The 72,089-nt window shown below is 36.3% G+C and overlaps 2 protein-coding genes across 5 annotated transcripts in view; both read left to right on the forward strand.

The window, feature by feature from the left end:
* Nucleotides 1–12,013: 12,013 nt before the first annotated feature.
* Nucleotides 12,014–34,314, forward strand: LOC110290769 (alpha-amylase 1). Of its 2 annotated transcripts, none has more exons than XM_021157506.3 (11): nt 12,014–12,216; nt 17,519–17,731; nt 18,047–18,193; nt 25,131–25,328; nt 26,518–26,748; nt 27,464–27,597; nt 28,278–28,400; nt 28,491–28,590; nt 31,757–31,875; nt 31,979–32,104; nt 34,093–34,314. In XM_021157506.3, exons 2-11 carry the CDS (start codon nt 17,564–17,566, stop codon nt 34,280–34,282), a joined length of 1,536 nt encoding a protein of 511 aa, XP_021013165.1. In that variant the 5' UTR covers nt 12,014–12,216; nt 17,519–17,563; the 3' UTR covers nt 34,283–34,314. The 2 variants fall into 2 exon arrangements, with proteins under 2 accessions (XP_021013165.1, XP_021013166.1); XM_021157507.3 differs by lacking the exon at nt 12,014–12,216 and adding an exon at nt 12,532–12,647.
* A 30,575-nt stretch (nt 34,315–64,889) lies between these two features.
* LOC110291010 (pancreatic alpha-amylase 2a5-like) overlaps nt 64,890–72,089 on the forward strand; it is a 9,633-nt gene continuing 2,433 nt past the window's right edge. Inside the window, exons 1-7 of one of the 3 annotated variants that reach the window (XM_021157950.2) lie at nt 64,890–65,078; nt 65,409–65,555; nt 66,810–66,998; nt 67,737–67,967; nt 70,098–70,231; nt 70,935–71,057; nt 71,150–71,249. In XM_021157950.2, the coding sequence (XP_021013609.1) occupies nt 64,911–65,078; nt 65,409–65,555; nt 66,810–66,998; nt 67,737–67,967; nt 70,098–70,231; nt 70,935–71,057; nt 71,150–71,249 (1,092 nt within the window). In that variant the 5' untranslated portion in view covers nt 64,890–64,910. The remainder of the gene's footprint in view (nt 65,079–65,408; nt 65,556–66,809; nt 66,999–67,736; nt 67,968–70,097; nt 70,232–70,934; nt 71,058–71,149; nt 71,250–72,089) is intronic. The other 2 variants (XM_021157951.1, XM_021157952.1) reach the window with 2 other exon arrangements.

The following is a 72,089-nucleotide window of genomic DNA, read 5'->3' on the forward strand; positions in this document are numbered from 1 at the left end:
TGCTACATGGGTTAATTCTCACTAAAATGACTGCCTAAACTTAAGCTAGTACAACAGTAGATATGACAAAGCAGAGGGGCAAAGATTGTGAGGTCTCAGTCCTAAGCCAAGACTACAGGCAACTAAGGAATGCTGACAGTGGGAGAAAAATAGTCCTAACCAGGGAAGAGCAGATCAACTGGTTCTCCAATACCAAGAGGTCAGCCTTGAAAACATACATATACCATATTCAGGCTGAGTTTATTATATTTAGAAATATATTTGTATGTACATATATACATTTGACAATAACTAATAAAAATAGACCATAATTTTGAAATAGAGCAAAGAAGGGTGTATGGGAGGGATTGAAGGGATGAAAGAAAAGAAGCAAATAATATAATTTTGGGTAGGATCATTTTATATTCAATATTTTAAAAAGCCAAGTTGAAAAGTATGTTTTAAATGATGTTTCCAAAGTTCTAAGTTAACTAGTGATTGAAATGTAATTTCACAGAATAAGAACTGTGTTTTGGAAATCAAAATTTTATTTGTAGTGGCATTTTTAGAACTCTTCAGGCACATGACAGAGAAATGCAAAGATATTGGATGCAGTCTATAAGAAATACTGTTTACTTAATTATGAACACATTTATATAATCATAATTGTATCTCTGCATTTTAATTTTCACTTGTTTATAAATAGTATGAGAAAGCCTCTATATTAGCCAACCCCACGGGTATCATATTCATATCTTAATTTTAAAACTTTACATAGTCCATCCAAAGTAATAATAATCGTGCTAGAAAGATTACCATACCTGAATAGAAGCTACACTTCTGAACCATGGTAGTAAAAACATAATAACATTGACGTAAAAACAGACAAAAATGTAAAAACAAAGATCAATGGAATAAAGAATCTAGGTATAAACTCACATAGCTACAGACTCCCAACTTTTGACAGACCCTAAAAATTAGAGAAAATAGAGAAAAAAGAGTAAAAGACTGAAAACTTGGATGTCCACATTAGGAAGAATGGACCTATATATTTCTTGCACATTGAAAAGAAAAAAACAACTCAGAATGAATCAAGAACTTGAAACTGTTGAGAAAATAGAGACTATATACACTACAAAATAAATAGTTAAATTTTTTTCTAAATAGAAATTCACTTGCTTAGGAAATAAGGCAATTGACAAATGGAATTTTATGAATTTATAAAGTTTCTGAACCACAAGGTATACACTCAAGCACATGAACAAGCAGCCCATAGAATGGAAAAAATGTACCAGCTATATATCTGATAGAGGAAAAACATCTAGAAAATTCAAAGATGTCAAGAAACTAACCATCAAAAAAACAAACAGAACAATCAAAAATTGGTTCATGGAATTAAAAAGAATTCCCCAGAAGAATTACAAATAGCTAATAAACATTTCAGAAAGTGTCATCATTAGCCTCCAGATAAATGTGAACTAACAGTTTTTATGATTCCTTCTCTTTTTTTATTTTTATTAGATATTTTCTTAATTTACATTTCAAATGCTATCCCGAAAGTCTTCCCCCCTCTCTCCTCACCAACCCACTCACTCCCACTTCCTGGCCCTGGTGTTCCTCTGTACTGGGGCATATAAAGTTTGCAATACCAAGGGGCCTCTCTTCCCAATGATGGCCGGGAATTTGAGTTTTTGCAGAGGGATATGGTTAATAAATTGATTTACATATGATCAAAGTTTTGAATAAGGTATTAAGAAAGGAAGAAAGATGGATACAAGAGGATAATAGGGGAATAAATATATTCATGATACATTTTATATATTTGAGAAACCATTGAAAATGTAAAGAATAAACATGCAAAAATGAAAATTAATAAGGCAAGTTTGTCCATTAGTCACTACATAGACATAGCTCATTTTATCTGAAATAATACGGTAATTTAGTAATCCAATTTTAGTTTTTTTACGTGATGTTATGGCAACCATCATAAAAGATAATAATATTATGACCAGATGCTCTAAAGACCTTGAAAACTTTTATCAATTAAGCATATTGAAAAACAATAGGATCTTATATAACTAGAGTTACAAGTCAAATTTCATTCAAAAGATGTTAAAGTAAATGCTCAATAACATTTATGAAATTTAAGATTTTTGTATCCTAATAATTTATAGTGTTTTCTGTTGTTAAACATTTTGGTTCCTTGAGGAAAGTAAATCTCAATAAAAAGTTATTATTGGAATCTTGTATCATGTCACACAATAAGTTTATTTTTAGGCTAATCAAGCTGGAGATACTATTAGGACGGCAACCACCCTCCTTCCCTCAGAACGTCCCTTTTTCCTCCCTCCCTTTCCACTCCCTTGCTCCCTGACTCTCATCCTCCCCCTCCTTCCCTTCTTCCCTTTCCTCCTTTCCTCCTCCTCCTCCTTCTCTGATTCTGCTTTTCTTCTTCTTCTTCTTCTTCTTCTTCTTCTTCTTCTTCTTCTTCTTCTTCTTCTTCTTCTTCTTCTTCTTCTTCTTCTTCTTCTTCTGCTTTTCTTCTTCTTCTTCTTCTTCTTCTTCTTCTTCTTCTTCTTCTTCTTCTTCTTCTTCTTCTTCTTCTTCTTCTTCTTCTTCTCCTACTCTCCTCCTCCTCCTCCTTTTTCTCCTTAGTCTTTCTTTTTCCTTAGCTTGACACATCCTCATAGGAACATGGGAGAGTGGTTGTTTCTCTTTTTTTCTTTAAAAAATTTCAGAATCTTATATAATATTACTGTAATTACATCATTTAAACCCTCATTCCATGATCCCACCTATTTTCTCTCAAATTTATGGCCTTGTATTTAATTATTGTTACATGCCTGCTCATGTGCACATACTTGTTCATGTGAGTATGATTTAAATTTAAGCACTTGGCATTGGATAACCTATCAGCAGGCTTTTCACAAGAGAAGACATATTCTTTGTCTCTCAATAACCATTAATTGCCTGTAGCTCTTCAACTAAGGGCGAGACCTTATGAAAATTTCCCCATCCATATTGAGCCTGTACAGTAAAACAAAGAGATGTCTTTGTAAACTGTGCGGTATCTGAAATAGATGATGAGCATTTATCACTCAAACACTGAGTGAATTATTCATATAAAGTACAGACTTAGAGTATTTTAACTTAATGAATAAATATGAGCCTCAACTAGATTAGAGTTTTCCTGCTTAACTTTAATTTCATTTAAAATTTTCCAGGTGCTTATTGCCTTGTGGTGTTCCTTGTTGTAAGTCTCCTAAAGTAGCAACACATTAAATGATAGGATGATGCTCAGCTACAGCTCTCTGAAACTTAAACAATAACAAATAAGTTTCCTCTTGATTGATCAGCTGTCATGCAGGAAAAATCATTAGTTTATTCTAGTCTCCAAATAAATCCAGAGGTTCAAAGATTTGTGGGCTTAAGCTGTGGGTAAAATGCTGATTACTTTTTCACCAGAAACACCTGCTTTACCTATTGAATGAGAAGACCATGTTTTTCCCCATCCACACCTTTATTTCTTTGGGGAGCCAAGGTTTGGCAAAATTATGTGATGCTTAGCATTTTCTGCTGAGTTAGCCTTCTGTTTCCCTGTTCTTTTCTGATATCTTATCAACCCATTTCTGAATTCTAATACTCTTTTGACCTTTGTTTTTTAGAATAAAGTCTATATTCACAATTTTAAAAATTTTTTTATTATGTGTGGGTGATCCTAATCTGCCATCTTCATCCATTCCAATGGTGATTGCTAAAATCAGTAACAGTTACCATATTTTATTTCACATGAGAATATGTTATGCCAGTTACAAAACAGCCAAAGGTGGTTGAGGTTGTAGAATATTAAGAGTTAATGTTTAAAGCAAAAAGACAGAATAGATACTGGTGCAGAAAGGTGATACTGAAGACCCAATAAGGGGTTAAAAACACTGATACAGAACTGCCAAAGAAAACTTCTAGGCACAAATCCACCTGGCAAGAAGTTTTGAATGTCAGCTTGGAGAATCATCTTGAAGTGGACCATGTATCCTGGGCAGGAGAAATTATGCTTGACCTGAGACCTATAGAGAGTCACATAGTCATTGTCAGGTGATCTTTTTGAAAAGGTTTCCTAACAAATGACTGTTTCATCATGTATTATAAATTCTATTAGAACTCCTTTTTTTTTAATAGAAAGAGAATTATACTGGGTTATTCAGTTCACATTTTAGAATTTCAGATATGCCTTGAAATATTCAAAGACAGAATTTTTATGGAAATGATATTACTCCTGTCTCCTGGGCATACTGGCAAATTATGGTTGTAATTTTTATACAAAATATAGTAGAATCAGCATATGGGACTACATGAGATTTTAAAAGTTTATATACAACAAAACAAAACAAAACCCTACCAATAGATTAAAAAAAAATCAAGAATGGTGGAAAAATCTTTATTAACTATACTTCAGACATGGGGCTAATATTCAGAATTTATAAGTAATAGGAATAATTAAATACCAAGGAAGCAAAATTGACAATGGACAAAGGGACTGATGAAATAAATAGATATTCTTAATGTTCAAACAAATTAAAATTACTGTAAGATACCATCTCACTAGTCAGAATGGCTATCTTAAGAAATTTGGCAACAAGTATAGCAGAGCATATAGGGAAAGGACCACCCTTGTTCACTGCTTATAGAATTGCAAATTAATAAAGCTAGTCTGGAAATTGGCTTGGAAATACTTCAAAAAATAAAAGTAGAAGTGCTATGCGATAAAGCTATGCCTTTCAAGGGTACGTTCGTCAACAGTCCCCTAAATTATCCCAGAAAGAGTTGTACATCTATGTTTATTACTGCTCCATGCACAATAGCAAGGAAATGAAGTGAGCCTAGATGTTCATCAACAGCTGAATGGATAATAAAAACATAGTGCAATATACATCGTGGAGTATTTTTCAACTATAAATAAAAGTGAAATAATAAAACTTTCAGGAAATGCATAATGTTAAGTGATTTGATCCAAACTCAAAAAGAAACAAAACCCAACATATTCTTTCTCAAGTCTATTCCTAGCCCATAATGTATATATCCATATATGTAAATGGGCATACACATAGGTAATGTCTAAAAAATTTAGAAAGGAGATATAAATAGATGATGAGAAAGGATATAACATATTCAAAAGTATATATGAATTATAAAAGAGTATATAAGACTATTTGCCCCTAATTTCAATTCCATTAGAGTCACCCTCCATGGTAGATTGTGTGTTTAACTTTCTGTGCATTTATGAAGTAACTGTTTTTAAATTTCTAAAGAGTGCAACACACATTATTATTTTGAGAAAGTGAGTGAAAATTGGGTTTTCTTTTTAATTCTACTGTCCATTAATACAAAGGAAATTAGACGCATGAATCATAAAAGAGTATGTAAAGCTATTTCCCCTAATTTCAACTCCATTATAGGAACCCCCTCCATGATGGATATGTGAATTCAGCTTTACTGAGTTCCTGAGTATATTTGTTACGTTATTTCATTTAGAACACACATTTTTTTTTCAAAATGTTCCAAGGTGAGGATTTTTTAATTTGAAATTTCCCCATTTTGTTTTCTGTTTAAAACCATATCAAGTCATTCTATTAACACATTATTTAATATGGAAGTTTTATTGCTATACATAAAGTATGGCTAAAAATTTCCAGTAATTTTGAGTATGTGTCAGTATAATTTTTTGTGTTGTCTTGAAGATGTATACAAAGAAACTTCTGGTTTGTTCATTAGAATAAAATAAAGGAACACTCAATCTGACAGCCTCTCTTCAACACAGAGTACTTCAGTCCATGATAGTGTTCATTGTCACTCTTGATAGCAGGAGCCAAAAGTTTCTCTAGTGAGAAAAACCACCCATTATTCTTTTTACATGATGCATTGCAGATGGTGGTGGCACATGTCTTACAGATATAGAATCCAAATACAATTTCCAGTAAGAAAGGTCTATTAGTAATTTTCCATCTCTGTGACAAAAATACCAAAGACCATGGGAGGAAGGATTTACTTGTCTCATGGTTTGAGAGATTTCATTACATATCCGCTTTCTTCTCTATTTGTAAGCTGTGGTGAGGCAGAACATCATGACAGAGATCATGAGTTGGAACAAAACTTTTTATCTTAGTTCAGGAAATACAAAAAGACAGGACAGAACATTCCTTCAAAGGCATGCCCTCAAGTGACTTTCTTCTCCAACAGAACATTCCCTTCTGATCTCTCAGTCAGTAATAGCTTATGAATAGATTAATTCACGAATTTAGTTCATGAGATTAATTAATGCCGTAAACATGCTAATTATCCTTTCACCTTTTAATATGTTCATAAATTGGGGATCAAACATTTGGAAGATGTGGGCCTCACAGATTCATGTATATCAAAATTCAAAGTACATTTAGCCATTCAAGAGTTCTAAAATCTTAATCATCCTGTATTTCTTACAATTCAAATCCTGAATTTCCTTTGACACTAAAGGAAATATTTGATCTGTGAGACCTTTTAGAAAATTTCAAAGTAAGCTATGAGCCTTCACTGTAAAGAGTACCTTGGAGTGAAAGGCTCATTTTCAAGAGGAAGAGAAGAAAGACAGTGAGAGTAAGAACAGTGAAAGAACAGAACCGCATAAGAAAATATCAAATTCTCTGTGTCCACACTCAGCACCCTGACTACATTGCATTGTGATGTGAACTTACAAGACCTGGAAATTCCTTTCTCAATCTCCTTGGCAGATGCAGCAGAGCTGATCTATTTCTGATCTTGGCCCTGATCATGACCTGTGGCTCTCCTCGATAGATATTCCACATCTATTATATATATATATATATATATATATATATATATATATATATATATATTTACTTAGGATTTACAAGTAAATCCTTCCTCCCATGGTCTTTGGTATTTTTGTCACAGAGATGGAAAATTATATATATATATATATTTACTATATATATATATATATATATATATATATATAGTATAATGTCTTAGCATTAGCTTCATTTTCACTATTTCATGAATCATGCTTTAGAGAGCTATCTGCATAAATTTTGGTCCAACTGGCCTTCCAAATCTTGTAAAAGTATGGCAGAAGCTTGCATGACTCTATAAGCCTCCATCTTTACACCTTAGAAACTACCGTTATCATATGGATGGTATGAATGTCTTCTAATGACTTCAACAGTATCTTTGCCCTCTTCAGTCATTACCACAGTAGCCAATGAGGACCAGGATAGGCAATTGTGCAAATGTGTAGTTGTTTGAGCCAGGCACTCTGGAAATATCTTCTTTAAAAATCAGTGTAATTCCTATAATTCTAGATCTTTTCAGTTTAGCTTGCAATGGGTATGGTCTGGTCAGTTCCTGAGATACTCTCAAGGCAGGGACTTTTACTATTATATCAAGATGAATTTCTTTGTGTTTGTTTGTTTCCTTCTTTCTTTTCCTTCCTTTGTTCCTTCCTTTCTTCTTTTCTTCTTTCTCCTCTCCCTCCTCTCTTTTCCTTCCTTCCTTCCTTCCTTCCCTTCCTTCCTTCCTTCCTTCCTTCCTTCCTTCCTTCCTTCCTTCCTTCCTTCCTTCCTTCCTTCCTTCCTTCCTTTCTCTCTCTCTCTCTCTCTCTCTCTCTCTCTCTCCCCTCCTCCTCCTCCTCCTCCTCCTCCTCTTCCTCCTCTTTCACTATGTAGGCAGGAAAGAGTATGAGTTTCCCAGGATCTCCTAAGTTTCAGCTGTTGACCTGCATGTCAGAGTTATGCTACCTCTCATCCCAGAAAACAGGTATAACTGTAAGTAGAATAACCTTGCCCTGCAGTGTAAATAAAATTAACATATGTGTAAGTAAAATGTACATGCACACACCATATATATATATATATATATATATATATATATATACATATATATATATGTATATATATGAAGTATATATATGTATATATATACTTCAAATAGTGGCCATTTTATTTATTCTATTCCTTATTTAATGAATAAAATCTTACAAAATCTACCAATTGTCAGAGGGAATATATTAACTCAAATGAATATTTTTTTCATAAATTGTATTACCAGTTATTGAATAAAAGCTATTCTTTTCTCAGCTTCAGCATCTTTAATCTCCCTGTACACTTGAATTGCTTAACAATACGTACTATAGTAATCACAAGTTCTGTGTCATTGAATTTTAGTAACTAAATCCAATAACACTGATTTCACATTATACTTTACAAAATAATACATGTATTACATATATCATATGCACATAACATAAATGCTATACAACAGCTAAGAAAGTGTTAAAGAAGCAATGGAATATAGAGTTGGTTCTCAAATCATATGTAGAGAAAGTTGCTGGAACAAAAAACTGATGATTGTCACAAGATGAAAGATAAATTCAGCCACAAAGATGCTAAGGCACAAATCAGTCAGTCACAGGCCCACATAGCAGGCACGTTTGGTGACCCTTTAGAGTGTCTTCCTGAAGCTGACCATATACCATTGACAAGCGACATGATGCTTGAGGTGAAACCTGGAAAACATAAGTTCTTTCTCTGGTGCATCCCCCAGGAGAATCCCCTGAGAAGTGGTCAGCTTTAGTGCTATGGTGCTGTCATCTGGTATTACTACTTCTCTGTGTCTGGTACTACTGATGTCATTTTGAATAACCACAAGTAGAATTTTTAATTAACACAAATAAATAGTTTGTCTCTTGATGTAATTGGCTTATTACTCGTTTAAACATGACATAATGGAGTAACTCATTAAAAACTCCTTTTCCCCCAAGAAGAGAACTCAGAATGGTGCATAACTCAAAAGCTGCTATTCTGTTCAGCATTGAACAGCTCAGATCACAGAACAGCCTGTTTTCTCCCATCTACCTTGTGACTCTGAGAGCAGAACTGCAATGCCTCTTTGACCAGAGGAAATACACATTGTTCTTCCCACATCGTGCATTACAGAGATTACCAGTCCATGCAAGTTTGTTCCAAACCTAATAGCCAAAAATAAGAACAATGTTTTTCTTAGATGCTAATAAATTGTCCTGCTCAGGTTAGAGCAGCCATTCTCAACATAAATCAGAAGATTCCAACCACAGTGGAAGGCAGCACATGGTATGTAGTCCTTAAAGGATATGCTAGTTTGAGTTTGAATTTCATGGCATGTCTTCATGTTATTTTGCCAATGCAATTAACTTTGTATTTCATATTATGGCTGTATGTTTGTTGAAATCCATAGACCTGTTTGCTTATTGTTAGTGGAAGACATTAGGTGTTATTTTGAATGTAATTAAATGATATTCAGAAATTACTTGGCTACACATGAAAATAACTAAACATGCTCATATCTGAGTATCTATATCATGTCACAAAGTAATTGGTTAAGGAAAATGTATCAATGGCAGTCTATAACTTATAAAATTGTTATTAAATTGAAAAATTCTCTCATCAATTTACATATAAATATATATCAATAAAGCAGAAGCCTGCACTATGATTGAAATGATGTTACAGTTTAAGCAGATGCATTTTAATGAAAATAATGCTAATGCATGATCTGATGTATGATTCTTTACTTAAAGATGTGTAGAGTATTTCCTTTAATAGCCAGTTCCTCGTGAGTATAAGACTCTTCCCTTTGTAAGTGGTGTGACTACTAAAAACTCATTCAGATGAGCTCTTGATCTTTGTTGATTGACATTATCCTGCTTTCTAGCCCTGTGGTAAAGTATAACAAAGAAGGACATAATGTTACATTATAGTGCAAGATGGGCATTGGGTTAGCAGAGTGAACTTTTAGTTTTTGATCACAAATCTCCATGGCCTTTGCTTGTATCACTAAAGGGTTAATTTGTTTAAAAAATTATATCACTTCAAATATTCTTCAGTGGTGATTTTGGTTTTATTTGTTGAATTTCAGTGATATCATGATAAATACCACAATTCTCATCAGCAAACTGTTCCAGTAGTATAATTGGATATTTTGACCTTATCTCTATGTTACAATTTATAACTTATTTTTTTCATTAGCTTTAAGCCACCAAAATATTTTTGAGTTACCTGGGTACACACAACTATGGCAACCATAGTCCTTTATTCCCTACAAATTTTGATTGATAAATTAATTACTTGTACACGTTACAGTTCATACAATGTTACAGATCAGCAAGTAAATACAAGAAGCATGGAATACAAAGTGTCAGTATTGAAAGCAAACTCAGAGAGCAAATCCTGGTATGGAAGGTTGATGCCACTAGCTGAGTGAATGATTAAGAAACCCATCATAGCACTGCCAAGACACAGAACAATTAAGCACTGCATCACAGGGCAGGTACTTTTTTGAGTGTTAGTTGATGTATTATACTGAGGTGGACTATGCAGCATCGGCAGGCAAACCTAACCTCTCCTACTGCTCCTGAAATCCAATCCCCAACTCTCAGCTCCAGCTCTGTAGCTGGAAACCTGCTGTAGTCTCCTCTCTGACCCCACCCCCAGGATCAAGAAGACCTTATCCTCCAACGTTTCTTTTCCCAACTCATCCCAATTACCCAGTCTCCAGTATCAGCAGGCATCCTTTGTGAACACATCAGATGAACAGGCCAGGAAAGCAGGCAACATGCAACCATCAAATTCTCTGAAAAGTATGAGAGGAAACAGAAACTACAGAACAAAACACCCACCCAACAAAGACAAATCAAGATGTGAGCACCTAAACATAAAATCAATCCACACCCAGATGCCTAGTTGCTAGCATTAAACACAATGGACAATAGCCAGGGCAGTATGTCTCCATAGAACCCAGCTATCCTACCATAGCAGGCCCTGAATATTCCAACATAACGGAAGCAAAAGAAAAAGATCTTAAAACTAACTTTATGAATATGATACAGATCCTTAACGAGAAAAGGAATAAATCCTTTGACAAAATCCAAGAAATCCACAACAGTGTAAAGAAATAAATACAACTGTTCAAGTCATGAAATTGTAAAGAGGATCAATAAAGAAACAAAACTGGGGGAATTCAGGAAGTGAAAAATTTAGGAATTTGAACTGTAACTACAGAGGCAACCTTCACCAACAGGACACAAGGAAAATCCACTAAGATTACATTTCAATTCATAGCATCTATGCTCCAAACACAAGGGCACCCAAGTATATAAAAAACCACTACTACAGCTTAATCACATATTGACCTTCACACACTGAGAGTGGGAGACTTTAATGCCACATTGTCATCAAGGAACAAGTCATCCAGACAAAAACTAAACAGAGAAATACTGGAGCTAACAGGTATTATAAACCAAGTGGACCTTAGTGATATTTGTAGAACATTTTACCCACACAAAAGAAAATGCCTTCTACTCTGCACCTTATGGAAATTTCTCCAAAATTGACCATACTGTTGGACATAGGACAAGCCTCGGTAGATATAAGAGTTTTGAAATAATTCCCTGCATCCTATCTGACAACCAGCAACAGAACCAACAGAAATCTTACAAACTGATGGAAACTGAATATTTTGCTACTGAATGGAAACTGGGTCAAGACTAAAATAAAGACAGAAATGGAGTACTTATTAGAATTCAATGAAAATGCATACATAGCATACCCAAACTTATGGAACACAGTGTAAGTGGTGGAAAGAGGAAAGCTTATTCCACTAAGTGCCTACATAAGATCTCATACTAGCAACTTAAGAACACATCTGAAAGTTATATAATGAAAACAAGTAATTACACTCAACAGGAGTAGAAGATGATAAACTCAGACCTAATAATAGACTTTTGATTAAGTGAATTTGTTCCCATTATGTTCTCATTTGTTTTATTGATTGAATTTGGCTCAATGATAAACTAATGTGATCTTTAAACTTATTTTACAAGACTTTAACCCCTATGTTGTATATAAGTGATTTAGAGGAAAAGTTGAAAGTAGAAGAGGATGTTGTGTATTGAGAAAGCAAAGTGATGAATTATGTTGCAATAGAGGAGGTTATAAAGCAGCAGCCAAGGGAAGGCAGTGGTTTCCAAAGGACACCAGGGTAGTGGTGCCCAGTCCATCATAGGTCACTGTGGAGCTCAGATCACAGTGCTGACAGAATCCATATTTGGAGAATTACATAAGGATTGAAAGAGAGGATAGTGAAAGGATACGAATTCCTAAAAACGTTTAATCTGGCCTTTTGTTTGAACGAAAGAGAAATTGAAACCAAATGGTGAGATTTCTATTGTTTTGTATTTGACGATTACTAAACTCTAGATTTGGATGGTTGTTGATTTATACAAGTTGATGCAGTAAGTTACTTTTAAGATAATATGGTTTTGTTTTTCTTTCATCCTTTTTTGTACTTTATTACAGGCTTATTTTTATTTTTAATGGTTTGATCTCTGTTATTTAGGGCTTCAGGGTTTCAAGGTCTTTTGTTGGTTTGTTGACAGATCGTGTTTGCTTGCCCAGCAGCACAGTCTGTACTGTTTGTTTTGGAATGAGTACTGAGCCTTGGCTCTAAACTTATTTTAGATATGTGGTAGGCAGACTTGCTAAACTTTGCCTTTCTCTAGCCTTCATATGCAACTTATGCTAAGCTTAAGTTGGTATTTTTTTCCCCTGTGGATAAATGACTACTGTTTTGAGAGAGAATACCAGGTAAAACTCAGATGAATTATGAATTGTTTTAAGTAAAGCAACTATAACTTGATTACCTTCATGTGAAATATCTTCCTAATACTTTAGAACTTAAAAAACTTAAAATAAAATACAGAAGCTTTCAACACTAGAGATAATGTTAACATGATAAAACTACATGTGAAGATGTGTCATTAAAGAAACTATAATATTTTAATGACATTCCCAGTACATTTTTCACTATAAAGATACTTAACTATGTCTCCTCTGGGCTACTAACTACAAATGGCAAGAATACGTAAGCTGTCTTGTACTGACCACTGCTAAATAATTTGTATTTTATAATGTCTTAGTTTGTCATAAATTTTAGGAAGAATATAACAAGGAAAATAATTTTGTAAATAATTAGTATTTATTTGTATATGCAAACAGGGAGAATAGAGAAATAATTTAAAATTAACTGTGTGTTTTTTTTTTAATTTAAGTAGTGTCTTTAAATTTTCTGACTTTGATATCCATAAGAAGGGTTTTTAACTAAATGCCTAAATTTATGCAAGCTGGAGTGTAAAGAGGAATCCTGAATTTATATTAGAGTTTTCTCTCTGTAATAGTAACACCTATTTTATAACATTGCTAAGAAACTACTTTTGAGGATATTATGCATAATTTTGTTTTATTTCTTTTTTTTTTGATTTTTAATATTTTTATTACATATTTTCCTCAATTACATTTCCAATGCTATCCCAAAAGTCCCCCATAGCGCCCCCACTTCCCTACCCACCCATTCCCATTCTTTTGGCCCTGGCGTTCCCCTGTACTGGGGCATATAAAGTTTGCAAGTCCAATGGGCCTCTCTTTCCATTGATGGCCGACTAGGCCATCTTTCGATACATATGCAGCTAGAGACAAGAGCTCCGGGGTTCTGGTTAGTACATCATGTTGTTCCAACAATAGGGTTGCAGATCCCTTTAGCTCCTTGGGTACTTTCTCTAGCTTCTCCATTGGGAGCCCTGTGATGCATCCAATAGCTGACTGTGAACATCCACTCCTGTGTTTGCTAGGCCCCGGCATAGTCTCACAAGAGACAGCTATATTTGGGTCCTTTCAGCAAAATCTTGCTAGTGTATGCAATGGTGTCAGCGTTTAGAAGCTGATTATGGGATGGATCCCTGGATACGGCAGTCTCTAAATGGTCCATCCTTTCATCACAGCTACGAACTTTGTAACTCCTTCCCTGGGTGTTTTGTTCCCAATTCTAAGAAGGTGCACAGTATCCAGAAGATGTCCCAACCGGTAAAAAGGACACATGCTCCACTATGTTCATAGCAGCCCTATTTATAATAGCCAGAAGCTGGATAGAACCCAGATGTCCCTCAACAGAGGAATGGATACAGAAATTATGGTACATTTACACAATGGAGTACTACTCAGCTATTAAAAAGAATGAATTTATGAAATTCCTAGCCAAATGGATGGACCTGGAGGGCATCATCTTGAGTGAAGTAACACAATCACAAAAGAACTCACACAATATGTATTCACTGATAAGTGGATATTAGCCCAAAACTTAGGATACCCAAGATATAAGATACAATTTGCTAAACGCATGAAACTCAAGAAGAATGAAGACCAAAGTGTGGACACTGTGCACCTTCTTAGAATTGGGAACAAAACACCCAGGGAAGGAGTTTTATTTCTTAATATTAGAAAAGATTTTTAATTTTTCTTCTTTCAAATTTTAATTCACATTATGCATATTTATGGAATATCATTTGGCAGTTCAGTAGTATTCAAACACTATCCACATTAGGGTTGTCAGCATTTCCATCTAGAGTTTTTGATAATCTTGTAATTTTTATCCATAACATATAGGTGAATATAGTTCACAATAGCATATCATATATCTTGTGAATCACTACAGGAAAAGAAATGTAAGTCCCCAAAAGGAATTATGATAAGGAACAAAAACCATAAATACACACACATACTCTCTCTCTCTCTCTCTCTCTCTCTCTCTCACACACACACACACACACACACACATTACAACAAACAATAATTGGTTTTCATAAGTATACATTGCATATTAGTATTTTAATACTACAAAGTAGTCATAAATATATGCTTTATTGAAAATTGAAATATGTGTACTTCATGAGAGGAATTGTTTTGTTGTTAGGATGCTATCAAAGTTATATATTTTTATTGTATAGTAACATAATACATATTCATATAATAATATATAATCATACACACACACATATATATGTATATACACACACATATATGTATGTATGTATAAATATAACTCAAAGCCAGGAAAATGTAACAGGTTTAGTCACTAAAGTGCATCCTTAACTCTATTTGATATTATTTTTATTTATAGTATCTTACAAGATATTATGATCATATTCCCTTCCCTTATATCTTCTCTTAGTTTTATATCCACATTTTTGATTATATTAATTGAATAGCCATCTTTCCAGGGCCAAGCTCTGAAGATTCTCTCAAAACCTTTTTCATGATGTTCTCTGGAGCACATTGTGGATTATAAAGATGTCCTGTTTAGGGCTGAGCATTCTGAAGTCCCTTATTCTCAGCCCTTTGAAGAGTTATGAGTCATTGCTTTGACTGTCTATACTGCTAAAAGAGTTCTTTTACTAAAGCTGATACTTATACAAACCTGTGGTTGTAAATGCAAATATTTAGAAAGCAATTCAACTACATGTTTGTTTAATAAAATACTGGCAGTAGATCCTACCATCGGATCCATGATCTCCCAAACCATAAATAGTTAACCGGTACAACGTGTGCATTCTGCCTGTTGGGCAATCCTAGGATCCAATCAGAAAGTCCCTGGAACTATTACATCATTAATACATCTTGGATGGAAGGTCAGGATTATAGTACATGGTTCAAGGCTGCATTAGATCATTGCTGAATTTTCTCTCTCAATCACTTTTCTATACTATGAAATCTATTCGTGTGGAGGAAGCTCCCAGCTCAGCACAGCTCAATATATGTGTTCTGTATCTAAAGAAAGTGTTGTTTTCGAGCAATAAGCTCTTCCTATTTTCTTTTGGTGGGTGACCAAGATCACTGACAATAGCAATAGATATTTTCTCGCGGGCTTCCAGACCAAATATTCACAGTGCATTCATCTCTACCTGGGCACTGGGGTTTTGCTTTTAAAACATACAATTTCTGGGAAAAGCTTTTGTCTGCAGACTACCACCATTTTAATAAAACAACAGGTAATTTTTAAAAATAAAATAATGGATCTTATTTAGAAAAAATTAGTCACTTGGAAATATTAGTTTATCATGGTTGACCCATATGTTTATTTTATTTTTAATCTTTTTTATTTGATATTTTCCTTCATTTTTGTTATTGCATTAGCTATTATTTCAAATACATATTGAATAGTTATGGATATAGGAGACAACATTTTCTTTTTTGCATTGTAGTGGAATTGCTTTGAGTTTCTCTTCATTTCATGTGATTCAATGGACATCATATTATGAAGTAGAACTTTAGAAACTTTGATGAAACAAAAGAAATACTGATTTTTACTTAGATATATTCCCAAATTCTGTCATTGTTTATAATTACATAAGCCTAGTTGACTTAGTTTACCTGGTCATTTGTGTGTGTGTGTATGTGTGTGTATTGCACGTACAGTATACTATAAATGAGGATATAATTCATGTCCTTCTCTTACACGATATTTGGAACTTATTACAGGCATGTTATAGTCATTTACTGAGTACATAAGAGTGTTTACTACTCACTTGTTGGGTCTAGGAATAGTAGAGATGAAGTACATCTTTTTTTAAAGTTTGTTTCAGGAGCTGAATGTGTAAATCTAAATATATCTATACTATAAATCAAACAGACTACAGTAGCCTAACCTAAAAAAAGTTGTCACACATCAAAAGGTTACTCATTACACCTGGGAATATAAGCTTAAGCTAAAAATGTTCTTAGTTGAATATGTACCGAGTACACATGGATGGTGGGTCTAGGAAGAATATAGAGTATCATGGAAGCATGAAATTGCATGTCAAATATAATAAAAAATCTAGTTTTGTTAAGGTTTTTTTATGCACTTGGTTGTTGAAAAAGCAAATAAAAGAACTGTATTGACAAAGAAATAATTAAGGCCTTTAACAGTCTTGATAAACCTCTCAGGCCTGGTACTTTCTCATTTTATCTCTTGATAATTGATATCACCTTCAAATACCTTCATGTTTAGCATTTTTATCTTCCTTGCCATTAGGTTCTAATTTGGTAGCTTTTTCTTCATATTTTGGAAGGTCTTGATCTGTTTGCCCCGCAGATATCTCATTGTATTTTTCAACTTTTCAGATAAGTTTTAGTCTTACTAATATTTTTGTTCTCATTATTGATGCTTCTTAAGTATTTTAAGTGTGTTATATGTGTAGGCATTCCTGATAGCAACGCATAATTTTCTAGAAGAAGAAAATAGAGATCAATTGGTTACTGTTTATATATGGAAAGGAAATATAACAATAATTTTTATATAGATACTTAAAACTATATAGAACTTCAATTGTAATTCTCCAGAATAGGTGCTGTCATAAATGATATGTAGTATAAATCAAATAGTGTAGAAACATTCATATAAAACACACCCATTCATATACATGCATGCACATACATGTATTTCTGGAAAGGGCTAATATTTCTTCATTGAGAAAACACATTAAAACTTACTAAGAACTCACAGAGCATTTATATAGTTCCCTGGGAAAATTTTTAAATGTTTTTCACATTTTGACATTGTTATTGGTAATTGCTTACAGTTTATAAATAGCTAGTACTAGAATATTGATTTGTGTTAATATTTATTTTATTATGTATTTTTTCAGAAATAAATTACTTGTTAGAAAGAATACTGCCAACAACATAGCAAAATGAAATTCTTCCTGCTGCTTTCCCTCATTGGATTCTGCTGGGCCCAATATGACCCACATACTCAATATGGACGAACTGCTATTGTCCACCTGTTTGAGTGGCGCTGGGTTGATATTGCTAAGGAATGTGAGAGATACTTAGCTCCTAATGGATTTGCAGGGGTGCAGGTAAGACATTCACAATTCAAATGCTGTGTATATGTAAAATTGTTTTCTAATAATGTATTTTAAATATTTTGAAGCAATATTTCATTTCACAGATAATTTTCATGAGGAAGGAAAAATGGCTGGGTTGGCAACTTTATATTTTGTTTTCAGACATCAAGAGGCCCTCTTATTGTGTTGTCAATGTTTTCAGTGATTCTGAAGCAATGGGAATGAATTTATATGGATTAAGAACTGCAAAATCATTGATAGTTTTCTACAGGATTTATTTGTGTAAAGTAAGCTATGGGCTAATCATCTTAACTCATTTATTTGTAGGTCTCTCCACCCAATGAAAACATCGTAGTCCACAGCCCTTCAAGACCATGGTGGGAAAGATATCAACCAATTAGCTACAAAATATGCTCCAGGTCTGGAAATGAAGATGAATTTAGGGACATGGTGAACAGGTGCAACAATGTTGGTGTAAGTGATCTGTCCTTTGAAGTCAATTTATGAAAAAGCATATTCTGTTTGTTTCTCATTCTTTTTGAGCAAAAGGCTTCACACTTTTAAACTTCTTTCTATTTAGCTATAACTCAAAACTAATTACTGTTTTATAGGAAACTTTTAGAAGATTCTTTCATATGAACAATTTGAAGAAGAGAACTTACAAAGGAAAACTTTGACTTTTAATCTTTATGGCAATACTCTTTTTTTTTTTTCTTGGTAAACGTTTTCTGATTAGAAATGAGAAATTTCAGATGCAAACTTACTCCCATTTTAGGTGATTTATTTGTCCACTCACAATTCCTGAACTATTTCTTCTTTTACTAAAGACCAATACCTACCTTTTTTTTTAGAGACTGAGACTCAGATTAACTCCTTTCAAAATCAATAATGTCTGCTTTTAAAAAGAAATCTAATTGTAAGATTTTAAAATATCATTTTGTTTTGATTTTTGTGATGATGCTTTCTAGTTTTCCACTTAACCAGTTCTGTAAATTCTCAACCAAATATTGATTATTATTAACCTTCATTTCACATTGACTTTTTGTCCTGTTGCAAATGAAGCTACAAAATATCTCTATCTCTATCTATCTATCTATCTATCTATCTATCTATCTATCTATCTACCATTTACCTATCATCTCTATATATATAGTTTTATTAACATGCTGGGACTTTAGTGATGGAAATGTAGAACTGGAAGTGGAAACATGAGAACTATAATCATGATGCTCTGATGAAGAAAATGTTGAGAATTAAAAAAATAAATCTGGATATTATTATAAGTTGTATGCTGGCCCGAGGCCTACAAGAATTGGGCACTCCTAGGAGGCAGGCTGGGGCTGAAAAAGACTTAGATGGCGAGAGAGGTTAATGGAGACCAAGACACAGTTCTGTTCAAGGCCTGAGATTTTACTCAGAAACTGTGCTTATAAAGTGGGAAGGCCCATTCCCGCCCCCCCCCCCCACCCCTCCACCAGTCCATTCTTGGTGTCTGGAGCCAGCTTGCAGGTGACATGCAGGATAGGATGTTCCTCCAGAATATCTCAGGGGCCTCTCAGCAGGTAGCAGTGTCTTGGAGGAGAACAGTGGCAGGTGACAGAATAGAGCCATCTAGGTCGGAAGGCTCCACCCTAGGTAATCTCCTTAGTGGCAGCAAGGTCTAAGTCTTCAAGGTTGCTTCAAGGCTGAGGGAGGCTACAATTCCTCCCTGATTATATAATAAAAATAGCTGGACTGAGGCATAAAATTTATTTATGCTCCATAGTCCTGCCTGGGAGTTATGGTGGCTGGCGGCCCTGCCTATTTTATGATCTCAGATTTTCCCAGGCCATTCTTATCCGTCAAGGAGAATATATGCAGCTTGTTTGTGTTTATTTTGCACAAACATGGCTCTGTGGTGTATTATTAACAAACCACGGCCTCTTGGCATATACCTCTGTCTTAGATTGATATGGCTCCAAAATCTGGTTGCCCATCATTGACTAACCGGCCCTCATAGCACACCTTATTCCCAAATCAGACCAAAGTCACAATATATACTGAATATGCTTCTTCATATTGATGAATTTCTGCCACCTGCACTTGCTGGAGGTGAGGCTGCACACTTGCTGAAATCAGACTGTGAGGAGTTGACTGACCTGCTTGAAAAACAAAGCTGAGACAGCGAAAAGCAACAGGATAAAAGTTTCTTTGTGGAAGCCCAGGTACTTTATTCAGCTGCAAATTAGCAATGATCAAGCTCAGACTCTGACCTCCTGCTGTCGGGGAGCTGGTTTTGAGAATTAGCAGGAAAGCCAGAGATTCTCTGAAAGTGGAGCCTGTGCTCCAAATTAACTTTGCTAGGTAATTAAGATTTTTAGCTATCTTCAATAGGAATCTCTAATATTGGAATAATTACTAGACCAGTCCAAGATAGAGTTAGAATAACTGGTCACATTGAAGGAAAGAGAAGAATCATTATAACTCTTTGTTATGATTAATCTTTCTAAGTCAGATTCCACGGTCTCTAACGTTCTATGTCCATCAGGTTAAAAAGTTTGAAGCAAGGCACCTTAGCTTGTCCAATCTGGGACAAAGGCAAGCAACGGTGGGTAAAAAACATATACCCACTTGTCACCACAGTCAGGGTACTCAGTGAACTCATAGGTCAGCCTGTCACACAAATTATTCTGACAGTTGTCATGCTTCTGCAGCATTCTGTGGAGATTCCCCTTTCCCCAATAGGGTAGCTGTTCAGGATCAAGCCATATGCCAATAAGTAGATCCTTTTCATCTCACCTAGACATGATTATATCTAGTTTTAAGATACTATAAGGCATTTATTAAGTTCTTTGACATCCAAATTACAAAATTCTTAAAATAAAAATATGATTTAAAAAATGTGCACGAAGATATAATTCCTCCCCTTCTTTGTTTTTTAAGAAGCTATAGTTTAATACCTTGTCTTTGAGAATTATAAAATTGTTGACAAAACATCTCAAATACTTGACTGTTATAGTCAGTTTTAAAATAACATGAGCAGTGACTAATTATACTTTCAGTTGTTTCTCTTGAAGAGTGGTTGTAACTAGAAGGCTTGAAAAGTTATTAATAGTCACATGTGCATAATTTATTTATTAATCAGAAATAAGAGCATTCATTTACAGCAATTGATTAAGTATAAGTCCTCAAGAATTAACACCATTATGTGGAAAAAGGTAGAATCTGAGGACACCAAGAACAATTTTTTTTTCAATTTGACATGCACATTCTCTAAAAATATCAAAATATTGTCTTAAGCCATTACTGTTTTGATTATATAAAGAATGAAATTATTCTTATGTAAGGCCTGTAATCTGCCTGAGATAAAAATCTAGCATGGCATTGCCTTAAGGGGTCTTGTCCAGGCAATCCAGGACAAATTCTTAAATGTCCAAAAACAGTCTTCTTAAAAGAACAGCATTTTTTTTCCTTATGAGTTGTATATGCATAAACGATTGCAAATTTGAGAATTTATAGAGTCTGAGGGATGAATAATTTTAAGCAATTATAAGCTCTGAGATATAATATTGACTATTAATATACAAATTAAAGCTTGATTATTCAACATTTTAAAATCCATCTACAGCACACAATGTAATTATCTGTGCTGAGGCAGGAGGAAACTCAAAAGAATAAGCATGTGATCCAATTCACATGTACTTTTCTCCCATAGAAGGGCTGTTTTTAAACACAGTAAATGGGATGCATGCATGAATGAACTTATAGAATGTACAAAAGCATGCATAAAAACAATTTTCAACTTATCTTTAGGATAGTAATTATCAATTTTATTTAAAATGATGGTATGCAATAGGCCAAATATCAATATTCTGCAAAAACCAATTGTTTGGAACAAGGAACAGACACTTTGTCAGGTTCTTAAGACACAATTTTTGTTATAGTTTTTCTAAAATATACAAATTTATCTTACAATTCTTTACTAGCACCACAGCAGCCTTAATAGGATGTCAAAACTTTGCTTTGAGGTGAACGCCACCTCAGCCTTGCTCACTGCTGGCCTGCTATCCAGGCCAAAAGAGGCTGAATTGGCCCAATCTGTTGTAGGACAGGAAACCGGAGCAAAGGTGGCAGAGCACCCCGTGCCCTAGCAGGAAGAATATGGCGCTTCAGGCCCAACGCTGAGTTCGCTACAAAGGTGACTGTTTTTTGGCAGCCTCCTGCGCCATCACCGCTCAGGGAAATCCATGTAGTCCATGGCCCTGCCCCACAGCAGCTGGCAGCCGACTGGCCTTCCACGTAGGCCAACGGTCGGCCAGGAAGTGAAGAAAGATGACTTTACAATAATGTTGTCTCTTGCCAAAGAATTGCTGTGGGCACATTTAATAACCCTAACTAAAATAAGCAGCTAATATTTAATTACCATTGATTATAATTGATAACAATTGATCACAGGAGTTTTTTCTACTTTCTGTAAAGGCTTTTTGTTTCTCACCAGTTAATTTGAATCTTACTTGATAGCACCTAACAAGGGCTTAAGTTCTCCTGTGGTGAGTTTAAGGTGAGGTCTTAGCCAATAAACATCTCCTGGAAGCTTTTGAAAATAAAATTTTGAAGCAAATCAATTTCTTTCTCTTAGATTTTCTGTACCAAAACTTTATAGTATAACTAAAACCCTAAATATTAAAAAGATATTGCCTCTGAATCTTTTCTGGAGCAACAGCTACTCTCCAGAACTTTAAAGCTCATGTGTGAGAGCAAAGATTTGACTTAAATGTCCCTTGAGAGGAATTAGCTAATAAAATACTTTCCACTTAGGAAAAAATATACACTAAAAGATTCAAACTCTTAGCTTCTTGTATTGAAGCAGAGACAAAATTTTTTCTTACATAATGTAAAGCTATATTAGCCATACCCAGAGGCAAACATTTCCAGTGATTACCAGTTCACTAGAAGCAAACCCTTTACCATGCAAAGGAAAAAACGAACCTTTAAACCTATAATAACTTTACATGAAGTAGGCAAGCCAGATTGTAATGCCTTTATAAGTTCTACAGCCTGATTGCCCTTTTATAAACTTTGAATTTGAACTTTATTTAGAACATCTGGATAGATCTGCAACAGTGTTTTTTTTTTTTTAAGCTAAAAGAAAACTCCCCTGGAGACAAGGAGAGGCAAGTTTCAAGAGCTTCCTTAGGCCTCATTTGCAAGACAAAAAAGAAAGTTACACAAGCCTCTCTGGGGCTGCTTTGAGCTTTGTATGGCTGCATGGCCACAAAGAGCTGTATTAGTGCTCTCATAAGATGATTACTCTTGTAATAATCGTAATTAACAATATATGGGTGAGTAGAAAATCTTAAATTTTCGATCAAACTGCAAGCTGCAGTCAATGGAACATTGGCAGTTTTAACCATAATTTTCAAGTTTCTTTTGCAACGTTAGGATAATATCCACAACCTTGGGAAAGCAAAACCCAATTTCAAAACAATTTATCATCTTTAAAATCAATATTAGGAGCATTACTATTATGTTACGAAGTTGGGCTGTCAATTTATACCTATGAATGCATGACAGTGCAAATTTTAATGCCTCATTAAAGAGACATTGTTTAAAATCTTTAAGTCCACTTATTAGGATAAGAATCACATTAAATATTATCTCAACTAGAAGTATCCCTTAGAGGCCTAGTTTTTTGGCCTGCTTTATGCCACGTGTTGTAAAGACTCCAAACCTAAGCCACCAATTTAAAGCTATCTTGCTACCAAAGTTACACCTATAAGACCAGTAAAAACCAAATGCAGTGGCTAAACGAGTCTTATAAATTTAGACCAAAGAATTTTACTTTTTCTAGCTATATTTATAAGATAAAAAAGCACTTTGTCATTTGCTAAATACAATAATCACGATTGCAGAGGACCCTCCAGGAAAAAATCAACTATCAGCTTTTTTGCCCCAAAACTAAGCTGCAGACTCCCTTTCTTTGGAAGCAGCTTTTTCCAGCAGTGGCTCCCGTGCTGTGCCTGATCCTGGCCAAAGTGTGGCCACTCTCCAGCTTCGCTGAACCAGCAGATAAAGTCTTAGCCATTTTTATTTTCCAACATGAAATACAGAACATTCAGTCATTCAGACAACAAAACAAAACACACATGGATCGACACATAAACGGACTGGTGCACCAGACATTAGACAACACAAAGAGGGCAGAGAACTTCTGCTGTAGGGGCCAGAGAGAATAAGGCAGGGCATCCCCCAATTTCTCTCTGTCTCTGGGAGAATTTCAAAATCCATTTTCCTTTATTTTATTTTATTTTATTTTATTTTATTTTATTTTGTTTTGTTTTATTTTATTTTATATTTTAAACCCTATTCCTCTAGCCTGATGCAGTTCTCGACTGCGGACAATTGCCTGTTTCATTATTTTAAACCCAATCCTCTTGCCTGAAGCTGCTTTTGAAAACTGCGGACAACCGCCTGATTCAAAGTTTCTAGTCCTTCGCTGCCGAACCCTAAGTGGACCCAGCGCCGGGTTAGCACTGTTCCAAACTTAGCCCGTATCCTACCGAACCTCCAGCAACACTTTTAAAAAATGAAGTTTAAAGCCAGTGCTAGCATAAATACCTGTTGCTCACCGTGCCCAAAAGATCCTCTGATTCTTTCCTTCCCTTGGAGTTCCATACAAGAGAGTGACTCCCTCAGTGTTTCCTCGCCGTTTCCAATGTCCCTTGTTCGGACGCCAATCTGTCGTATGCTGGCCCGAGGCCTACAAGAACCAGGTATACCTGGGAGGCAAGCTGAGGCTGAAAAAGACAGAAGGCGAGAGAGATTAATGGAGACCAAGACATGATTCTGTTCAAGGCCCGCGATTTTACTCAGAAACTGTGCTTATAAACGGGGAAGCCCCCCAGCCCCCCACCCCCCGCCAGTCCATTCTCGGAGCCAGCCTGCAGGTGGCCTGCAGGATAGGATGTTCCTCCAGAATATCTCAGGGACCTCTCAGCAGGTTGCAGTGTCTTGGAGGAGAGCAGTGGCAGGTGACAGAACAATAGAGCCATCTAGGTCGGGAAGGCTCCACCTTAGGTAATCTCCTTCTTAGTGGCAGCAAGGTCAAAGTCTGGATCAGCCTGCTTCAAGGCTGAGGGAGGCTACAATTATACACATGGTAGTTTGGGGAAAGCATTTGACATGTGTTTTTATTTTCCTTAGTTAACATAGTATAGGAGGTAGAAACTAAGATTAATATTCATAAACCTTTCCATAGTCATTTGATGGCTCAGGGAAGGTGCTAAAATATAATGTATATATATTTATATATACATAATATATAATTTATATATAATATGTCAATATATATGTTTCATTAGTGTGCTGCAGAGTTTAACCAGCTTAATTTTAGGACTCTAAGCTGCATTCAAGTACACATTCTTCTCTTCAGGTCCGTATTTATGTGGATGCTGTCATTAACCACATGTGTGGAGTGGGGGCTCAAGCTGGACAAAGCAGTACATGTGGAAGTTATTTCAACCCAAATAACAGGGACTTTCCTGGAGTTCCATATTCTGGTTTTGACTTTAATGATGGAAAATGTAGAACTGCAAGTGGAGGTATCGAGAACTACCAAGATGCTGCTCAGGTGAGGAAAATGATCAGAATTAAAAATGAAATCAGGGACTTCTTATGCACATGGACCTTTTGGAATACCATTTGACATGTGGCTTAGACTCCTTATATTACTAGGAGTTAGAAATGCAAATCAATCTTCATCAACCTTCTGCTAGTTTCTTGATGGTTCAAGAAAGGTGCTAAATACTAAAAGATTTATGTTTTAATTCTGCAGTACATAAGAGAAGAAAAAAAAAGGAAAAAAGAAAGGACACAAAAGGGTTTCCTCAATTAATTAATAATATTATCGATTTTATTTATGCCTCATCCATACATGATAGTGGAAAATATTCGAAAGGCATATCCACAGTAGGATGTGAATGTTCCCAGTTTTCCATGAAAAGGCTTTATGAAGATTTTTTTATTGGTTATTATATTTATTTACATTTCAAATATCATTCCCCTTCCTGGTTTCCCCTTCGCAAACCTCCTATCCCATCCCCCTCCCCACTGCTTTTATGAGAGAACTCCCCCACCCATCCACCCACTCCAGTCTCACTGCCCAAGCATTTCCCTACCCTGGAGCATCAAGCCTCCACTGGATCAAGGGCCTCCCTTCCTATTGATGACAGAAAAGGCAGTCCTCTGCGACATGTGCAGCTGGAGCCATGGGTCTCTCCATGTGTATTCTTTGGTTGATGGTTTAGTCCCTGGGAGCTCTGGAGGGGCTAGTTGGTTGATATTGTTATTCCTATGGGGTTGCAGATCCCTTCAGCTCCTCAGTCCTACTAAGTGCTCCATTGGGATCCCTGTGCTCAATTCCATGGTTGGCTGCCAGCATCCACACCTGTATTTGTCAGGTTCTGGCAGAGCCATATCAGGCTCCAGTCAGGAAGTGCTTCTTGGCAATAATATCTGGGTTTGGTGTCAGCAGATGGGATGGATCTCTAGGTGGGGCAGTATCTGGATCGCCTTTCCTTTACTCCCTGCTATACTCTTTGTCCCTGAATTTCTTTTAGACAGAAACAATTCTGGATTAATATTTTTGAGATGTGTGGGTGGCCCCATCCCTCAATTGGATCTGTACCTAACCTATGGATATAATCTTTACAGGTTCTCTACACCAATCAGTGAATACTTGTTTAGTTGAAGGAAATCTCTGGTAATGGATGATATTTATATATTGAACACAGTTTTGTTTAGTTTGTGTTTCTTAACAGGTCAGAGATTGTCGTCTGTCTGGCCTTTTGGATCTTGCACTTGAGAAAGATTATGTTCGTACCAAGGTGGCTGACTATATGAACCATCTCATTGACATTGGTGTAGCAGGGTTCAGACTTGATGCTTCTAAGCACATGTGGCCTGGTGACATAAAGGCAATTTTGGACAAACTGCATAATCTCAATACAAAATGGTTCTATCAAGGAAGCAGACCTTTCATTTATCAAGAGGTAATATAATACATATATGTACATATAAAATTATATTGTTTTGTTAAACAGAGGATAGATGGAAGATTGTATTAAACACAATTTAATAAGTTAATGTCTGAGTGCTTTATAAATGTGCAATTTCTTTAAATTATTTAGATAATTTAGATACTTATTACTTATTTAGATATAATAGACTTAATTGTTTACCAGAATAAAGGTCTAAGGGAATGTAGAGAATGTATTTATCCTGTGACATTATTGTACCACTTAGTGTATACTCAGGGACCATTATGCAATATCTTAGCTGCTGACACAAGTCAGTTTTTCTAGGCTTAATTCTTGTCTTAAATATTGTTAAATGCATAAATTTTGGATAAGTTGATTAATATTTCTGTGGGCATTTTTCATGTGAAGAACATTAATAATGTTTGTATTTGTTTTCTTTGGAGAATCTAATGAATTTGTAAGTGATAAAATTGTTTATCTGACAGTAAGTACTTTGTTAGTATGAATATCTGAATTTTCAATTATATGTTAAGTGAAATATGTCAGCTATTTTTATTGGACAAAAATGATATTGTCATTAAATTTCTTTCAGTACTGATGTTAATAAAGGAATGAAGAAAACCACATTGAACATGAATAGTATAAGGAATTTATAGGATATTATTTTTACATTAAATATTTTAGTATCATTTTGTTCAATGACAGTTTCGCCCTATTTCTCTACTAGGTGATTGATCTGGGTGGTGAGGCAGTGTCAAGTAATGAGTATTTTGGAAATGGCCGTGTGACAGAATTCAAATATGGAGCAAAATTGGGCAAAGTTATGCGCAAGTGGGATGGAGAAAAGATGTCCTACTTAAAGTAAATACATCACACTTTGTCATTTTTTTCTGTCATAGATCTGTTCTCATATTATCCCATTACATATTCATCTTATACAATTCTAATTTATTGAATATTTGTCAAAACATTAGCTATTAAGCAGGCTGATTGCCCTCTCAACAATAAAAATCATCTGGGATTAATAAATTTCATTTTAAATATCAGTAACAAGGAGGTTTTCTAGTAACACAAAACATCACCTACAGACTTTTTTTCTGTCTTTGATATGAATTTACTAGATTTTAGTAGTTACAGTCTACTAAACTCAAAATATTACTTGAAAAATTCTACTACTCACAAATAAAACTGCAACGTGGTTCTACTATTGCACTTCTACATACACTGTAAAAAATTAACTTGAAATATTTGCTCATCACACAGAGTGCAATATCCAATTTTTTCATTTGTTTTTCATTGTATATACTGTGATAGGAATATTTACCCTTCCTGAGATCATCTACATTGCAATCTTACATGCAATGTGGATGAAATGCAAATAAGTCATTTATAAAATTACCTAGAAGAAATTTTTTTCTATGGAATAATCATTTGTTTAGAAAATCATTAAATTCAAATAGACTATAGAAAGAGGTATAGATTTAGGATACTCTAAATGTTCTTTTCAAGGAATAATGTATGCATATATTTTTAAAAACTAGGAACTGGGGAGAAGGTTGGGGTTTGATGCCTTCTGACAGAGCCCTTGTGTTTGTGGACAACCATGACAATCAGCGAGGACATGGTGCTGGGGGAGCATCCATCTTGACATTCTGGGATGCTAGGTAGGTAAAGCTATTCTTTACATTTATACATGTTCTTTACTGATAGTAAAATTCTAGTTTTTTATTGTAATATTGTTTTGTAATTTCCAGACTCTATAAAATGGCTGTTGGCTTTATGTTGGCTCATCCTTATGGTTTCACACGGGTAATGTCAAGTTACTATTGGCCAAGAAATTTCCAGAATGGAAAAGTAAGTTTAAATGTACTTTTGAAGAAAGAAAGCAGTCCTGTTTTGGGTTTTTTTTTTCCATTTTATGTATGTAAACCACATTTTCTTTCTTATTTTTCTTTTTTTTTATTGGATATTTTCTTTATTTACATTTTAAATGTATTCCCCTTTCCTGGTTCTCCCCACTCCAGAAAGCCCCTATCCCTTCCCCCTCCTCCTGCTTCTATGAGGATGTGCTCCAACCCACCCACCCACTCCTGCCTCCCTGCCCTTGAATTCCCCTACACTGGGGACCAAGAGCCTCTTCCCCCATTGATGTCCAACAAGGCCATCCTCTGCTACATATAGGCCTGGAGCCATGGGTCCCTCCATGTGTACTCCTTTGTTGGTGGTTTAGACTCTGGGAGGTCTGGCAGGTCTAGTTGGTTGATATTGTTGTTCTTCTTATGGGGTTGCAAACCCCTTCAACTCCTTCAGTACTTTCTCTAACTCCTCCACTGGGGATCCCATGCTTAGTCTGGTGATTGGCTGCAAGCATCCTCGTCTGTATTTGTCAGGCTCTGGCAGAGCCTCTCAGGAGACAGCTATATCAGGCTCCTGTCAGCATGCAGAGACTGCCACACCTGGGGATCCATTCCATATACAGTAACCAAATGCAGTCCTGTTTTAATTTCATATGAAATTGTTACACAAGAGACATGCCATCAAAATTATTTAATACAATTTTAAAATTGTAAGTATATTATAGAACTATGAACTGCTTTAACTTTGAAACAATAACTTGAAAGTTAGAGAACAAGAACACACAGTAAAACATATGAGTCTAGTAGTTCTTCTCTTGTCAATTTGATGTGGGGATTGTGTATAGTAGCACCTGAAAGGAGGAAGTAAGCTTTTGTTTATTTAACCAAAACAAATATTTGCTAAGAACTTTTGGAATTTTCTGTGGAATATAAAGAAACTTTTCAGTTTAACTGAGGTTACCTTAAAAAATACATGAAATAAATTATGTTAAATTAAGCACATAAGTTTGAAGACTTATTCAAGAATAGTTAATGTTACAAAATATTTTGTAATACATTAATCTGAACAATTTCAAAAGGCAGCTAAGGGTCTGGGGAGATGATTTAGAGAGTAAAGCTCCTGTAGGAGGAATAGGAGTTTGAGTCCCTGGGACCTTGCAATGCTGAGTTGACTTGGTGTCTTGGAATGCAAATGCCCAGCAGGTGGAGACAACAGATTTCTCAAGTATCAAACTGGCCAATTCTGGCGTTAAAAACTTAGCCTCTATAGAACACAGAGAGCCTGAAATATACAGAGGTGGATAATCGCAGCCAACCATTGGATTGATCACGGGGTCCCCAATGTACGAGTTAGAGAAAGAACTGAAGGAACTGAAGGGATTTGCAACTCCATAGGAAGAACAATATCAATCAACCAGAGCTCTCAGGGTCTAAACCTCCAACCAAGGAGTGTGCATGGAGGGACTTATGGCTCCAGCCCTATGTGTAGCAGAGGATGGCCTTGTCAGGCATCAATGGGAAAAGAGGCCCTTGGTCCTGGGAAGGCACGATGCCCCAGTGTAGGGGGATTTGAGGGTGGGGTGATGGGATTTAGTGGGTGGGTGGGGGAAGCAGGATGAGGGGGGAAGGGATAGGGGGGTCTTGGGTTGGGAGAAATCAGGAAAGGGGAAACATTTGAAATGTAAATAAACAAAATATTCAATAAAAAGAAAGGACACAGAGAGAATTTTGTTTTAGAAAGATATTTAAATGTGTTGAGAACCAGGAAATGCATATTCAAGTTTTGGAAAATTTATTACAGAATATCAGGACATATTTACTAGCACCTTTATTCAAAAGGTGGCATAAAACCAATTGATATTATATTTAAATACTTCACAGGCATTAATATTTTTATAATAACAAACTGTATTTCTATTTTACAAATAATGACACTTGGGCATAAAGAACTTACGTATATTGAATCAGATTTTAAAAACCATTGGTACTGGAGAGTTTTTAAAAGGAGCTTTTCATTGATTCATTGTGATTTTCATGTCATGTTCCCCAATCCCACTCGTTTCCCCATTGCTTCATATCTGCCTTCATATCTCCCTTGTAACCTTCCTCTCAAATAACAAAATAAAAATAGGACAAGGCAAACAAACAAAAACAACTCGCTGTGTTTCACAGTATACCCCTTTTATCCACATGTTTACTTGCAAATGTTGATAGCAGTGAGTCATTGGTCTGGTTCGAGGCCTCTGGCTTCTGATATACTACCAATATTGAATGCTCTCCATTTTGCTGGGGATAAAGGGGAAGACCATCTCTCCCTTGCATATGCCATTGCACAGCAGGCGAGGTGTGGGGTGATCACATACTGGGGCCAGCTTACCTGAACTCCTGCCATCAGGACCAGCTTGATTATGTTATACAAGTTTGGTACAGGGTCTGTGCTTCAGAGTAAGGCAGCCAGTGAGGGGCGTAGCCTTCTCTTTGTAGCCTGTGGACATCTACATGGTCCCAGGTGGCAGTCCATACCAGGGATGCCCTAATGGACTTTAGTGGTAATAAGAGCCATGGGCATCAACATAGATCCCTGCTGCTGCATGGCTATGGACCCAGACACTGCCCATAGCAGCAGTATGAGTCAACTTCATCTTGGCCTCAGGTGGCAGGACAAGCTACTCACATAATGCTGTTCCTCTCTACCCTCATGTCTCCAGTTCTGTCTCTTCATAGTGCTCAAACCAGTCCATTTCTCTCCCATCTCCCTACCACATACTTGCACATCATAGTGGCTCCCACCGTGTGTGGGCCATGAAACATGCAGAGCTCTGCCTGCTTTCTGCCTGTCAGCATCACTGAGCCTGATCTTTAATCCTGGTCTTTCTGATGCTAAAGTTTTTGCCATTTTAGTGATTTTAAAGAAGAGAGCTATTAAGAAACTGTTGCACGGAAGACACTGACTAAATAAAAATGTATAATTCTGTGAAATATGACCTAATATACCTATGTTATATGCACTGAAATAGTACTCATTGGTAGTTGTCTGTATAAATACTGAAAGAGTTGGATACTAAGTAGATAGTATAGACGTTCAAGTAACAGAACACTTTGAATTTAGTGTCATGGAAATCAACATGCATGTTAAAAACCTGATGCTTTTCCTTTTAATTAAGGATGTCAATGACTGGGTTGGACCACCAAATAACAATGGAAAAACCAAAGAAGTGAGCATTAACCCAGACAGCACTTGTGGCAATGACTGGATCTGTGAACATCGATGGCGTCAAATAAGGTGGGGATGTCTCCTACAGATCTTGCATAATAACATTGTTTAACCTTTTATTTTAAATTGATGTTTAAGGGTACCAGCTTTTCACATGATACTGTGCTTTTAGGAACATGGTTACCTTCAGAAATGTTGTCAATGGTCAGCCTTTTGCAAACTGGTGGGATAATAACAGCAACCAAGTAGCTTTTGGCAGAGGAAACAAAGGATTCATTGTCTTTAACAATGATGACTGGTAAGTGGATATCACTTAAAGTAGGATTATATACTATTATACTTTTTAATGAATGGATTTAAGAAATATATTGTGACCTAAAAACTGTAGAAAAAATGCTTGCTCTTGATGTGTTCAATTTTGTAGAATTTGTTTTGAGTTTTGATATTGCTGTTGTCCTTGATGCATTTTTACAATGTCATGTGCATATATTCTCATTCATATACTCATGTGACACCTATATAAAAGACATAAACATTAAATAATAATCTTAAAAATCAGTGAAAGGATGGGCAGTATTAGTTTCAAATTATCACACCCTAACTCTATATCTCAACTATTTATTTTTCTATTTCTTTGGTATACAATCTTAAAATGTCTGCCTCTGTGTAATAATTCTCTTTTTCTTTGTGATTAATCTTTTCAACACATTTGTATACATGATTATGGGTGATGGCTTTTCTCTGGAGACAGATGTGGATTGGTTCTACAATCTCCAATGACTGGCCTTCAATTTGAGATCCATGAATCTATATCTTCTCCTTTAATAATTTCATCCTATATACAACTATACTTAGAGAATCTCTTTGCATGAATCTGAGTTATCTTTTGCTCAGGTTATCTCTTTTTCATTTAGAAGATTGTATTAGTTTCTGTCTTGATGCTATGATTAAACAACATGAACAAGGGAACTTATAGAAGAAAGAATTTATATGTGCTTGCAGTTACTGAGTTTTGACTCCATGAAGGAAAGGTATGAAGGTGGAAACTGGGAGATGATGACTCACATTTTGAACCAAAAGCACAATACAGAAAGATCTGACTAGAAAAACATGCAAGTGTTATTATTCTCAAAGCTGCCTTCAGTGACAAAATTCCTCCAAATAATCCACTTCACCCATTTCCCCAAACTGTGCCATGACCTAGAAACCAAGTTTTTTTTAAATTTATTATTTTTTAATTAGGTATTTTCTTCATTTACATTTCAAATGCTATCTCAAAAGTCTCCCAGACCCCCCCCCCCACTCCCACTTCTTGACCCTGGCATTCCCCCATACTGAGGCATATAAAGTTTGCAAGACCAAAGGGCCTCTCTTCCCAATGATGGTCGACTAGGCCATCTTCTTTTTTTTTTTTTTAAATATTTTTTTAATTAGGCATTTTCTTATTTTTTATTAATAATTTATTTTTTAATTAGGTATTTTCTTCATTTACGTTTCAAATGCTATCCCCAAATCCCCCAGACATCTTCTGATACATATGCAGGTAGAGACACGAGCTCTTAGAATTGGAAACAAAACACTCATGGAAGGAGTTACAGAGACAAAGTTTGGAGCTGAGACGAAAGGATGGGCCATCTAGAGACTGCCATACCTGGGGATCCATCCCATAATCAGCCTCCAAACGCTGACACCATTGCATACACCAGCAAGATTTTGCTGAAAGGACCCTGATATAGCTGTCTCTTGTGAGGTTGTGCCAGTGCCTGGCAAACAAAGAAGTAGATGCTCACAGTCAGCTATTGGATGGAACACAGGGCCCCCAATGGAGGATCTAGAGAAAGTACCTAAGGAGCTAAAGGGGTCTGCAGCCCTATAGGTGGAACAACAGTATGAACTAACCAGTACACCAGGAGCTCGTGTCTCTAGAAACCAAGTTTTAAACTTATCATGAACTCTCTAACTCTCTCTCTGTCTCTGTCTCTCTCTGTCTCTCTGTCTCTATCTATCTATCTATCTATCTATCTATCTATCTATCTATCTATCTATAGATATATGTATATATAGATACACACACATATATATGCATATGTGTGTACTTATGTGTATCATATATATATGTATATATATATATATATAATGTAAAAATCATTTATTAGGTCATTGGCAATTAAATCATAATTTCTATTTATAGAGCATAATAGACAAGTATTCATTTTGGAGATAGTTTGATTTCTTACATTTGTCTATGTTGAATTTGATTACAGAATTAACTTTTTACTTTTTCAGGGCTTTGTCAGAAACTTTACAGACTGGTCTTCCTGCTGGCACATACTGTGATGTCATCTCTGGAGATAAAGTCGATGGCAACTGCACTGGAATAAAAGTCTATGTTGGCAGTGATGGCAAAGCTCACTTTTCTATTAGTAACTTTGCCGAAGACCCATTTATTGCAATCCATGCAGAGTCAAAAATATAAAATTTAAAATAAACACATATTGAGAGCATCAATGATTTGGATTTCCTGTCTTTTATGGAATTTAATTTTTATATTTCAATCACATTTAATAAAATGTATAGGCAATAAACTTGAAAAGGTAAAAAAAATTCATTAAAATCATACATAATTATGAGAAAATTACACCCAGGATTTTGATACATTTTAGAAGATTATCTTTAAATTATTTGTCAAAAATTCTCATATTTGTGAGGCCATCCTGACAAATATATTGTCTTATCACTTATATCATTTGTTTCATGATCTCCTAATTTCCCATTAGTTTGATCATATTTACTCTATTGTCTTCTATTATTTCCTCATGCTTTCACTAGATCCTCTCTTCTTCCCAACAAAGCCCTCCTTCCCATATTTTCATGTAATTTTTGCTTTGATTTTTGTGATGATGGTTTCACGTTTCACCTACCAGTTCTGTAAAACCTCAACCAAATATTGACTATTATTGATCTTCATTTCATACTGGCTTTCTATCTATGATCTATCTTTATCTGTCTGTCTGTCCGTCCATCCATCCACCCATTCATCCATCCACACATCCATCCACACATCATCTATCATCTATCTATCTATCTATCTATCTATCTATCTATCTATCTATCTATCTATCTAATTATCTATCTATCTTTGGGACCCCATTGCTCTTAAGTAGGGTTGCCTACATGACCATGGCTGGAAAGTTACTACTTGAACAAAGGCAGCTTACCAGTGGATACAACACTAAGGAGTATAATTTTTCCCCACCTTAGCACCCATAAATTACTTATAGCTCATTAGGATGGGATTGGCCTTCGGTTGTCTCCCCAAATTCCTGGTAGAATCTTAATGTGCCAAGTTTCAAGCAGAACTTGAGTAGTTGACTATTGATATGTTAGTTCTTGGATGCAACAGACATTTCATGTACCAAAGGCAGCATCTAACAGCACTCCTCTCCATCCTCTCATTTTGCAATTTTTCCACTTCCTCTTACATGACACTATCTAATGTCTGAATAAGACTTATAGATGAGAAATCTATAAGTACCCTTTTGGGATGAGAAATCAATAGTTACTTCAATTTTAATACTTTTACAAGTTATGAATCTCTACTTTGTTGTCACCTACAGAAAATATAACCTCACTGACAAAGGGAGACAGCAATGCAAATCAGTGGGTATAAGCATAACCATATAGAAAATAAATGGATACCATGATGTCTATTTAGTAAAAGAACCATAGTAATTGCCTCCCTAAATCCATTGGCTAGTCTAAAACTCACTAGGTAGACAAGGTTGGCTTCAATCTCATAGAAACCCACCTGTCTCTACGTCCATAGTGCTGGGATTACTGGGATTAAATGCCTGGGTCACCATGTCTGTCTATAATTTTAATTATGGTAAATCTCTCCCACAATTCTTCATCTTTCCAATTTATTAACCATATCACTTTTAAAAGTTTTCCATTCATATTCTTGTTATATGGGGTACATCTTTTGGGTATATGCCCAAGAGAAGCATCTTCAAAGGCTAGGTATTCAGGTCAAACTCTTCCCAGTTTTCTGAGAAACTGCCAGATTGATTTCCAGAGTAGTTGTAAAGTTTTCACTACCGCTAGCAATGGAGGAGTGTTCTTCTTGCTCCACATCCTCACCAGCATGTTCTGTCACTTGAGTTTTTGATCTTAGCCATTCCAATTAGTGAAGATAGAATAGCTGAGTTGTTTTGATTTGGATTTCTCTGACAGTAAGGATGTTGAACATTCTATAAGGGCATCTTGGTCATTTAAAATTTTTCTATTAAGACCCATGCTCCACTATGTTCATAGCAGCTTTTTTGGTAATAGCCAGAAACTAGAAATAACCCAGATGGTCCTCAACTAAAGAAAACGTGGTTCATTCACACAATGGGATACTACCCAGGTATTTAAGACAAGGACATCATAAATTTCTCAACCAAATGGATCAAAGTAGAAACTATCATCCTGTATGAGGGGTAACACAGTCCCCAAAGAACCTACATGGTATGTATTCACTTACAAGTGCAGATGAGTCAAAAAGTACAGGGTATCCATGCTACACTTCACAGGCAGCCCCAAATAAAAATAAAGGCCCAAGCAAGGGTGTTTGAATTTTACTTAGAAGGGGGAATAAAACAGTCATAGGAGGCAGATGGATGGAGGAAACTTGGTGGGAGATGGGATAGGGAGAGGAATGGGGGGAAGGGAGTTCAGGATCAAGATCAAGAGTCAGGAGAGACAAGAGAGAAGTCCAGAGGACCAGAGGGCCAGGAAAATGAATGAAAATTAGTAGCGGGTAGGTTGAGAGAATAGGGAGCATCAGGGGCAACTCTAGAATGTGCCAGAGACCTGGAATGGGGGAGTCTTTCAGGAGTCTCTGGGAGTGAATTTAGCTGAGACTCCTAGCAGGTAGAACCTCCTTTAGCCAGGCAGGAACCTTGGTAATGGGATAAGGACATCAACCCAACTGCAAAATTTTTGATCCAAAATGTGTCCTGTCTACAAGAAATGCAGGGACAAAGATGAAACAGAGATTGAAGGAATGGCTAATCAATAACTGGCCCAAGTTGAGACTCATCTCAAAAGCGAGCACCAGTCCCTGGCATTATTAATAATTCTCTGTTATACTTGCAAACAGGAGTTCAGCATAACTGTCCTCTGAGAGGCTCCACCCAGCAGCTGACTGAAACAGATGCAGAATCCCACAAATAAACACTGGATGGGGCTTGGGAGTCTTATGAAAGAGTTAGGGGGATGGTAGAGGGCCAAGGATGGGATAGATAGAACTCTACAGGAAGACCAACAGAGTCAACTAATCTGGACCCTGGGTCACTCTCAGATACTGAATCAGCAACCAAAGAACATTCATGCCCTGGACCTAGACTCCTTGCACATATGCAGCAGATGTGCCGCTCAGTCTTCTTCTGGGTCCCTCAACAACTGGAGTGGGAGCTGTCCCTAAAGCTGTTGCATATCTGTGGATCCTAGTCCCCTAACTGGGCTGCCTTGCCTGGCCTCAGTGGGAGAGGATGTGCCTAACACTGTAGATTTGTCAGGGTTGGGGAAAACTCCAGGGGGACCTTCCCCTGTTCAGAGAAGAAGGGGCAGGAGATGGGTGAAGGAGGGATTTCATGAGGAGAGAAGGGCAACAATCTTGATGTAAAGTGAATAAATATATTAATGAAAAAAATTTTCTATTCATATCATTTTTCTCCCTTGTTCTACATTTATATCATATCACTTTTTGTTTCTGTCACTCTTTTATGTCCTCTTTATCTGGTGCTATGGATGGCCCTTTCCTATCTCTCAAGGCTCCCACAGGGACTCCTTGTTAAAGAAACAAAATTACACATTTGAAACAAAGATCCTTCTATGAGAGATCAGACGCCGCTTTTGTCTTTCTGGGCATATTATATTATATCACTATAATATTTTCTAGTTCATATCATCTTACTGCAAATTTCCTAAATCTAGTGGTGTGTATTTGCCAGAGTTTCATCATCTATTTCTCAGTTAATGGACATCTTGGTCCATTCTATTCCCTAGCCATTACGAACAGAACAATATTGAACACAGATGTCTGAGTATCTCTGTAGAAGAATATAGGGTCCATTGACAATGTCATGAGTAGTATAACTGGGTCACATGGAAACTTTGAAAGCTCTCCTCACTAATATCTATACTGGCAATGCCCTTTTAAATTCTTCCCAGAAGTGAATAGTTTCCTTCTTTTCCCACCTTTTGCAAGCTGTTGTAATTTGACTTCATCATGATAGGCTTTCTGAATGGGGCAAACTGAAATGTCCAAATTAGTTTTAATTCGTACTGTCTTGATAACAAAGGATCTTGAACACTTTTAAATAATAATTTATTTAGTTAGTTTATGTCCTGACTGTAATTTCCCCTCCCTCTTCTCCCAGTCCTCCCCTGCCAACCTACTTCCACTTTGACTACTCCTCCCTTTCTTTTGAGAAAAAAAAAAGGGGGGGCTCCTCATATGGATATCATCCAACATTGACATTTCAAATTTCAGCAAGACTAGATATATCTCTTACTGGGTCCAGAGGAGGCAGCCCAGTAGAGGCAACAGGTCCTAAAGGCAGACAACTTAGAGACAGTCCCCAACTGTTGTTGATGCTTTCAGGGGATGTGATGGACAGGGTCTTGGGTAGGGAGGGTTTTTCCTAGTGTTGCTGGGTCTGGTAGGCCTCAAGGAAAGGAGTTGTAGGGCCAGGAATAGAGCACAGCATATGGGATGCAGTCTACTTCTCTTGAGCATGCTTTTAGGGAAGTTGGCAGGCAGAGGATGAAAAGCAAGAGGGGCTAATCAGTGATGTCCCCGATTCTGTTAGGCCTATGTGAAGTCACCCAGAATTGTGGGACAGGAAATGAAGCAGAGGGTATGAGGTGCAATTTACCTCTGTTGAGGTGCTTTCAAGGGAGTTGGCAGCAGGTCCTTGGGTTGTAAGAGGCTTGCACAGTAATGTTCCTGGGTTCGACTGGCCTCCATAAAAGCAAGCAGAGTTGTGGTGAGGGAAATGGAGAACAGGGTATGGGGTGCATTACTTGCGGCTGGGGGTGCTTTCAGAAGAATTGGCTGGTAGGTGCTTGGGTAACTTCTCCCTCCCTCCCTCCCTCCCTCCCTCCCTCCCTCCCTCCCTCCCTCCCTCCCTCCCTTTTCTTTCTTTCTTTCTTTCTTTCTTTCTTTTTTTCTTTCTTTCTTTCTTTCTTTCTTTCTTTTTTTCTTTCTTTCTTTCTTTCCTACATGAATAGAAAGTTATTCAACATAATAATACTGAAAAGGAAAATAAAAATAAGTTATCATGATAAAATCAATGCTTATACAATTCTGTATGCTCATTTCTTCCTTATGAATGACTGCCTGCTTTTGTTTTTTTTCTGGAATTAGTGATTCCCACAAACTTCTTGGCTTTTTTGCTTTTGCTTCAATTTCTGTTAACCATAATTGCCATGTGTTCTGAGAATTAAAGGTGTTAAGATATTTTTGTCTCAATAATGTTTTTTAACAAAATACAATGTAATAATAGAAAACAAAACCATCACATCAAAGTTGGATAAGACACACCAACAATAGTAAAAGAACCCCAAGAGAAGGCACAAGAATCAAAGACCCACTCTTTCAAACAATCCGGAGTACCATAAAAATACAAAGCTGATTTATTGATGCAAAAGTTTTCTAGTTTTTTTCTCAGTTGTCTCTGCATTCTTATCCATTTAGTATAATTCAAAACTAGTAAAATCTCAAATATAACAGATAGATTCTTAAGTTCCTGAAAAAAATTGTGCTTTCATTTTCCTGACTTTGCGCTTAATCAATTCACCTTTCCTTCTTAGTATCTTACACATACAGTGTCTCTCAAGCATGCATTACTTTTTAACGTTTATTCTAAGCTTGCTTCAGTCCTATTCCTTAATTTACTTTGATTGCATATCACTGGTCTTGAAAAGACTGCTGCCTTTCATCCTTCATGTCAGAGCCAAGGTTACTTCATCAGAGAGGTGGTCACTGACCAACAAGTATGAAAGACCCCAATCTTTTTTTTTTTAATTTATTTTTTTATTAGGTATTTTCCTCGTGTACATTTTCAATGCTATCCCAAAAGTCCCCCATCCCAATCTTGAACTCAAAAATTTTTTCACCTCCATTTCATTAATTATTATTCAAACTTAATTATGTTACCAACATTTGATAATTATAGTTATGTTTACTATCATATTTTCTTCTCTTTTGTCTAAAAGAAACTCCTAGATTTGGAATCTGTCTGTCTAGTTCATGATTATATCACTAATATCCTCAGTGCTGGCAATGTGAGGACACTCAACATTGAGTAGATAGAGATTGTCATTTTCTCACCTGTACTGTCATCATCTCTCATACAATTTTACTAATAGTAAATAAGGAAGAGAATTTTAATTTTATTGATCTAAGAACTATTTTGGTAAGGGGGAAACCATCACTACTAACCTATTGTCATAGATACTGATTAAGGCCAGGATTTAATGCCTGATATTTCAAATACATTAATGAAAATGTTCAAATAATAGAAAAACTAGAGTAAAAAGATACAAAAACCAAAATAAATTGTTTCTACTTTGAATATTGGAATATTGGACTATTCCATATATTTTCAAATAGAAACTTAGAGTTCTATGGGATTATATTTTAATTTCTTTGTTTTAGGAGATAGAATCTGAAATAAGACCTAATACCATTCAAATAATACATGTTCTCAAAGGGCATTTTGTTTATTTTCCTGTGAGATTTTTCTGAGTGTATTTCACCTGCTAACATTATTATTGGCAATCTGTCTCCCACTGTGAATGATCATCTTGTACTTTAAATATTTATTCATTTGCATTATGTATATTCAATGTATGATTCATTGCTAGAACAGATGTTGACAATTTCAGGGCAAAATAAGAATTTTTTTGTGTGTTGTATTCAGTCAATGGATTCTGCTCAGTTCAGTATTACACAGAGATAGATTCAACAGAGCCTGTCAACAACCTGTTATTGTCCATGTTTCAGTGGCACTGGGTTGATATTGCCAAGAAATATATGCAATACTTAGCTCTCAAAGAATTTGGAGGAGGAAGGAATAAGTAATTTTTTTTCACAATTTGAATGCAGAGGGTTTTTTACATATATTAAAATATCCTAATTTTTAAATTTCAAATTTAATTCATTTTAAGATCACTTTTCCATTTTATTGAAAATATTCTCTTTTTTCACATAGTATATTCTGATTATAGTTTCCCTCCCTGTCCTCTTCCCAGTCCTTCCCACCTCTCATCCTATTTGGATCCACTCTCTCTCTTTTTTTTTTCTCTCCTTAGAAAACACCAGGCTTCTAAAATATAATATTAAAACAATAAAATAAAATACTATAAATCAAAAGCTGTCATATTCAAGTTCAAATGGATAAACCAAGAGAAGGAAAATTGCCCAAGAGAAGGCACAAAATCACAGGCTCATTCATACATACACCCAGGAATCCCATAAACCACTAAACTGGAACCCACTATATATATGTATATATATATATACTGAGGACATGGTACAGACCCATGGAGGTCCTATGCATACTGTTTCGGTCTGTGAACTTCTATGAACTGTGTTTATGATGAATTAAAGGCCTTATTTTCTTGGTATTCTTCATACTGCCTGCTCTTATGTTCTTTCTGCCTCCTCTTCCTAGAGGTTTCTTGTGGTCTGAGGGTAAGGGTTTGAAGCAGATACTCCATGTGAGTCTGGATGTTCCAAGGGCTCTCACTCTCTGTATAATGTCTTGCTGTGGGTCTCTGTAGTTGCTCCCATCTGTTGCAGTAGGTAGCTTCCCTGATGATGGTTGAACATGGCAATGAACTGTGAACGAAGCAGAACATCATTAGAAGTAATTTTATCTGGTTCTGGCAGTGTGGGATATGGGTTCCATCTTGTGGAGTAGGTCATAAGTCAAATCAATTTTTTGGTGGTTACTCATGTCTAACTAATTTAAGACAATCTGGCACAGTAACTCACTTCACACACAATTTTCCTGAGGCAAGAAAAATTTTGATATGTTTGACATGTTATATTTTCTTTTAGGACATAGGTAAGATGTGTCCAGTGTGCTGCCAATGTCTTCAAGTGTGTAAACATTAATAGAATTCCATGTACAGATTAAGAAGTGATATTGAATAAAATAAATGATATATTTCTGTAAGGTGTTTACAGAGAGCATAATATGGAATATATATAATCTTCATAGAAATGAAATAATAACATTACAGAGTCAAAGTAATATATAATTGAGAATTTGAGAAGAAACCATACGATGACACTAAAGCTTTCTATTTTGCCTATTTTAGCTATATTTATTACTTAAGAGATATTTCTTCTTAATTAAGAAATGACAAATATTTCTTAATAATGGTCGTGCAAACTTTATTTGCCTCAGTACAGGGGAACGCCAGGGCCAAGAAGTGGGAGTGGGTGGGTGGGGGAGTGGGTGGGGGAGTGGGTGCGGGACTTTTGGAATAGCATTGGAAATGTAAATGAAATAAATACCTAATAAAAAAACAAAATAAAAAATGAGAAAAAATGATTTAAAAAGTTTTAAAAAATGACCAAATAACTGTCATTTTAAAAGCTATTTTTACTTTTTATTAATTATTTTAATTATTTACATTTCAAATATTGTCCCCTTTCCTGACCCCCCCTCCATGAACTGCCTACCTCATCCCCATCCCCTTTGCCTTTAAGAGGGTGCTCACCCACCCACCCACCTACCCATTCTCACCTCACCTCTCTAGCATCCCCCTTCTGTGGGGCATAGGGGGTCCATAGGACCAAGCACATTCCTTCCTAAAGATGCCAGATAATATCCAATATTTTATTGGATATTAGAATGGCTGCTCTAGCTTGTTTCTTGGGGCTGATTGCTTGGAAAACATGTTTCCATCCTTTTACTATGAGGTAGTGTCTGTCTTTGTAACTGAGGTGTGTTTCTTGTATGCAGCAGAGTGCTGGATCCTGCTGTGTATTCATCCAGTCTTTTATTGAAGAAATGAGTCCGTTGATGTTGAGAGATACTGAAGACCAGTGATTATTTTTTCCCATTATTTTTGTTGTTGGAGGTGGTATTGTGTAAGTGTGATTGCCTTATTTTGCGTTTGTCATAAGCTGATCAATTTCTTGTGTTTTCTTGGCTGTAGATACCCTCTTGTGTTAGAGTTTTCATTCTAGAATCCTCTAAAGGGATGGACTGGTAGATAGATATTGTTTAAATTTGGTTTTGTCATGGAATATCTTAGTTTCTCTATCTATGATGATAGAGAATTTTGTTGGGTATTGTAGCCTGGGCATTTGTATTCTCTTAGGGTCTGTTCATTATCTTCTGGCTTTCAGAATCTTTGTTGAGAAATCTGGTGTAATTGTGATAGGCCTGTCTTTATATGTTTTTTGGTCTTTTTTCCTTGCTGCTTTTAATAGTCTTTCCTTCTTCTTTGCATTTAGTGGTTTCTTTAATATGTGACAGGCTGTTTTCTTTTCTGGTCAAATCTATTTGGTGTTCTGCAGGTTTCTTGTATATTTATGGCCATCTATTTCTTTAGGTTAGTGAAGTTTTCTTTCATGATTTTGTTGAAGATGCTTTATGGCCCTTTGATCTGGGAATCTTTGTTCTCTTCTATTCTTATTATTCTTAGCTTTGGTCTTTCCATTGTGTCCTGAATTTCCTGGATAATTTGGGTTAGGGGATTTTTGCACTTTGTTTGTTTTTTGTTGTGTCAGTATCTTCTGTGGTGTCTTCTATGAGTAAGAGTCTCTCTTATATCTTGTATTCTGTTGCTATTGCTTTGATCTATAATTCCTGATATCTTTCCTATGTTTTCCATCTCCAGGATTGCCTCCATTTGTGATTTCTTTACTACATCTCATTCCATTTTTAGGTCTTGGATTACTTTGTTCAATTCTCTCACCTGTTTGATTGTGTTTTCTTATATTTCTTTAATGGATTTATTTGTTTCCTCTTTAAGAACTTATGTCTGTTAGCCTGTGTTTTCCTGTATTTCTTTAAGGAAGTTATTTATATCCACCTTAAAGGCCTCTATGATCTTCATGAGATGGGTTTTTAGGTCAGCATCATGCTCTTTTAGGTATGTTAGGGCATCCAGGGCTTGCTGTAGTAGGAGAACTGGGTTGATTGAGCAAAAATGCATTAGCTTCTGTTGCTTATGTTCTCATGCTTGTCTCTTACCACCTGTTTATGTCTGGTGTTAGCCAGCCTGGGTGTCTCTGTCTGGAGCCTGTTTCCTTCAAGACAAATAGAACTCTGAGGCAGGAAAAAAAAAAAAAAAAAGACAAGGTACCCATGCCAGCTCTGGCTATGTTCTAGTATTGCAGTTTCCCTGCTGCTAGGGTCTGCATGGTCCCCAACCCTCCGGTCTCTTGCAGTGCATCCTGCTCACATTTCCTGCCATTCACTCTCTGTGGTTAGCTGTCACAATACCTGTAGCCCGGTAAAATCAAAACTCTAGAGATTTGTAATTTATCAGTCAGATTTATATTAATAAATTCTCAACCCACAAAAAGCCCAGGCAATTAACTCAAAACTCAATTGATATAAATAAAGCTATAACCCCAAGATTGGAAAAATGCACCCTACTTATTGGACATCAATGTGTGGAGAGGCCCTTCGTCCTATGAAGGCTCTATGCCCTAGTGTAGGGGAATGCCAGGAAAGGGAAGCAGGAGTGGATGGATTGGTGCCTGGGAGGTAGGGGATGGGATAGGGGTTTTTAGAGGGGAAACCAGGAAAAAGGATAACCTTTGAAATGTAAATAAAGAAAATATCTAATAAAAAAAGAAAAACTGGCAACTTAAAGCTAAAGTATGAAATAACATCAGTGAAATTTGAAAAGCAGTCCATCAAGACAAAGGTCACGAACTCTGTAGCATATAATTTTCTGGATGTATAGTAAGTGTCAATTAAATGTTTGCATCAAAAACAAAGAAAGAAAGAAAGAAAGAAAGAAAGAAAGAAAGAAAGAGAGAAAGAAAATATAACTAAATGAAAAGGAGAGAAGAGAAGAGAAGAGAAGAGAAGAGAAGAGAAGAGAAGAGAAAAGAAAAGAAAAGAAAAGAAAAGAAAAGAAAAGAAAAGAAAAGAGAAGAGAAATCCCCAATACTTATGGCTCCCAGGACTATGTGGTTCTGGCTCCCCTTCCTAACTCCTTCAGTTTCCATTTTGTCTCCTCTTCTCTGTGTCCCTCCACTGTGTTTCTGTCCTTTTCTCTAAAATTCTCAGCCTTCTTTTTCCACTGCCCAATCACAGGTTCTATCCTTATCTTTTGCCTGCCTTCACCTGCTTACAGAAAGCAGTCTACAGAGAGCTCTGTGATTTGGGTTGAGCAGGCTGCCTGGGAGGAGGAAGTGCTGTCTCTGGTTGGGAGGGGCTGCTCTGCCCCTATTTAGAGTAAGTGTCTTGTGTTCCTGGGTAGGGCAGATTCTGTGAATAATGGTGCTAGAATTTTGATGGGGATTATACGGAATTTATAGATTGCTTTAGGTAGGGCAACCATTTGTACAGTATTAATTTTTTAATTCATATACACCAGAATTATTAATAACTTCACATGTGTTCATCAATTTTATTTTCAAAGGTTGAAAGTTTGATTATTAATGATATTTTACTTCCATATTTAAGTTTATTTAACACTATCTGTAAGGCTATTGTGAATGAGATTGTTTCTATTTTCTTTCTCAGTAACTGTTTCATTGGTATATAGGAACTACTGGTTTTAACCTGATAATTATCTATTATACCACTTTGCTGAATGTGTTCATCAGCTCCAAGAATTTTCTACTGGTGGGTTTAGGGTCTCTTATGTATTGGATTCCTGCTTTGTATAAATAAAGGTATTTTAAATTATCTCCTATCTTTTTACATTTTTTTTTCAGGTCTTAGCACTCTAGCTAAATCTTACAACTTATTACCGAATGTGAAAGAATGTTTACTTTGTCTTATTCTTGATCTTAAATGAAATGCTTCAAGTTTTTGTCTAGTTAACATGCTGTTAGCTGTCAGTATAGCTATAGTATAGTATATTGGCCTCCACCAAGCCTTCTGTACCAGAAATGTTTAGGTAAGACTCCTTCCTCTTTCATTCCCCAGTCTATGAAGTCCTCTGGGACATGCCCAACTACCTGAGCAACATGCTATCACCCCTGACTCCCGTATTTCAAGCTCCATATTATAGCCACTGCTCCACCCTCTTTAACCAGATCTGCTACACCAGGAACATCCAGGTTAGATCTTTCCTCCTGCCACCAATTGCTTGCCAATCGTGTGCCCTGTATAGCTGTTCTGAGACATGTACTGTTCCCTAAGTTCCATTGTCCTGTCCAAGGGTACCCCTGAGAGATTTACTGCACCATAAACATCCAGCTTGGGACCTCCTCCTGACTGTTGCTTCAGGTACAACCAAATGTTAAAGGCCAGCATAAGAACACACAAAAAATGTGCCAGGGTAATAGGACACCTTCAGAGCACACCTATCCTACTATAGCAAACCTTGGAAATCCTAACACAATTTAATCACAAGAAAAGTTCCTTAAATCTCATCTTGTGACCTGAGACTGCATTAGTTAGGGAAGCAGAAACCGGCCTGAGTAGGGCCACAGGCCTCATCCGGCCTGAACAGCACCTGTGTAGCTAGAGCGCAGGGTCGGCTGACACCCTCCAGCTACCCATGACCCCCGCCACAGGATTTTGAGACTGCTGGTGAGTGGAACACAGCTTCTGCTCCAGTCCAATCACACGGGACCTGAGACTGCTCTGGTTGGAGAGGCAGAAATCCAGCCTACATAGGGCCACAAGCCTCTTCCGGTCAGAAAAGCACCTGGGCAGCTGGGGCGCAGGGTCAGCTGACACTCGCCAGCTACCCACAACACCTGCCACAGGATCTTAAGATTTCTGGTGAGTGGAACACAGCTCCTGCTCCAATCCAATTGCGCGCGGGACCTGAGACTGCATTAGTTAGGGAAGCAGAAACCAGCCTGAGTAGGGCCACAGGCCTCATCCGGCCGGAACAGCACCAGTGTAGCTAGAGCACAGGGCCGGCTGACACCCGCCAGCTATCCACGACCCCCGCCACAGGATTTTGAGACTGCTGGTGAGTGGAACACAGCTTCTGCTCCAATCTTTAAACAGTGACAACGACAACAACTAACCCCAGAGATTACCAGATGGCGAAAGGTAAACGTAAGAATCTTACTAACAGAAACCAAGACCACTCACAATCATCAGAACCCAGCACTCCCACTTCGCCCAGTCCAGGGCACCCCAACACACCGGAAAAGCTAGACACGGATCTAAAAGCATATCTCCTGATGATGGTAGAGGACTTCAAGAAGGACTTTAATAACACACTTAAAGAAATACAGGAGAACACTGCTAAACAGGTAGAAGACATTAAAGAGGAAGCACAAAAATCCCTTAAAGAATTGCAGGAGAACACTGCTAAAGAGTTACAAATCCTTAAAGAAAAACAGGATAACATAATCAAACAGGGAGAAGTCCTTACAGAAAAACAGGAAAACACATCCAAACAGATGATGGAAATGAACAAAACCATACTAGACCTAAAAAGGGAAGTAGACACAATAAAGAAAACCCAAAATGAGGCAACACTGGAGATAGAAACCCTAGGAAAGAAATCTGGAACCATAGATGCGAGCATCAGCAACAGAATACAAGAGATGGAAGAGAGAATCTCAGGTGCAGAAGATTCCATAGAGAACATCGGCACAACAATCAAGGAAAATGTAAAATGCAAAAAGATCCTAACTCAAAACATCCAAGAAATACAGGACACAATGAGAAGACCAAACCTACGGATAATAGGAGTGGATGAGAATGAAGATTTTCAACTCAAAGGACCAGCAAACATCTTCAACAAAATTATAGAAGAAAACTTCCCAAATCTAAAGAAAGAGATGCCCATGAACATACAAGAAGCCTACAGAACTCCAAATAGACTGGACCAGAAATGAAATACCTCCCGACACATAATAATCAGAACAACAGATGCTCTAAATAAAGATAGAATACTAAAAGCAGTAAGAGAAAAAGGCCAAGTAACATATAAAGGCAAGCCTATCAGAATTACACCAGATTTTTCACCAGAGACTATGAAAGCCAGAAGATCCTGGACGGATGTTATACAGACACTAAAAGAACACAAATTCCAGCCCAGGCTACTATACCCATCCAAACTCTCAATTAACATAGATGGAGAAACCAAAGTATTCCAAGACAAAACCAAATTCACACATTATCTCTCCACGAATCCAGCCCTTCAAAGGATAATAACAGAAAAAAAACAATACAAGGACAGGAACCACACCCTAGAAACTACAAGAAGGTAATCCTTCAACAAACCTAAAAGAAGACAGCCACAAGAACAGAATGCCAACTTTAACAACAAAAATAACAGGAAACAACAATTACTTTTCCTTAATATCTCTTAATATCAATGGACTCAACTCCCCGATAAAAAGACATAGACTAACAAACTGGCTACACAAACAAGACCCAACATTTTGCTGCTTACAGGAAACTCATCTCAGAGAAAAAGATAGACACTACCTCAGAATGAAAGGCTGGAAAACAATTTTCCAAGCAAATGGTATGAAGAAACAAGCTGGAGTAGCCATTCTAATATCTGATAAGATTGACTTCCAACCCAAAGTCATTAAAAAAGACAGGGAGGGACACTTCATACTCATCAAAGGTAAAATCCTCCAAGAGGAACTATCAATCCTGAATATCTATGCTCCAAATACAAAGGCAGCCACATTCATTAAAGAAACTTTAGTAAATCTCAAAGCACACATTGCACCTCATACAATAATAGTGGGAGACTTCAACACACCACTTTCACCAATGGACAGATCATGGAAACAGAAACTAAACAGGGACACAGTGAAACTAACAGAAGTTATGAATCAAATGGATCTGGCAGATATCTACAGAACATTCTATCCTAAAACAAAAGGATATACCTTCTTCTCAGCACCTCATGGTACTTTCTCCAAAATTGACCACATAATTGGTCACAAAACAGGCCTCAACAGATACAAAAATATTGAAATTGTCCCATGCATCCTATCAGATCACCATGGACTAAGGCTGATCTTCAATAACAAAATAAATAATAGAAAGCCAACCTTCACGTGGAAACTGAACAACACTCTTCTCAATGATACCTTGGTCAAGGAAGGAATAAAGAAAGAAATTAAGGACTTTTTAGAGTTCAATGAAAATGAAGCCACAACATACCCAAACTTATGGGACGCAATGAAAGCATTTCTAAGAGGAAAACTCATAGCTCTGAGTGCCTCCAAAAGGAAACTAGAGAGAGCACACATTAGCATCTTGACAACATACCTAAAAGCACTAGAACAAAAGGAAGCAAATTCACCCAAGAGGAGTAGACAGCAGGAAATAATCAAACTCAGGGGCGAAATCAACCAAGTGGAAACAAGAAAAACTATTCAAAGAATCAACCAATCAAGGAGCTGGTACTTTGAGAAAATCAACAAGATAGATAAACCCTTAGCCAGACTCACTAGAGGGCACAGGGAAAGCATCCTAATTAACAAAATCAGAAATGAAAAAGGAGACATAACAACAGATCCTGAAGACATCCAAAACACCATCAGATCCTTCTACCAAAGGCTATACTCAACAAAACTGGAGAACCTGGATGAAATGGAGAAGTTCCTAGACAGATACCAGGTACCAAAGTTGAATCAAGATCAGGTTAATGAACTAAACAGCCCTATATCCCCCAAAGAAATAGAAGCAGTCATTAATAGTCTCCCAACAAAAAAAAGCCCAGGACCAGATGGGTTTAGTGCAGAGTTCTATCAGACCTTCAAAGAAGATCTAATCCCAGTTCTTAACAAACTATTCCACAAAATAGAAACAGAAGGTACTCTACCCAACTCATTCTATGAAGCCACAATTACTCTGATACCTAAACCACAAAAAGACCCAACAAAGATAGAAAACTTCAGACCAATATCCCTTATGAATATTGATGCAAAAATCCTCAATAAAGTTCTTGCTAACCGAATCCAAGAACACATCAAAACAATCATCCATCCTGACCAAGTAGGTTTCATCCCAGGGATGCAGGGATGGTTCAATATACGGAAATCCATCAACGTAATCCAGTATATAAACAAACTCAAAGACAAAACCCACATGGTCATCTCGTTAGATGCGGAAAAAGCATTTGACAAGATCCAACACCCATTCATGATAAAAGTCTTGGAAAGATCAGGAATTCAAGGCCCATACCTAAACATGATAAAAGCAATCTACAGCAAACCAGTAGCCAACATCAAAGTAAATGGTGAGAAGCTTGAAGCAATCCCTCTAAAATCAGGGACTAGACAAGGCTGTCCACTTTCTCCATACCTATTCAACATTGTACTTGAAGTCCTAGCCAGAGCAATTCGACAACAAAAGGAGATCAAAGGGATACAAATTGGAAAAGATGAAGTCAAAATATCACTTTTTGCAGATGATATGATAGTATATCTAAGTGACCCTAAAAATTCTACCAGAGAACTCCTAAGCCTGATAAACAGCTTCGGTGAAGTAGCTGGATATAAAATTAACTCAAACAAATCAATGGCCTTTCTCTACACAAAGAATAAACAGGCTGAGAAAGAAATTAGGGAAACAACACCCTTCTCAATAGTCACAAATAATATAAAATATCTTGGCGTGACTCTAACTAAGGAAGTGAAAGATCTGTATAATAAAAACTTCAAGTCTCTGAAGAAAGACATTATAGAAGATCTCAGAAGATGGAAAGATCTCCCATGCTCATGGATTGGCAGGATCAACATTGTAAAAATGGCTATCTTGCCAAAAGCAACCTACAGATTCAATGCAATCCCCATCAAAATTCCAACTCAATTCTTCAACGAATTAGAAAGTGCAATCTGCAAATTCATCTGGAATAACAAAAAACCTAGGATAGCAAAAACTCTTCTCAAGGATAAAAGAACCTCTGGTGGAATCACCATGCCGGACCTAAAGCTTTACTACAGAGCAATTGTGATAAAAACTGCGTGGTACTGGTATAGTGACAGACAAATAGACCAATGGAATAGAATTGAAGACCCAGAAATGAACCCACACACCTACGGTCACTTGATCTTCGACAAGGGAGCTAAAAACATCCAGTGGAAGAAAGACAGCATTTTCAACAAATGGTGCTGGCACAACTGGTTGTTAACATGTAGAAGAATGCGAATCGATCCATTCCTATCTCCTTGTACTAAGGTCAAGTCTAAGTGGATCAAGGAACTTCACATAAAACCAGAGACACTGAAATTTATAGAGGAGAAAGAGGGGAAAAGCCTTGAAGATATGGGCACAGGGGAAAAATTCCTGAATAGAACAGTAATGGCTTGTGCTGTAAGATCGAGAATTGACAAGTGGGACCTCATGAAACTGCATAGCTTCTGCAAGGCTAAAGACACCATCAATAAGACAAAAAAACCACCAACAGATTGGGAAAGGATCTTCACCTATCCTAAATCAGATAAGGGACTAATATCCAATATATATAAAGAACTCAAGAAGGTGGACTCCAGAAAGTCAAATAACCCCATTAAAAAATGGGGCTCAGAACTGAACAAAGAATTCTCACCTGAGGAATACCGAATGGCAGAGAAGCACCTGAAAAAATGTTCAACATCCTTAATCATCAGGGAAATGCAAATCAAAACAACCCTGAGATTCCACCTCACACCAGTCAGAATGGCTAAGATCAAAAATTCAGGTGACAGCAGATGCTGTCGAGGATGTGGAGAAAGAGGAACACTCCTCCATTGTTGGTGGGATTGCAAGCTTGTACAACCACTCTGGAAATCAGTTTGGCGGTTCCTCAGAAAATTGGACATAGTACTACCGGAGGATCCAGCAATACCTCTCCTGGGCATATATCCAGAAGATGTCCCAACCGGTAAAAAGGACACATGCTCCACTATGTTCATAGCAGCCCTATTTATAATAGCCAGAAGCTGGAAAGAACCCAGATGTCCCTCAACAGAGGAATGGATACAGAAATTATGGTACATTTACACAATGGAGTACTACTCAGCTATTAAAAAGAATGAATTTATGAAATTCCTAGCCAAATGGATGGACCTGGAGGGCATCATCTTGAGTGAAGTAACACAATCATAAAAGAACTCACACAATATGTATTCACTGATAAGTGGATATTAGCCCAAAACTTAGGATACCCAAGATGTGAGATACAATTTGCTAAACGCATGAAACTCAAGAAGAATGAAGACCAAAGTGTGGACACTGTGCCCCTTCTTAGAATTGGGAACAAAACACCCAGGGAAGGAGTTACAGAGACAAAGTTTGGAGCTGTGATGAAAGGATGGACCATTTAGAGACTGCCGTATCCAGGGATCCATCCCATAAGCAGCTTCTAAACTCTGACACCATTGCATACACTAGCAAGATTTTGCTGAAAGGACCCAAATATAGCTGTCTCTTGTGAGACGAAGCCGGGGCCTAGCAAACACAGGAGTGGATGTTCACAGTCAGCTATTGGATGTATCACAGGGCTCCCTATGGAGAAGCTAGAGAAAGTACCCAAGGAGCTAAAGGGATCTGCAACCCTATTGTTGGAACAACATGATGTACTAACCAGAACCCCGGAGCTCTTGTCTCTAGCTGCATATGTATCGAAAGATGGTCTAGTCGGCCATCAATGGAAAGAGAGGCCCATTGGACTTGCAAACTTTATATGCCCCAATATAGGGGAATGCCAGTGCCAAAAGAATGGGAATGGGTGGGTAGGGAAGTGGGGGGCGCTATGGGGGACTTTTGGGATAACATTGGAAATGTAATTGAGGAAATTATGTAATAAAAATATTAAAAATTAAAAAAAATCTCATCTTTTAAAGATGATATAGGCATTTTAAAAAGTACATGCATAAATCCCTTAAAGAAATACAGGAAACTTTTTGTTTCCTGTTGCCTCCTAGTTCAGATTTCAATGTTAATGACCTGAGAGTAACCTGATAGTGCATTCTGATGAATACATAACAAATTTCTGTTTGTTTGTGTTGGGGGAGGGGCAAGATAAAAAGGCAAGATTCTCCAATTGCACAAATTGCACTATGTGTTTCCAACATTAATAGCAGTAACAGTTAACACTTAAACAAAATGTGCAGCAGAGAATGATGAGGAACTTGGGATAGCCAGTGGAAAGTCCAACACAACAGGGAAAAGAGAGACTCCCAGGACCCAACAGGAATGACTATAGCAGAAATGTGCAAAGAAGGGGGAGACAGAACCTATAGCGACTACCTCCAGCAGATAGGCATGGCCCCAAGGTGAGGGATGGAGGTACCCACCTGTCTCAAAGTTTTTAACACAGAAATATTCTTTCCCAAAGGAAGAAAGGAGACAAGAAATGGAGCAGAGAGTGAAGGAATGAACATCTGGAGACTGTCCCACCTGGGAATCCATCCTGTCAAGAGACACTTGCCAACAGGAACCTGGTGTGGCTGCTTCTTAGGAGGTCCAGCCAGCAACTAACCAATGCAGATGTGGATTCTTGGAGCCAACCATCAGACTGAGCTCAGGAACCCTGTAGGGGAGCTGTCAGAAGGACTGGAGGAGCTTAGGGGAGATTGCAACCCCATTGGAAGAACAACATTGGCTGGCCAGACCACCCAGTTGCTCCCAGAGACTAGACCACCAACTAAGGAGCGTACAGGGAGGAATCCATGTCTCCAGATACATATGTAGTAGAGGATGACCTTGCCTGACAGCAATGGCAGGGGAGCCTCTTGGTCCTGTGGAGGTTTGATGCCCCAGTGCAGGGGGATGCTGGAGCTGTGGGGTGAGAGGGTGAGTGAGCACCCTCATGGAGACAAAGGGGAGGTGGAAGAGGGTAGATGTGGGATGAGGGGTTTGTGGAAGGGTAACTGGATAGTGGGATATCATTTGAAATGTAAACGAATGGAATGATTAATAATAATAATAATAATAATAATAATAATAATAATAATGATGATAAGAATTATGGAACATTGCAGAAAAGTGTATGGAAAGATTCAAGAGTTTGCTATGAAATTGTGTCTTTTGTAATTTTAGAAGCCACATTTGTAAAATCTCATCAACATGAATGCCTGATCATGAGATGAATGAGAATACCAACAATACACAAGACAGCAGAATAGGGAGAATCCACAGGCCCCAAGCCTACACAAAGAGCTATAGGCAAGAAAACAATTTGAGGGAAGGTAAAACATTTTTTACTCAGGGAGAAACACATTAACTGGTCATACTATACGACAGTTCTGAAAACATATACAGTATTAGTACTATATAGACTGAGCAGGTTGTTCTGAGGAATATATATGTGCATACGTATGCTTATTTAATAATGGTTACTGAAAAAAATAGATCACAGGATTAAAAAGAGAGTAAGCAAGGATATGGGGGTTTGAAGGAAGGGAAGGAGAGAGAAATTATTCAATTATAGTACAATTTCAAAAATAAAAGAATTTTAAGAAGTTACTTCACAGAAATTATTTTCCATCATAAAAAATTACTCTTCAAGAAATTTCACAGGTTTTGCTCAGTATATACAGAGTTTGAAAGTATAGCTTGGCTTAATGTTAAGGTCAGTCTATGATGTATATGTATACTTCAACCATTAGTGAAGTTCTAGTGACGACTTTAATCTACAATTCTCTAAGCTCTTCATAGCAAAAGCACCACTCTTACCCGCATCTATGTATCCTTTTCTCTTCTTCTAAGTCGAATACTTTGTGACTTCCAGTTAGTCTCTTGTATTTAAACGTACTCCTTCCTTACTCTTAACTGGTTCCATTTTAATATTTAATTATATTCTTAATATTCTTCATATTTAAATAATCATTTTACTGTCTCTTTCCTACTCTTCTATCCCCATTGATATAACTACTGGGATTTTCTTACCTTCATGGATTTACATGAAACTTGCTTTGGTGCATTTTCAGCACTCAAAATCCGAGCTTGCATATCCTATAATACAGCAACATTCCCTGGTCTGTACACAAGACTGTCCTGAGAGGTCATCTGTTCTGTTCAGTCTCTACTTCTGTTCGCTAGCTAAAATTTTTTTCTGTCAATTTAAAAAGGATCATTGTTTGATGTTTGAAACATAAACACCATCTGATTCTTTCTTCAGACCTTCTTTGCTTTTGGTGTGTGATGAGAGTGTGTATGTATCCACCTGTCTGCAGTGGACATGCTTGTGTATATGAGTGGAGGGCAGAGAAAAATTTAATGTTCTGATTTATCATTATCAAATCTGTCCACATTAGGGTCTTTCACCAAACCCCGTTTGGAAATAAATGGTAAACAAAGTATTTACTAGGACCTTATAATCTCTGTCCCCAAATGCTGGGCTTTGAAGGGGTGTGTGTGTGTGTGTGACTGTGCTGACAACTCCACTTCTCCCTGAACTATATCTCTAAGTCTTCATATCTACTTAATTTTTTTTTAATTTTAGGATATCCTATAATAGTTCTGTTTTCCATACTCACCATTCTTCTTTATTTTCCTCCAACTTTTTATTAGATATTTACTTCATTTACATTTCAAATGCTATCCTGAAAGTCCCCTATACCCTCCCTCAACTCCGCTCCCCTACACACCCACTCCCACTTCTTGGCCCTGGTGTTTCCCCTGTACTGGGCATATAAAGTTTGCAAGACCAAGGGGCCTCTCTTCCCAATGAAGGCCAACTAGGCCATCTTCTGCTAAAAAACCCCAGCATTCTTCTATAAGCACTAGATATGATAAGAGAACCCACTTATTAAACCTTTAAGTCACAGAGCGTTCTTTCATTATTTTTTCTAAAACTGTTCCCTTGAATTTGATTAGCTCTGTATCTATTGTGTAGGCGGTCTCCACTCCATCTTTATCACTTTTTTCTCTCCTGTGCATTCCACTCTCCTCTCACTTCCCTTTCTCTTCCCTTGTGTTCCTTCTCCTTCCCACCCCTCCCTTCTTTTCCTTTCTCCTTATTTCCCACTCTTTTTATTTTGGTCAGTGTTCACTACAAGAATACAATTAATAGACAATAGATACTAAACTCAGATTTATTAGATTGGCTTGTCGGATGCAGCTTTGATAGTGCATCAGTGCCTGTCTTCACCCTGGAAAACCTGGAAATTGTTAGCTGCTTGGTCCAGAGTCTTACAATGCTATTACTTCCAATTTGGCAGTAAATGTATTGAGGGATTTTGGAGGACCATTGGTCTTCATTCCTTATTGGTAGGCTCAGGAATCTAGGTTTGCTCGTTTGGAACAATATCTCACTATGTAGCCCTGGCTGCACTTGAACACACAGAGATATGTCTGCCTCTGGCTCCCAAGTGCTTGGATTAAAGGCATGATCATGTCCTGAGAATTTAGGTTTTGATATCAGCACTGAAGGACATTAACAGCAGTAACTGCACTGGCAGTTGCCACAAGTTAAATGAACTCAATAGCAAGACAAAAAAAAAAAAAAAAAAAAAAAAAGACCAACAACAAAATACAACAACAAACAAACAAGCAGTCAAAACCAAAACAATTTTCTTGGTCTTCCATATATTTAGGGTGGATTTTTCTATTTTAATTACTCTTATTAAGGAAATCCTTCACAGTTATGTCCATAATTCCTCATTTCAGATTTTTTCCTTGACAATGAACATTAAGTAAAGACTTTTCTCTCCTCTATTCACCTCCCCTCTCCTCCCCACTAATCTCTTCCCATAAGCTTATGTGTTAGTCAGTTCTTTAAGTAATAAAAGGAAGGGAGAAGCTTGGTTCTGTGGAGGCTTGTTGCCTCATCTTAGGGGGAAGTTAAAGGGATGAGGTGAGGCAGGAGTTGGTGGGTGGGTAGGGGAGGACCATCGTAGAGGCAAAGGGGATTGGGGGTTTTTGGAGGGGAGATCTGGAAGGGGACAACATTTGAAATGTAAATAAATAAATGTAAAATAAATAAATAAATAAATAAATAAATAAATAAATAAATAAATAAATACCTGGTTAGTAATAATGTAAGGCAATAAAGATCTACTTTTCTTCCAGTTTAAGAACATAGAATACATTTTGTTTGTAGGTTTCAGACAGACCTCCCTCCTCCTTTTTGTGCTGAGATAAAGTGACTTCAATATGATATCATTAAGTCATTTAAGGTTTCATTCTTCCTCTTTTTTTTTGGGGGGGGCGTTATTTACAGATTATGTTAGCATGCCCCAGAGCACAAAATGTTCTGTTTACATTGGAAATTCTACGGACTCTTGGTTCAAAATGTGTCAATATTGTCAGAGATCTTGTTGGCAGACTTGAAAAACTTTGTCTTTGTTATTTGTCTCTAACCTTCACCTGAGACTATGCAAAGCTTAAGTTCATATCATTTGGGGGGTTGACTCACTGTCAAGTGAACATTTATTGATTTGAAGCAATTGTGAAGAATTCAATGTGAATTTAGAGAAACCTGTGTTACAATAAGAGTAGCCATTAACTTGACTAACTTCTACCAAATATTGCTATCTAAATCTTTAAAATATTGAAAAGTGAAGAAGTTGAGAAAATGAAAGGACTCAGTATTTAAAGATCAATATAAAAATATGACTGGACTGTAAAAAAATAAAAGTAATAAAAAGAAGAATAAAATAACTTGAGAAATAAATACAAAAAATGTAACATGTTAACACATATAAGAACAATTAATAAAATCATTCAACCAATGTGGTCTTTACAGTCTATTATAGTGATTGATTTAAAAGATTGCCTTTTCAAAGGCTACCCAGAGACTGGCCCAACTTGGGATTCATCCCATGAGCAGCCAAACCCCGACACTATTACTGATTCCATGTTGTGCTCACAGACAGGAGCCTAGCATGGCTGTCCTCTGAGAGACTCTATCAGTAGCTGATGACAGATGCACATAATTAACAGTCAATCTTTGGGCTGAGGTCTGGGACCTTTATGGAAGAATTTAGGGAAGGACTGAAGGAGGTAAAGGATATTACATTCCAATAGGAAGAATAACAGTATTAATTAACCCGGACCCTTCAGAGCTCCCAGAGGCTAAGACACCAACCAAAGAATATACATGTTCTGGTCCATGGCCTCCACTACAGAGGTAGCTGAGGTCTGCCTTGTCTGTCACCAGTGGGAAAGGATGTGCTTAATCCTGTAGAAACTTGATGCTCTAGGGAAGAGAAATGCTAGTAGGGTGAGGTGGCAATTGGATGAGTTGATAGGGGAGCACCCTTTCAGAAGCAAAGGGGAGAGGGGATGGGATGAAGAACTCGTGGAGAGGGGACCAGGAATGGGGGTAACACTTGGAATGCAAATAAATAAAATAAAAAAAATTGTATGCAAAAATGTAATAATAAATAATTTCATAAAGTTTTAGAAAGTCATGTGCCTTATTAAAGATATAAAAATAACTAACTATGAGTCTTCTAGGGCAATAAATGCAATAGGAAGAACAGTGTGCCTTATTGGTCAATGTTAGCTAATTCATTTGTATTCATAAGGCCTTAGTATACAACATATGAAAAGTCTACACACAGAGAAACAATTTTGTAAACAATTTACACACACACACACACACTCATACACACAGAGACATGAACATGCGCACACACAAATAGGGAGCTACAAAATGCAAACAGTATTAAAGGTTACTACTTTTTCCTTTATGTCTACATAGATCTCAAATTATATATTTTTTTGTAATTTAACTGTGAGTTAAATGTTTAAATCATGGTACTTGATATGTTAAGAGAAATCCTGGTTTTATTGAAGGGTCATTCCTCTGTAATATTATTTATATTGTGGACATTAAATAAAAATATAGAAACTTTTTCTCTAATATTTATTAGAAAACCACTTTGAATACCACTGTAGTTTTGACCTTGAATTTTCTTCTTAATATTAGAGATGATTTTTAACTTTTTTCCTTTTATATATTTTACTTTAATTATACACATTTATGGTCTACAATGTGATAATTCAATAATTACAAAATAAATAAGCATGAAGCCAAGGTAATAAGCTTTTCCAGTAAAATTATAAACATGTAATTATTTTTAACATTTTCCTACCAAATATTTTAGGAATTACTACATGAAGGAAGAACAAAGGCTCTAATCATAAAGTTATGAAATGAACTAAGACACATAATGTAATCTGTATTGAGAAGTATGTGCTCTGTATAACCACTGTCAAATGGCATAGTAGAAATAAATATTGTATATGCATATATATATGTGTGTGAATACACATGAATATATATTTATCCCAGAAGATAATTACTTCCTGGTAAATTCTTATCAAATCTCCCATTACATACGTGCATTGTTAGTAAATGCACCTAAAACCTTATAAATGCTAAGCAGATATTTTACCACTGACCTACATGCCTAGTGCTATTTTACATTTTAAAAGTTTTGACCAATGCTATATACAGTATTGTCTCATACTTCCCTTTCAATTTTCGTCTTCTTATACTTGTTGACTCCATTCTTTCTGAACAGTCAAGCTCTTACTTTCCAGTATCTTTACCTGCTTCTATGTGAGTCTCAGCTGATGTTTATTTATGTTTGCAAAGGCATGCCGAATGCATTTTATATTGCTTCTTTCCATCTGCTAGCTGTCACATTATCATTATCCCTCTTCCACTATGCCTCAAAGAGCATTGATGTGAGATGTATTTATATCCTACTTAGAGATGAACACTTACTATTCTCTTATTCTCAGTACTTGGATGACTTATGAGTCTCTGACTTGATTGCCACCTGCTTCTCTAAGAGGCTTCTCTAAAAATGAGAATTTCTCCAGTCTAGGAGTATAAATATGCATATTGATAAAACATAGTAACATCTCTATTTAGCAAAAATATTGGTAGTATACTCTAGCCAGTGACCTAGAAAGTCATATTGTTTTGAGAAGGTTTACAGTGCCAAGTACATATTTCCTCTCATGGAGCAAATCTCAGATCCAAAGTGGCAACTGTCATAGCACTTTTGTACTTGTAGATACATCATGGCTAGCAGGTCTTAGCACATAAAGATCTACCTTGGTTAGTTCATATTGTTGTTCCACCTATAGGGGTGCAGACCCCATCAGCTCCTTGGGTACTTTCTCTGGCTCCTACATTGGGGCCTCAGTGTTCCATCCAATAGCTGACTGTGCTAGGCCCCGCCATAACCTCACAAGAGACAGCTATATTAGGGTCCTTTCAGCAAAATCTTGCTAGTGTAGAGATGTCCCTTGGTCTGGCAAACTTTATATGCCTCAGTACAGGGGAATGCTAGGGCCAAGAAGTGGGAGTGAGTGGGTAGGGAATTGGGGGGGGGTATGGGGGACTTTTGGGATAGCATTGGAAATGTAAATGAAGAAAATACCTAATAAATAAAAAAAAGAAAGATCTACCTTGGATAAGATGATTGATAACTTAAAGCTTGATAAGAAAGCCAGTGCTCATTGGTCTGTGCATAACAAATGCCAAAAGGTGATGTCTGTTCTGTTCAGACAACTGATAAATTAATACTATACATATTTTGTATGTAGTTCCTCAAATTATCATTGCTGTGTTAAAAATTCAAAACTGTATCTGCTTTATTCATCATATCTAGCTATTTGGGGAGGTGTATGGGTGTGGTGTTATATGTATGCAAGTGTATCTGTAGGATCACTCATCATGAATGCCAGAGAAAGATTCATCATTGGGTCTATGAATGAGCTTGAGACTTACCATTCTGGACCGTCTTGTGAACCAGGATTTCCTAGGCTCGATAATTCAGTCACATTCTCTTAATTGTTGTCTTACAGACATGAGTATGGCGGCAATTGTATGAAAGCTGACCATTCAATTCATATACTTGTGCTTTATAGAAAGTGTTATTTCTCAGGCAAGCATTCCTTATCTCTTCATATTAACCTTCAAATTTTGTTTTTATAATCCCATGGGTTAGCACTGAACCTATCAGGATATGCCATAGTAGCTCTTTCCCAGTCTTTCCTAGATTCATTTGGGATATAAAGTCAGCATTATACTTCTGTTTAGCAAATACTTATGTAGCAGAGTCCTTTTTGAGTTTCTGTTTTTATATTCTTCCTCTAAATATAATTAGATACTATTTCTGTATTCAGTCTTTACCAAACTTGTAAGCTCTCTCCTCTTCTCTGGCCCTCTGACTCCCCTATCCCTTTCACTTTTCTTACCCATCTCCCCCCTCTCTATTGTCTCCCCAATCTACCTCCTCTCATTGTGAGTTAGTTAGAATTTTCTAGAGCAAAGGAGTACTTAACCAAAATATTTATTAAGGGAATAGATCTTTACTAACTTGTTCTCAAGATTCAGTCTGGGTATTGGACCAGTGGCTATGTTCACACTGGAGAATCAGAAGTTTATCAGTATGCATGGAAATGACTGATCAGTCTTAATTGAGCATCAAGTTTCTGGAGAACTATTAGTCTCCAAACTACAATGATTATAGGTTTTAATGTTATCACAGAATAACAGCAGATACATCAGCAGCATGAGGAACAGTGGCATCAGCAGCATGAGGAACAGTGTCAGAAATATGGAAAAAAAGTTTGAAAAAGATACAATGGTCAGCAAGTAGGGCTTAATCTCTGCAATGTTCTACATTTCTAAAAGACACAATCATCTTGGGACCAAGTGCTCAAACACATGACCCTATTAAGGACAGTTTACAATTCACATTTATAACATAACACCTGACCTCCCATTCCGTCTTTAGCACTGCTCTATCTTTCTTTCAATTCTCTGCACATTATTTAGTTTTTGATGCATGAAAACTCCTGTATCATAAGTTTTTTTGTGTGGAGCAGGCAGTACTACTGAGCTAGCATGTATATGCCACAAAAATAGTAGATAACTGGTCAGCTAACACAAGTCTTCGGCACAAAGAGAGACAACTATACTTCTTCATGTCGCCTGAAATACAAGTTTTGCTCATGGTATAGTAGTCATACAGACATAAGAGATAAATTTCCCTACATCCCTGGAAAAATACTGATAAAAGTTCTACTTATTTTCCATTGGCCAATAAAGCACTGGGCAGGGCCAGCTAAAAGTCTATCTCATAGATTATGTAGGAAGATATGAACACTAGCAAACACTACTCATTTGGCATAGTGATTTTATTCACTCTCATAATTTCCATCTTCGCTGCAGAACTTCATTACTGATTGGTTTACTAATATGCAAGGTTTCTAATGTTTGTTCTCCATTGTCTATGACTTCAAATCAAACAAATGCTCTTCTAAAATGAAGAAAAATCAACCATGGTTTCTGAAGGGACTCTCATAAGAACACACATGTAGGAGAAGTACTGTTGCTAATAAATGACTGCTAAAAGAGGGACAATCAGACTTCTCCCTGAACAAGCTCCTTGATAGATTATCTTATCAAATGGTCATCCTTAAATACATGTACACATGTAGATCACAAAATGGACTCAGGAATATATATATATATATATATATATATATATATATATATATATAATAAGAAAGAAGAGTTCATGAATTAGAGAGATGTAACATGAGGGGAGAGGTTGGAAGAGAGACAGAGTGGACTTAAAATAATGTAAATGAAGTATTCAAATGAAAGAAATAAATATAAAAATAAAATAAAACAACATTGTCAAAAAGTTCTTAAGCATTCAACAATTTTCTTCTTCTTCTTTTTTTTTTTTTAACCAACTTTGGAGTAGCCATTCAACTTTGACACCCTTTGCTCCCTTGCACATACCAACTTTGACTACTTACAGTTTTACCTATACTGTTATATGTTTTTATATTTTTTCTTACAAAAAAGAAATTTAATCTTATATATTACTAAAATTTAAACCAATTATTTAAATCAATTATTTTATTCAGTCCTATCAATCAGCTTTGATTTATGAGTTAATAAGATCTCAAAGCAATTAATTCACAATTTTCTTAAAATAGTAACTCTATCTTGCACTTTGTTGCTGTTTGTCTTGTATATGAGCTGTGTCTCCTATAAAACAGTTCTGGTAGATAATAATATGAATCATATATATGAATTAACATTTATAATGGACAATTAAAATGTAGCAAAAATACAAGATTTAACATTAATAAAATAATCTTATTTCACCTAACATATCATGATGTGTCCTTTTCAGGTTCAAACAGTATGAAATAAGTATTCCCTTCTATTAGTATACTACTATTAAAAAGCAGTTTAGCTTGAAATAATGGTTTTTAGGCTAACATTTCACAGCTTAATAGCCAATTACTGCTGGTGGCTCTTCTACTGGAAAGCGCAATTTTAGTATTCCAGTGTAATAAATAGACAACTATAACAAAGAGTAACTGTAGTGCAATTAAACATATTGAAAAATGCTTCCTTTGTTATTTATTTTTATTTATTTATTTATTTTTTGCTTCCTTTGTTATTTACTACAAGAACATAATTGATTTCTTTAGTTCTTCTGGTCCATAGTTTTTTAGGTGTATGGATATTTTTTTTATAAGAATTAGAATTGAGTGTATCACACAATTCCTCATTTAGTGTTTATTTCTGTAATAATGAGGGCATTACTCATTTCAATTCCTTGGGCAATACCTGGATTTTGGAAATTAGAATTTTTTTATCCCAGCCATTTTTGATCATAGAACACATTATTATAATTACATAATTGTCTACTCCTCATAGAGTCTTGGCAGATTTCTGTTCCGAAACTTGGCCTTATACTATGACCTCACCTGATTTCATCTCCCCCCTCCTATACATGCTTTAGCTCTGTGGACAATTTTTGTTGTTACAAGTGTCTCTCCAATATTCTACAGTCATTTCATCTGTAGGCTTTACTTTGCCATCGTTTGGTTTTTCTGGTATTCAAAGCATCTTTTGCCTCTCATCATTCAAACCACTGTCATGATCACTTCCTTAGTGAAATATTTCCTAAACAATAAATTGGGAAGATGCCTATATTGAACTCAACAGACTTACTATCTTATCCTTTGTAAATTTCACTTATTTTTATACTCCTGTAAAGTATATTATTAACACTGTTCATGCTTCAATTATATTCATGAGCAAGCTTACTTTTCTTCCCATTAACTTCAACTGCAGCTTTGTTTGTCATTATATCCCTAACAGTCAGTCCTTGTAAAATAGGATACTAACTCATCACTTGCTGAAAGAAAGGAGGATGTTGCTTCTTTACCTATACTATAATTTTCTTTTATAGGATTTTACATAGATTGGAAAGGCAGTGAATTTTTACTTTGGATGAAGTATTATGTCAGGAACAAAAGATATTTGGCTAAGGAGAAAAACTAATACACACACAATGAACTCTACTGCTTTGAGCACTGAGGTTTCAGTCTATGGATTGATGAAAGGAAAAGGCATATTTCACAATTCCAGAAGTATTTAAATTTAATGCTATTCCCCTTATATAATTCTATTAATTTGGATTACTTTCGATAAATTGGCAACTTGCACAAAATCTTAACTTTTTTCATTCTCTTTTTACTTCGGTAGTAGGTGCATGGCACAATGCAGCATCTTAAAATTAAATGAAAATACTGAAATAACAAAAAACAATCTTAAGTAGGTGAAACAAAAAGAAATGAATTGATAATCCCATTTCTATTTGGAATGGTGCAATACAAAGACTTAGAGATGAAACATCCCAGATATATTTGATTTCAGTTGTAATTCTCCTTGTATGGGCTGGTGGAGGACACAAAAAGTAAGATATCATATCAGTCAATTAGTAATTGATATTTAAAAGAATTAAGTTTATTCTCCATGGGAGTTTCTGAAGAACTTTCAGCTGTGCACATCATTGCTACTAATCTCTTTCGAATGATAGACTGTACTTTAAATATTTACTCATGAGCATTTACTTTGGAAAATGTACTTTTTGTAGAAATATAAATGGGTGCTACAGAGAACACTGACGACTTCAAAGCAAAATGAAGTTCGTTCTGCTGCTTTCCCTCATTGGGTTCTGCTGGGCTCAATATGACCCACATACTTCAGATGGGAGGACTGCTATTGTCCACCTGTTCGAGTGGCGCTGGGTTGATATTGCCAAGGAATGTGAGCGATACTTAGGTCCTAAGGGATTTGGAGGGGTGCAGGTAAGATAACTTCACAAATAAATGCAGAGATTACTGTGCTCATATAATATTCTAATCAAGACTAATGACTTTAGAGCACAACTTCATTTCACACATAACTTTGCTGAGAAAGAAAAAGGTTTGGTAGTTGTGGCACCTTTGGACTTATTGTAGAATATCAAGAGGACCTCTGCAATGTCCTTCCATAATATCTGGTGATATTATGATACACAACAGAAGTCAATGTTTATAGGTTAAGAAGTAATGTCAGATTATTGATAGCTTTCTACAAGATTTAGGTATGTAATGTAAGCCATCATCTGGTACTAATTATAGCTGTTTTACGTGTAGGTCTCTCCACCTAATGAAAACGTTGTAGTTAATAACCCATCAAGACCTTGGTGGGAAAGATACCAACCAATCAGCTATAAAATCTGCACAAGGTCTGGAAATGAAGATGAATTCAGAGACATGGTGACAAGGTGCAACAATGTTGGTGTAAGTGAGGACACATTTTCTTTAAACATTATTATATGTGGAAATATTCCTCTTTTGTTTCTATTTCTTTTTGTTTAATCAAGATTTAAAGTTCTAAAATTTTACTTTACACTTTATGAGTTATTGAAAATACACTTTTAGCTGGGCGTGGTGGCACACGCCTTTAATCCCAGCACTCGGGAGGCAGAGGCAGGCGGATTTCTGAGTTCGAGGCCAGCCTGGTCTACAAAGTGAGTGCCAGGACAGCCAGGGCTACACAGAGAAACCCTGTCTCGAAAAACCAAAAAAAAAAAAAAAAAAGAAAAAAAAAAAAGAAAATACACTTTTATCTTATTGTCAACTTTTTATTGGATTTTTTAAATTTACATTTCAAATATTATCCCCTTTCCCGTACCCCCCCCCAAGAAACCCCCTATCTCATCCCTTTGCCCCTGCTTCTACCAGGGTGTTCCCCCACCCACTCACCCACCTACTCCTCCATCTCTGCTCCCGAATTTTCCTACACTGGGGTATTGAGCCTTCAGAGGACCAAGGGCCTCTTCTCTTATTGATGCCCTACAAGGACAAGGCCATCGCCTGCTACATATGTGGATGGATCCATGGGTCCCTCCATGAGTACTCCTTGGTTGGTGGTTTAGTCCCTGGGAACTCTGGGGGGTCTGGTTGTTGAAATCCTTGAATAACATACCTTTTGAAGTTGAAGGAATAGAACTCATAAAGTAAAATGTTGACTTTTAAAATTAATAAATGTTAAATCATCCTAAAGTATTTTTGTGGGCACTGATTGATATGTGAAGATTAAGTCGTTTTCTAACCACAATTTTTAGGTTTTCTTACCCTATCATTATTTTAGGTGGTAAATATCTGCTTTGTTCTATAATGAAGAGATCTGTACGTTTCCTTTCGTCTTTAGCCATGTAGTGTATAAATTAAGCTACGATCTATCTCCTTGTAACCCTGTAAAATGTCAAATACAATAGTCTCAAATTTATACCTTGCCCTACATTGTCAAAACAGAACTTTTGTTTGTAGCTCTGGTAGTGTCTGTTTCTTTCTTAAGAGCTCTATATCTTTTTCCATGTATAATGACTATAGTTGATCTTATTTCACAGCAGTTTCCTTTTTCACTTGACTCACTTTTCTAAAGTGAAACTACAAAGCATCAGGTGAAAAGTTTTGGAGATTTGCTGTGAGATTGCAATGTAACTACAGTTTTTTTTGAGTACAACTGAAGTATGCATTTTTCTTTGTTAGGTCCGTATTTATGTGGATGCTGTCATTAACCACATGTGTGGCTCAGGCAATCCTGCAGGAACAAGCAGTACCTGTGGAAGTTACCTCAATCCAAATAACAGGGAATTCCCAGCAGTTCCATACTCTGCTTGGGACTTTAACGATAATAAATGTAATGGAGAAATTAATAACTACAATGATGCTTATCAGGTAATGAGAGAAATGATGGAAATAAAGAATATGTTTCTACATATGCACAGAAATTTATGAAATGCTATTGGATACAGGAAAAAAGAATTCTACTAATACAGAATGCTAAATAATAGAAAGGAAAATGTCCTGTATTATTTTTACATTATTTTGTAAGGATACACTAAGGTAATGATAAAGGGAGAAATGCTTTCTTGAAAATGTGTCTGAAAAAGCGTGTTTTAATCAATTATATAATATGATAAAATGGAAATCATTAGAAATACAAATCATATATAGAAACAATTTTCAGAGACTGACTTACAGTCTCCATTTTGTAGCAGTGTACTTAATATGAGTTACTTCTTGGCTTTGATTTTTTCACCTATGTAAAATAAAGAGAAATGATGGAAGAATAAAAGAGAAATGGAGAAGGAAATGTGGAGAGAACGAGAGAGAGAGAGAGAGAGAGAGAGAGAGACAGAGACAGAGACAGAGACAGAGACTGAGAAAAACAAGAGGGAGTCTCAGAAATGAAAATAGGCCAACTAAGATACTCATCTATTTTAATGTCTGATATTCTTTATATTTACAACAGCAAAAAATAGTTTGCATCCACATTAGAACATGAATACATTCCATGTCCCAATTAAAACCCATATAAAATTTTGCTATTGATAAATGTGTAAATGGCTGAATGAGGAAATAAATTCTCAGGCAGAAATGACATTTTATAAATCAATCATTTTTTTCCAACAGGTCAGAAATTGTCGTCTGTCTGGCCTTCTGGATCTTGCACTTGAGAAAGATTATGTTCGTACCAAGGTGGCTGACTATATGAACCATCTCATTGACATTGGTGTAGCAGGGTTCAGACTTGATGCTGCTAAGCACATGTGGCCTGGAGACATAAAGGCAGTTTTGGACAAACTGCATAATCTCAATACAAAATGGTTCTCCCAAGGAAGCAGACCTTTTATTTTCCAAGAGGTAGACCAATATATAATTTTAAAAATTTTGATATTATTGTTTAATTACAGTGTTTCTTCCTTCCCTTTCATACCTCCACATACTTCCATGTACCTACCCTCCATACTTTCCTTTAAGTTCATGCTCTCTGTTTTTACTTACTGTTATTATATGTATATGTGTACATGTGTACGTACAAATTTATACATATGTGTATATATATAATTATATATATAAACAGATACATTTGTGTATGTACTCAGACACATAACACTGATATAGTTCATAGTGCTTCATATGTAAGTAATTCAGCTCAGATATTTCTTCACATATGTATGCTTTAAAGGTTGACTTGTTGGTACTAGACCACCAGTTGTGCTCTTCCCTCAGGAAGACTCCCTGTACCCACTATTCCTCTATTTTCTATAGTTCTTTGCATAGGATTTAAAGCTCCATGGGATTTTCTTTAAATATATTGGATTTCTCTAAGCATGTAATTATAATGTAGGTTAATAACACAGTTACATGTAGACTTTTCATTCTGTCCTTAAAAGTACAAATGTTGTTAATCAGAAACACCACATTTAATTATTTTTTAAAACTTGGTTATTTTATTTATTTACATTTCAAATGTTGTCCCCCTTCCTTATGTCCCCTCCCAAAACCTCTCATCCCATCTCCCTCCCCTTTGCCTTTAAGGGGGGTTCTCCCCCCCTACTCCAGCATCAACCCTCTACCATCCCCCTACACTGGGACATAAAGCCTCACAAAACCAAAGATCTCCCCTCCCACTGATTCCAGATAAGGCAGTCCTCTGCTACATATGTACCTGGAGCCATGGACCCATCCCATATACTTTTTTTTTTTTTTTTGATGGTTTAGTACCTGGGAGGGCTTGGGGGTCTGGTTAGTTGATATTGTTGTTCTTCCTATGGGGTTGCAAATTCCATTTCAGCTCCTTCAGTCCTTCCCTTAACTCTTCCTTTGGTGTCCCTGGGCTCAGTCCAATGGTTGGCTGTGAATATTTGCATCTGTATTAGTCAGGAGCTGGCAGAGCCTCTCAGAGGATAGTTATGCCGGGCTCTTGTAAGCAAGCCTTTCTTGGCATCAGCCATAGTGTTTCAAGGCAGTTATATCTTCATTAATCCATCTCTTATATTCAAAGATTTCATTTTCCAACACAGAGAAGTCATAATGCTTATTGTCTCAAGTTAATTTTTCTGATTTTGAGTTTTGTTTCATGTTATTAGCATTTGTAGGTGTTTAAGCAAATGGATGACCCCTTTTCTTCAGCAATGCTGTCACTTGAAGTGCACTGAGGATGACACCTTTCTGTCTCAAATTTCTTTTTTTTTAATTTTTAATATTTTTTATTACATATTTTCCTCAATTACATTTCCAATGCTATCCCAAAAGTCCCCCGTACCCCCCCCCCACTTCCCTACCCACCCATTCCCATTCTTTTGGCCCTGGCATTCCCCTATATTGGGGCATATAAAGTTTGCAAGTCCAATGGGCCTCTCTTTCCAGTGATGGCCGACTAGGCCATCTTTCGATACATATGCAGCTAGAGACAAGAGCTCCGGGGTACTGGTTAGTTCATCATGTTGTTCCAACTATAGGGTTGCAGATCCCTTTAGCTCCTTGGGTACTTTCTCTAGCTTCTCCATTGGGAGCCCTGTGATACATCCAATAGCTGACTGTGAGCATCCACTTCTGTGTTTGCTAGGCCCCGGCATCGTCTCACAAGAGACAGCTATATTTGGGTCCTTTCAGCAAAATCTTGCTAGTGTATGCAATGGTGTCAGCGTTTGGAAGCTGATTATGGGATGGATCCAAGGTTTATTAGTTTGTAAGTGCTTCTAATGTTGACAAGATAGCAAATGTTACCTTATTGTGAACTAGGAAATTTACCCTTCTGGCAATAATCCTAGAGGATAAAAATGACTTTTGTAATTTGGATAATAATTTGCTTTCCTTTAATATTGTGACATATGGTTTATGAATAAAATCAGAATGTATGTGAACAGAAAGCCATTAGGAACATTTCGAATAACAGAACTATTTTTAATAATTCTAAATAATATTATCTTTCAATAATATGATTTAAAAATACATTTAAAATAACACTTGCCCCAATGTCTCTCCTAGGTCATTGATCTGGGTGGTGAGGCAATTAAAGGTAGTGAGTACTTTGGAAATGGCCGTGTGACAGAATTCAAGTTTGGTGCAAAACTTGGCACAGTTATCCGCAAGTGGAATGGCGAGAAGATGTCCTATTTAAAGTAAATATATACCATTTCGTCATTTGTTCTATAATACATTTGTTGTCATTTGGCATCAGTAAGATATATCTTAAATATTCTAACTTAAATAATTGATTATTAGTTAGGCTTATTGTTTATGAACCCTTAATTAATCATGTTTTTAATTTCATATATCAATCACCTGACAGCAGTAATCCTAACTATCACTTAGTGATTTTTGTCTTGTTGTGATAAGTCCATTAGATTCTAAGACTGTTTGTTCATCACCTACTAAAGATAGATTAGTATCCCAAGAATAGTTATACTCAGAAATGATCCCTATAATATGGCCAATGTATGGAATTTCCTTATGCTACATTAGAGAATTAACTGAAAATTTCAAAAGTGTGTAACTTAAAGACACAGTTACAAATTCATTTTCATTCTATATTGTATAATATGGATATTTTAGTTCTCAAGTCCATAATATTACAATAAAGGAAAAAAGATCTAAAGAGAAAAATTTCAGAAAAAACTTTATATAGTAAGACCTAAATGTGGATAAAATTTCCATTTATGTTACCATAGAAAATTATATATATATATATAATATGTATATATATATATATATATATATGAAAGACTCCTCATGAAATTGTCATTTATTTAGATAATTGAGGATGCAATATGTAATGTTACATTAAGCATTGTGGAAGAATAATGTGCTTTTTTTCAAATGCAGGAACTGGGGAGAAGGTTGGGGTATGGTGCCTTCTGACAGAGCCCTTGTGTTTGTGGACAACCATGACAATCAGCGAGGACATGGTGCTGGAGGATCATCCATCCTGACATTCTGGGATGCTAGGTAGGACAACATTCTTTGCTGTCCTTGGGCTTGCATTTAATGACAGTAAAATATTATATACTTCTGCTTTAACACTATTTTGAACCTTTCAGAATGTATAAAATGGCTGTCGGATTTATGTTGGCTCATCCTTATGGATTCACAAGAGTAATGTCAAGTTACCGTTGGAATAGAAATTTCCAGAATGGAAAGGTAAGTCTTGGAGTTGTCCAAAGCATATTTTAATCTAGAGAAAAAAAATGTTTCTGTTTTAAGTTCATATGCATTTGTAGCATTTGGAATTATTATTAAGTGTTCATTCATGGCAGTTTTCTAAAGTAAGGGCAATGAAGAAGTACCTGCTAGTGAAAATGAAATAGTTGAAATACTAACAAAATGCAGAGTGAAAACAATTATTCCTGATAAAGCCTTGACTCATAGATTTAACATTGAATTATGCCTGTTAACACCAAAAAGAATGTCAAATTCTTTCTGCCCTTGGTACAATGAATGCCATCATATGAAAAATACTTTCATTTTTCCTGTATAATAGGAAGCATCTTATCTGATGATGATTAAGGGAATTATAGTAGATAGGAGCTTATGAGAATCACAGAACAGTGATTTGATAAAAAAAAAATCACTGTGAGCCTTGAATTATATCCAATATGTGTTTATTAGTTTCATACATTTAGACAATTTCAAAAGTTAACTAACCAATGAGACTACCAAATATCTTATAAGATATGTGAAATATCATATCTCAGTGGAAAATACTAGTCTTATAGAGAAGCATCAAATATATATAAAAGTTTTACTATAAATTTGCCAGTTACTTTTTATTTTCTTTGAATATAATCCCTTTGTTGTGTATTGAAATTTATTCTTTTTTAAAAGGGCTTTCATGAGTAGAATGATCTTTCTTTAAAGGTATATTCAAATATTTTGCCATCATAAGATGTTCATTTATACTTTGCTAAACTTAATAATGTTAGAACATTTTAGTACATTTAATAAACTATTGGTATGAAGTTAAGTAAAAATAACTTAGAA

The sequence above is a fragment of the Mus caroli genome, unplaced genomic scaffold, assembly GCF_978045245.1.
Source record: "Mus caroli unplaced genomic scaffold, Mus_caroli_1 scaffold_3, whole genome shotgun sequence".
NCBI lineage: Eukaryota > Metazoa > Chordata > Mammalia > Rodentia > Muridae > Mus > Mus caroli.

Coding starts and splice junctions, on each gene's coding strand:
- LOC110290769 (XM_021157506.3), top strand. CDS start 17,564: ATGAAATTCTTCCTGCTGCTTTCCCTCATTGGATTCTGCTGGGCCCAA. Junction 25,329..26,517: donor ACTACCAAGATGCTGCTCAG/GTGAGGAAAATG, acceptor GTTTCTTAACAG/GTCAGAGATTGTCGTCTGTC. Junction 27,598..28,277: donor GAAAAGATGTCCTACTTAAA/GTAAATACATCA, acceptor TTTAAAAACTAG/GAACTGGGGAGAAGGTTGGG.